This window comes from Zingiber officinale, chromosome 6B (genome assembly GCF_018446385.1).
Source record: "Zingiber officinale cultivar Zhangliang chromosome 6B, Zo_v1.1, whole genome shotgun sequence".
Lineage (NCBI taxonomy): Eukaryota > Viridiplantae > Streptophyta > Magnoliopsida > Zingiberales > Zingiberaceae > Zingiber > Zingiber officinale.
Genome location: NC_055996.1, coordinates 89,338,804 through 89,410,892, shown reverse-complemented (window position 1 = coordinate 89,410,892; position 72,089 = coordinate 89,338,804). Strand labels below are relative to the sequence as shown.

General features: G+C 40.6%; 3 protein-coding genes, 1 long non-coding RNA gene and 1 pseudogene across 4 annotated transcripts; 2 read left to right on the top strand and 3 right to left on the bottom strand.

Moving 5' to 3' along the window:
• Nucleotides 1-35,047: 35,047 nt before the first annotated feature.
• LOC121993041 (arogenate dehydratase/prephenate dehydratase 6, chloroplastic-like) lies at nt 35,048-36,695 on the top strand. Its single transcript, XM_042547707.1, has one exon. The coding sequence runs from the start codon at nt 35,139-35,141 to the stop codon at nt 36,510-36,512; it is 1,374 nt and encodes a 457-aa protein (XP_042403641.1). The 5' UTR covers nt 35,048-35,138; the 3' UTR covers nt 36,513-36,695.
• A 496-nt stretch (nt 36,696-37,191) lies between these two features.
• LOC121991221 lies at nt 37,192-58,131 on the bottom strand (annotated as a pseudogene).
• Nucleotides 53,982-55,900, bottom strand: LOC121993040. Its single transcript, XR_006115054.1, has 2 exons — nt 54,425-55,900; nt 53,982-54,290 (listed from the first exon to the last, which is right to left on the bottom strand). It is a non-coding gene; the product is annotated as an uncharacterized LOC121993040 (long non-coding RNA).
• A 6,719-nt stretch (nt 58,132-64,850) lies between the features above and the next one.
• LOC121993039 (growth-regulating factor 3-like) lies at nt 64,851-68,087 on the top strand. Its single transcript, XM_042547706.1, has 4 exons — nt 64,851-66,677; nt 66,749-66,928; nt 67,050-67,356; nt 67,444-68,087. Exons 1-4 carry the CDS (start codon nt 66,530-66,532, stop codon nt 67,865-67,867), a joined length of 1,059 nt encoding a protein of 352 aa, XP_042403640.1. The 5' UTR covers nt 64,851-66,529; the 3' UTR covers nt 67,868-68,087.
• Nucleotides 68,088-68,999: 912 nt separating this feature from the next.
• On the bottom strand, nt 69,000-70,628 carry LOC121990407 (probable glycosyltransferase 2). Its single transcript, XM_042544541.1, has one exon. The coding sequence runs from the start codon at nt 70,465-70,467 to the stop codon at nt 69,118-69,120; it is 1,350 nt and encodes a 449-aa protein (XP_042400475.1). The 5' UTR covers nt 70,468-70,628; the 3' UTR covers nt 69,000-69,117.
• Nucleotides 70,629-72,089: the final 1,461 nt, after the last annotated feature.

The following is a 72,089-nucleotide window of genomic DNA, read 5'->3' as shown; positions in this document are numbered from 1 at the left end:
ACATCAAGGATCAGCTCTAAGTCCCTATCTTTTTACACTAATTATGGATGAACTCACTATACACATTCAAGACATAGTACCGTGGTGCATGTTGTTTGCAGATGATATTTGTTTGGTAGATGAAACACGTGAAAGAGTAAATGCTAAACTAGAATCTTATCGAGAAATACTAGAAGGGAAAAGTTTTAGACTTAGTAGATTAAAGACATAATATATGAAATTTAAGTTTAGTAATATTAAAAGTAATGAGACAATTGTTAAAATATGAGAGGATGAGTTGTTCGGAACCGAGAGCTTTAAATATTTAGGATCATTTTTGCAAAATGATAGAGTGATTGATAAAAATGTCTTACATATAATACAAGTAAGATGGTTGAAATGGAGGAGAGTGTCGAGTGTTTTATGTGATTGTAAAGTATCTCTAAAACTTAAAGGAAAGGTTTATAAAACCACAATTGACTTGCTATATTATATGAAGCTGAATGCTGGGCTATGACTCGAGCACATAAACAGAAAATGAGAGTTACAGAGATGAGGATGTTAAGGTGGATGTGTGGACATACGAGGATGGATAAAATAATAAATGAGAGCATTAGAGAGAAAGTCAGAGTTGCATATATTGAGAGAAAACTCCGAGAGATATGCTTAAGATGGTACGGACATGTACTTAGACAACCAATACATGCTCTAGTTAGACAATGTGAAACTATGACAAACATGCATATCAAATAAGGAAGAGGAAGACTAAAAAAAACCTGATTAGCAATAATAAAATAAGATAAAATTTATTTAAGTATAGATGGTGATATAGTAGGAGATAGAGTTTAATGACGTAAAAGGATTTATATAGCCGAGCCACCTAGTGGGATAAGACTTAGTTGTTGTTGTTGTTGTTGTACTTTCTCTTTAATAATGCTTGCTCATGTATCGTCACTTCTGGTTCATTTAGGATTTAAGTTTCAAAATTCTATAAACAATCGTGTTGGTCTCGATAGGTCGACACGAGGGGGTGAATTGTCTTTTAAAATAAAATTCAAATCCTTCTCGATCTTTGGACTAAGTCACTTGTTAAGAAACGAAAAATTAAATTCATAAAAAAAAATAAGAAAAGAGGTAAGAATATTTACTTGGTTTGTAATAAAAAGATTGTTAATTCAAGACAAATGTAACTCACTAAAATCTCCTTCTCCTAAAGGTGGAGTAGCCTCTTACAACGTTGAAAGCTCAAAAATGTGAAGAACAGAACTAAGAACTGAAGTACATAACTCGTTTACAAGTGTTGTTCTAAACTATTGAAGACCAGAGCTCTATTTATAGTCTGCTGGTCGAATCTGACTATTTGTTGATGTGGCAGCTCCGGCCACTTAGAAGAGGTTTGGGCGCTTGGGCGTGGATAAAACTTTATGCACGTCGACAACGGCTCGTAACTGCTAAACTTATTTAAGTTCAGGCACCCGGACATGGCTGACGTGTCCCTACTCAACGTCTCATCGAGGAGGCACCCCTAGGGTGCCCAGGGGGTTCGAGCTCTCGGACAGTCAACATCAAGTTGACTATCAGGATGCTCTTTCGTTCCGACGCCGTTCGCTTGAGTGATTTCGGCCATCCTAAACTTGGCTCACCCGAACACATCTTCCGTCTTTCTCCTCGAATAATCTTCTGTTCTAGCTTCTTGTCTCTTGGAAACACCGCACACTTCCTTCTCGTACGCTAGCATACTTTTCCGTAGCACCTAGTCCCTTAGATGCACATAGTTTGTCGACTCTTTCCTATGTCATCCTTCTCGCTAACTGCGTCTTTCGTTCAACTTCTTATACTCCTAAGTTTCTCTACACTTAGACACAAGGATCAGACACAACAAGACCTAACTTAACTCAGTTGACCACATCAAAATTACCTCGGGGCACTTACAATCTCCTCCATTTTAATGTGCATTAACACGAGTTAGAGTTAGGGTAAAACATAAAATTTACCAATAAATTGACAATAAGAACTGGAATTTTGTAAATTATAAAATTACAAATATAACCTCCCCTAGATTTAAACTCTTATTTTTTCCCTTTGATCCCATCAAAACAAAGTTAGAAAAAACACAAGAAAGAGAAAAAACAATCTTAAACCTTTTCTTAGGGGTCCATGAAACAATTAACCATACGAAGAATTTTTTCATAAAAAATATCTAAATAATTTAACAGAAATAATTTATTTTACAGGGAGACATAAATTTTTCTTTTTCTTTTACAAAATTGATTTTGATAAAAAAAATCTCCTAAAATTTTAAAGTATGAAAGATTGAATGAATAACAATATAATTTTTTTTTTTTTTGAAAATCAATTTTCATGAATTTTTTATGCTTAAAATTAGTTTTGCTGTAAATAATCTATAGAAATTTTATTAAAAACTAGAAAATTTCAAAAAAAAAATTCTAGACAGAGAGTCATCTTTTCTGTTTCCAAAAAGAATTTGAATAAATAATTCTAAAGTAAAATTCATATGAAAAATATTTTAATCAAATAACATTATTTTTAAAAAATGAATATTTAAAAATAAATTTTCTATCCTAAAAATTTGGTTAATTTTTCTAAATGTTCAAAATATAACGATAGTTATACAAAAAATTAGGTTTTTAAAAATAAATCTCTGAAAAATTTAAATTATAATTTTTTAATAAAAAATTCATAAAAAATTATTTAATCGATGATAAATTAAAAAAAAATATACGAACAGATTATTTATTGTTGTAATATAGGAAAAAAATCAACAAAAAATTAGACAGTAAGTACACGAAATTAATTTTGTAAATGAAATTAAAATATATGCATAATTATTTATTTAAATTAAGTATGATCAGGGACCCAAAATAAATTTTTACCTAGAATTTCTTTGGAATATAGTTTCGTTATACTTTTTTAATTTGACTCTTATGAAATTTAAAGTACCTCATGCGATGATGATGAAGGGCCCCACCCCATTGCCACGGTGGAGTCAAAAGAGGTCAAAGTCAAGGCAGTCAATACGTATTTGGCATTGGTCGGTCGGGCGAAGCATGCCCCGGCCAGATAGAGGGCTCCGACCCGCCGTCACCTTCGCTACGAAGAGCAATCAAACCGACGCTCGAGAATGTGCAGAAGCCGAGCCGAGCGGCTACCCCGCTCGTCCAAACAGCAGAGCTTAATGTGTAGAGGCCGAGCTGAGCGGCTACTCCGCTCTGCCAGACAACAGAGCTTAATGTGCAGAATTCGACTTTAGCCGAGCGACTACCTCGCTCAGCTTGGCAGCAAGTCTTGACAGTGGTAGAGTGGACCTTCGGTCAGGCAAACACGCAAAGGAGCATCGAGGTTCTGACCAACTGGACGCAGCGCCAGAGCGGCAAATCATCGGCCGAGCGGCCAACCCGCTCGGCCTAGCGGTATAGTACATTAATATCCATCAACATCCTTTTGGGAGTTGGTGTCGCCGACACCGAGCATGGACTGCCAGAAGATCGTACGGCGGAAGCTTCCACTCTCACTTCAGAGATATGCTCGACCCGTTAAGGTACTGTGTCCGGGATACTTTATTGACAAGTCTTTTCAGAGAAAGCATTGAGAAGCGTGTTCACCTTGGAAAGCATGCACGCGCGCTACCAGAGCTCTATATAAAGGGGGTCCAAGCATCGGCGGAGGTACGCAATACATGCGATATTCACTGTTTGTGCTACAATCTTCTTGTTGCTTTGCTTTCCACTTTATTGCCGATGTCTGACTTGAGCGTCGGAGGGCCAACGTCGGGGACCCCTTCCCTGGCTCGGCACTGACGTAGTTTGTGTTGCAGGTCCGCACGGAGTCCACAGGAGGTCAGCATGAGCGTCACATCCCCAGCTCTCTGTCTCTTCAACTTTCGGACATGATCATATTTGGCGCCAACTATGAGAATGTAGCCTGCATCTGAGCCGAGAAGATGGAGGACGCTGGACGACTCACCACTGTGACGCTCACCCTGGAGGAGCTAGAAATGCTTGTTCAAGCTCAAGCAGCAAAGTTGATCGAGCAGCAGCAACAACAGGCGTTGGCCGATCGGCAAGCGCCATAGCCTGCAACATTGGTGGCCGGAAGGCGAGCGGGACAAGAAGATCGAGCGGAGCAACTCTCCGTTTAGGGGCAGAATAGAAGGCCGACCGACACACAGGGGGAAGCGCTACCCGAGCTGATCCCTTTCCATTGCGCCCTGTTCCAGACACCCTCGGAAATAGCTCAGGTGCATCAAGAACGGGGATCGTCTTCGGACAATGCTCTCGTTTGGGATGCACGAAAAGGCAAGGCGCCCCGAAGCAACGCACTGCCCGAGCGGATCAACCGGTAGTTCTCAGAGGAGATCTTACAAGACCCTCTGCCCAGACATTATACCCCGTTGGTGATCGGGACGTACAATGGATGGCGATCGGGACGTACAATAGATCGACCGATCCAGATGATCATCTGGATCGGTTCGGCAATGAGGCCACACTGCACTAGTATACAGACGGAGTGAAGTGCAGAGTCTTTCTCACTACGCTTTCTGGATCAACACAACGCTGGTTCCAAAGGTTGTCGGATGGCTCAATACGAAGCTTCAAAGTCTTCTAAGCTGCTTTCCTACACCACTTCGCCAGCAGCCGACGCTATCAAAAGACGAGCGTCAGTCTCTTCTCCCTGAAGCAGGGATCGAGAGAAACACTCCGAGAGTACATACAGTGTTTCAACCAAGTTGCGATGGGCATCCCCTCGGTCTCGTCAGAGACGATGATGAACTCCTTCACCCAAGGGCTCGTCGAGGGAGACTTCTTCCGATCGCTGGTCAGGAAGCCGCCCAGGGACTTTGACCACATGCTCAAGAAGGCCAACGAGTATATAAATGTGGAAGAAGCCCAAGCGGCTAGAAGAAAAGTGGCACCGATCGAACCCTTGGCGCCAACTGAGCGCCGACCATCAAGCAACCATCAGCCGCTCAAGAGGTCGAGAGCCGAAAGAGCATGACCACACTAGGATACCAGGGCACATGTCGTACAACATGTGGTGTCCGATCGGCTGAAGGCGTCAAAGGGCAAAGTTTGGACGCTGATGTTCTGCTCCTTTCACCAGTCGTAAACACACAACACACGCGATTGCTACGATCTGATCCCGATCGGTAGCCGAACGGCGCCGGGAGGATACCACCGTCGATCTCCAACTCTCGGTCGATGACGTTGACATCGATCCATCGGGCGATGAGAGGGCGAAAGAAGGTCACCCGAGTGGCACCATCAGTATCAACGAAGGGATAGCACTTATCCTTCCCGAGAATCGGCCGAGCGAAATAGACCCTCCGCTCGAGAGGAAGAAAACAGAGGTAATGCCTCTCGAGGAGAAATAGGCATGATCGCCGGTGGGCCGACCAGCGACGACTCCAACCGAGCCAGGAAGTCATACGCTCGGTGACTGGAGATCTACGCTGTGGGATGCAGCAGGGAGAAGGTAGAAGGGCCCGAGATCAGCTTCAGCCCTAGCAACTTGGAGGGAGGGGAGATCTCTCACGACGACGCACTGATTATCCGAGCGGTAATTACTAATTACACTATTCACCAAACTTTCGTTGATACAGGGAGTTTGGTGAACATCATCTTTAAGAAGACGTTCAATCAATTACAAATTGATCGAAATGAGATGCTTCCCATGACAACCCCGTTGTAGGTTTCACAGGCAATAAAGTGCTGCCGCTCGGACATGCCCGACTAGCCATCTCGCTCGGGGAAGAGCCACTAAGGAGAACCAGGACCACCAACTTCATCATGGTGGACGCGTCGTCGGCCTACAATGTCATCTTGGGCCGACTGACCCTCAATAAATTCCGAGCGGTGGCGTCTACATATTACCAAAAGATCAAGTTCCCGGTGGATGACCGGGTGGGCGTGGTCAAAGACGATCAGCTGGCCACTTGGCGATGCTATGTTGAGATAGTTAAATCTGAAGCACGAAGTGCTCGAAAGAATTCACGCTTAGACATGAACGTCGTCACCAAAGTCCAAATTAACCCTAGCCAAATGGAAGCCACCATATTAATCATGGTTGATCGGGAACCTGAAAAGATGGTAGAGGGGCCATGGAGCGCGAATCATCTCCAGCACTATAGGGGTGGATGAGAGGCGCGCAAGTGAATTTATGTATTATTATATATTTTCCGAATGCAGGGCCAAATATGAATAAAAAGCCAAGGCCTCTTAAGATGTGTCTCCGCCAGCGGTCGAGCGACGACCTTAAATGTGTGTCTCCATCGACGGTCAAACGGCGACCTTAAATGCGTGTCTCCATCGACAGTCGAGCGGAGACCTTAAACGCGTGTCTCCATCAACGGTCCAACGGCGACTTTAAACCCCACTGTTCGCATAATCTTCCTCAACGGTCGAGCGGCGACCTTAAACTCGAGTCGCCATCAATGGTGGAGCGGCGACCTTAAACCCTTGGCCCAATGAGAGGGCAAGCGTCGGCTACTCAAAAGCCTAAGTTTTCAAAATGTAGTGACCATTTGACACTATTCTTCAAGACATCCTGGGACCGGTCGGAGGTTTGTAGAATCATGACAGCACTATACACAAAAAGGATCGATCGGATGGATAGACTAATTACGGATGATCAGAGTTACGAGGCCACGAGTTCGTGTAATGCTCAAAGAAAAGGGGAGTCAAAAAACATTCAAGGAGATAAAACACGTCTGAACAGACGAGTATTCATTAAGACTTCAAAAATTTGACATTTTATAGGGACCCTCAGCCTCACTCAAGGTAGTCCAAGATGTCGTCCGGCAGTGCGACAGTGAGTTTATCTCGGCTAATGATGTTGTTGGTCATAGATGTCGGCAGGTGGTCTCCCTCGCAGAGCTGGTTGATCATCCCATCAATGGCTAGATCAAAAAGGTGCAGAGCCCGATCGGTGACCTGCTCGTTGAAAACATCCAACCGGAGGTAATTCTTCTTTAGGACCTCAAAACGGCTCTGCTCGGCCTCTTGATAGGTCTTCAAGGTCGTTCGGGAGGCCTCCAGCTCATCATTGGCAGTGGCTGGTGCGGTATCCTTGGTGGCGAGTTGGCCAAGAAGGGCAGCTTCTGTTGGTACCCCAAGGTAGTTTTGATGTGATCAAACAAGTTAAATTAGGTCCTGTTGTGTTTAACCTTGTGTCTAAGTGTGCAGAAGCATAGGAAGTCGAGCAACAGACACAACTAGTGAGAAGGATGGTACGGGAGAGAGCCAACGGACTCGGTGCGTCTGAGGGACGAGATACTGTAGAAGAGTGTAGGATTGAAAAGATTTTAGATATCTCCACAATGGAATGATATTGTCTACTTTTGGGCCTAAACCCTCGTGGTTTTGCTCTTAGGCGCTACCCAAAAGGCCTCATACCAATGGAGATATCTTTCTCTTATAAACCCATGATCTTTCCCATGTGTTTTCAATGTGGAACTATGTTTGCAACTTTGCAACCCCAACAATCTCCCCCCTTCTCAAACAAAGGACCACAAGCTCCCTAACGTCCGATCCTTGACCCACTAGGACTTCCTGCCCCTCGGTCCACTCGACCTACTAGGACTTCCTTACCTAGCCGCAACTAGGACTTCCTGCCCCTTGGTCCATCCGACCTACTAGGACTTCCTCGCCTAGCTGCAACTGGGACTTCCTGCCCCTCGGTCCATCGGACCTACTAGAACTTCCTTGCCTAGCCGCAATTAGGACTTCCTGCCTAGTGTTTGGTTCTCTTTATCCGGACACGGGAGCCCCCACTTCTGATCAAGGTCAATATTCCACCCACATGGTTCGATTGGACCATGACTCTTGTGCACAGTTGGTGGTTAGTCTTTCTGGCAGTCCGGGCTCTGATACCAATTGTAGGATCGAAAAGATTTTAGATATATCCATAATGGCATGATATTGTCCACATTTAGGCCTAAGCCCTCATGATTTTACTATTGGGCTATATCCAAAATGCCTCATACCAATGGAAATATCTTTCTCTTATAAACTCATAATCTTTCCCATGTGTTTTCAATGTGGGACTATTTTTGCAACCTTGCAACCCCAACAAAGAGTACGTGGGCGGACGAGAAGGAGGCGCGCAATGTTTCCGAGGGACGAGAAACTGGAGCGGAAGGTTGCTCGAGAAGGCAGGAAGTTGGGTTCGGGTAAGCCCTATTCCGGATGGCCGAAATCACCCAAGCGAGTAGAGCCGGAGCGGAAGACCCGGACTGAGGTGAGCAACATCGAAGCAGAGGGCTTGGATCGAAAAAAGTCAACCAAGTTGACTTTTAGGGTCCGAGTGCCCGGAACGGGTCCGAGTGCCCGGAACGGGTCCGAGCGCCCAGAACTTCATTTTTACCTACTTCGACGTGGATGTTGATCGTTGCGTCAGGGATAGAATTCTATCCCACTCCAAGCGCCTAGAATGCTTCTAGGCACCCCGACCAAGGCTATAAATATAGCCTTGGTCCAGAAGCCAGACAACAACAAGAATTACTGAGCAACACTTGTACGCGCTTTCCTCTTTGTTTAACTTCTTCATTTTTGTGCATAAATTTTTGTAAAGAGGCTTCTCCGCTTGAAGGAGAAAGTAGTACGATTCATTTTCTTGAATTAACAACCTCCTTGGTTGTAATAAGTAAAAATTTCGGAGCCTCTTTCTTTTTAGTTCATTATTTGTTCTATGTTTATGCAAGTGTTCTTTTAAGTCTGAGAAGGGTTTGTCTCTTTAATTGTGCAGGGTTATTCAACCCCCCTTCTAGTCGGCCAACAGTCTTAACAAGTGGTATCAGAGCCAGGATGCTTCAGGAGGACTAACCGTCGATCGAAGCATCAAATCAATGGCCGGAGTGAGAATATACCCACCGAAGTTCGAGGGGGAGTTCACTAGGTGGAAAAAGAGAATGCAGTTATTCTTTAAAATCGACTTTGAATTACTTTTAATAATGAAGTTCGGTTTTATAGCATCCGATGGTAAGGAAGAATACCAGTGGACGAAGAAGGAGCAGACCGACTACGTGGCAAATAACAAAGCAGAGTTTCATCTTTTGAGCATCCTTCCACCACAAGAAGTCAACCGGATCGGTACCTATAACTCAGCAAAGGAGCTTTGGGAGAAGTTCCCTGAGCTACACAAAGGGACGTCTGAAGCGAAGCTCGCGAGACGAGACTTACTTCGCAACCAGCTCACCAACCTATGATTTGAAGAAGACGAAATGATTGCACACCTTCACTCGAGGATTAAGGAACTCATCACTGGACTTTCGAATCTCTGAGAAAAGGTAAGCAACTGAGATTTGCTAAGGTACACTCTTAATACATTCCCTAGAAATACAAAATGAGCATCACTAGTAGATGTCTTCTATATATCTAAGGACTTAGAATCTATTACCTTAGAATAATTATTTTCAACTTTTGAAGTGCATGAATCGAGATGTGCAGGTACGAAGGAGCCAAAGCACAACATCGCCTTCAAGGCAACGAGAGACGAACATGAGTCAGAATCCTCTCTTGACGATGATGAAATGGTAATAATGGTAAGACATTTTAAAAAGTTATTTAAATTAAGAAAAATTAACCATCCGTAGGGTAGAATGAAAAGGACAATCAAATGCTATCATTGCAACGAAGAAGGGCACGTTAAGGATAACTGCCCTAAGTTAAGGAACAAGGATAAGGACAAAGGAAAGAAGCTTGTCCAAACGAACAAGTATAAGACTTTAAAGGCGACATGGGACGAAACGTCGTTCGAATCGGAAGTTGAGGTATTTTCCAGACTTGCATTAATGGCAAGTCAACAAGAAGATGAACACGAAGCAAGGTTGTCCGAAATGAGCATCGAGAGCATCGATGAAGGGGGAGCTACATTGGAAGAAAACAGCAATTTAGGGGAGCTACGGATAACGAGATCGACAAGGTAAGTCAGGTACGATCTCTACCTCCCGATAAATTATTTAAATTTATGAAATGATTAACCAAAGATTGTTGTAAACTTAAAAAGGAATTAAGAAATTAAAGTTAATTCTAGCAAAATCTTGTCCATTAGAAGATCTTGACAGAATAAAGCTAGAAAATGACAATTTACAACTAGAAATAAATAACTTGAGAAATAATACATGCACATATAGTAGAAGTGTTAGAAAATATAACCTTAACTGATATTTTAAATATCATAAAGGATAAATTAGAAACATTTCAAAGAAATATGTCCCTAAGAAATTCTTAATTAATCCAGTTGGAAAGAACCTTTATTGGGTTCCAAAATCTTATCTTAATTAAAAGTTTAATTAGACTTAGGGCTTTCAGAGAATACATTAGACGTTTAATTTTCTTATGAGGCTTTGTCTAGAAAGTGGTTGTTGCTTCAATAACCAAGAAGGCCTAGTGTCTCGTCATAGCCTGGAAGCCAAATATTGAAATAAAATATTTAATTGACTAAAATTGAAATTAGATAATGTTTTGAATAGTTAGTTAAATTTTTTTTACTTGAAAAAATCTCAAAATTTTCTCTATAAATTTGTTTATCTTAGAAAAAATTCTCATTTTTTTTAATTTGTTTAACTTAAAGTTTTTAAGTTATTTTATAAACTTTGCTTTATCAAAATTTATTTTATACATTGCACAAATTTTTTTATCTTTAAACTTAGAAAATTTTTCTACTTGAAATTTTCTTACTTAGAAATTTTTTTGCAACACTTAAAGTTTCTAAAATTATTGAAAAATTTCTTTTTGATATCAAAATAAATTTCAGAATTTGTAAAACTTGATAAATTTTTTTCCAAAATTATTTGAAAATCAGACTTACCCTTAGATTTTTTGGTATCCCATTTTTTATGTGATCAAATGGGGAGAAGAAAAAGATTAATTCTAGGGGGAGCTAGTTTTTTTCACTCTAATTGTTTTTATGTTTATATTAGTTTACCCTAACTTAACTTGGGTTGCTCACATCAAAAAGTGCGAGATTGTTGGTACCCCGAGGTGGTTTTGATGTAATCAAACAAGTTAAGTTAGGTCATATCGTATTTAACCTTGTGTCTAAGTGTGCAAGAGTTTAGGAGCACAGGAAGTCGAGCAAAAGACGCAGCTAACGAGAAGGACTGCACGGGAGAGAGCCGACGGGTTCAGTGCGTCTAAGGGATGAGGTGCTGCGGAAGAGTACGCGGGCAGACGAGAAAGTGACATGCGACATTTCTGAGGGACGAAAAGCCGGAGCGGAAGGTTGCTCAAGAAGGCCGGAAGTTGGGTTCGGGTGAACTCTATTCCGGATGGCTGAAATCACCCAAACGATCAAAGCTAGAGCGGAAGACCCAGACCGAGGCGAGCAACACCGGAGCAGAGGGCCCGGACTGAAAAAAGTCAACCCTATTGACTTTTAGGGTCCGGGCGCTCAGAACTTCATTTTTATCCACTTCGACATGGATGTTGACCATTGTATCAGGGATAGAATTCTATCCCACTTCAGGCGTCTGAAACACTTCCAGATGTCCCGACCAAGGCTATAAATACAGTCTTGGTCCAGAAGCTAGACAACAACAAGAATTACTGAGCAACACTTGTATACGCTTTCCTCTTTGTTTAGCTTCTTCATTTTTGTGCGTAAATTACTGTAAAGAGGCTTCTCCGCCTGAAGGAGAAAGTAGTATGATTCATTTCCTTGGATTAACAACCTCCTCGGTTGTAACAAAGTAAAAATTTCGGAGCCTCTTTCTTTTTAGTTCATTATTTGTTCTATGTTTATGCAAGTGTTCTTTTAAGTCCGAGAAGGGTTTGTCTCTTTTAATTGTGCAAGGCTATTCAACCCCCCTTCTAGTCGGTCAATAGTCCTAACAGCTTCTTCTGCCGACCGGTTATTCCGCTTAGCGACCAAGAAGTTTTCAGCTTCCTTGAGTTTTTGGGCAAGGGCCCGGGCCTCCTTATTCTTTAGCTCGAGGTCTTCGATGGCCCGATTCTTCCGCGCGTTGGTCGACTCGATTTTATTGTCAAAAGTGATGACCTGCTTATTAAGCCGAGCCAGCATGGTGGCCTGCCTGGAGCTCTTCTCCCGTTTGGCCTCGAGCAATTTATTGCTCTTCTCCAAGTGGGCCCGCAGTTTGGCCACCTTGGCGTTTGTTTGTTCTTGAATGGCGAAGGATTGGTCGATCGACGCCTTCATTTGCTTTACTTCCTCCTCCAAAAACGTGAGCTTTTGGCACATGGTCAGGCTCTCCACCCAGTACTGCAAATAACAAGCGAATATAAGCGTCGATTGAGAGTAAATCATGCAAATGTAAATGTAAAACTTACCCCAGTAGACATCTGGGTGTGGCTATCCGCGAGTGCCCCTGGAGGCATAACCATCACGTAGGCTCAGGCATCCTCCCATATCTTGGCAAGCAACCCTTGGATGATGATCTGGTGCTCCGAAGCTCGGGACTCGGCACTAGACTAGTGTCATTCCTTGGTCGACAGATGCAAAATCATCGTAATGTGGCATTGGTTGCTCGGGGCTAACTGTGTAGAAGTCGCCCGCCCGGACGACTGTGATGAAGAAGCTAATCGGATGCCCGACTTCTTAGTCTTCGCCCTTGGTGGCAAGAAGGCCACCGACAATGTGTAAATCGTCCCTTGAGGCAAGCCGGATAGGGAGGGCGTCTGATCCGAAGACTCAGGGGCAGTGGGATCTTGGACCAAAGCGAGGGTCGACGTCTCCACCCATTCGGCGGAGCATACCCCGGAAGTGGCGGAGCAAGATTAAGGCTCCGCTCGACGCCTCTTGTGCCTGATCAGTGGCTCAACTGAGGAGGTTGAGTCTGAAGCCCCCTCAACTTCAACAATCGGTTGCAATTCAGAAGGTTGGGAGCCACCGGTCGCTCCCACACTTGCTTGAGCGAGAGCCGCCTCGCTCTCGTCCTGCGGCTCCTCTTGCGAGCTGACAGGCCGGAGGCCTCGACTCCCCAGTTCTTCGACAGCATCCGCGTTGATTATGGAATTCTTGAGCTTCGGCTTGTTGGCCAGACGTGCGCGCAACATGACTTCGGATGCAAAAGAGAAAGAGAAATTAGTTAGAATCAAAATAAGGATTGAAAGGAGTGGCATACCTAGGCTGGTCGGCAGCCGGGTGCGAATCAGACTCAAGCGGAAGATATACAGGACACCCGCCAGCAGCAGCTTATGGATGTCGTATTTCTGACCGGCTAGCATGGAGGCTGCGTTGAGGTAGTCCGATCGGCTCTTGTACTTCTTTAAGGGAGGTTGAGGCGCCACTTCGAGTTGCAGTGAGTCGGTAAGTCTGGCCGCTCGGGAAAACACACAAAAAATAAATATTCTCTCCAATGCTCATTGGAGGATGACATTTTGTCGAATAAAACCAAGCCCACTCGGGCTTCGAAAAGAAAAGTCCCCGGCTCGGACAATTTTGGGTAGTAAAAATAGTGGAAGACCCAAGGAGTAAGGGCAATGTCGTGTAGACGAAAGAGAACCACAACCCCGCACAACAACCGAAAGGAGTTCGACACTAGTTGGTGGAGGGAGATGCAGAAATATTTACAAATAGCAGGAAAAAGAGATGAATAGGGAATCGCAGACCGGTAGTAAAGTAATCTTGAAAGAAAGTTATACAGCTGGGCGATGGAGAATTTGGCCGATCGAAGGAAGATGGGAGAAAGACTTGGTAATTAAGAGGAAACTCGAACGTGGCCGTCAGACTCTTAGCATCGCCGGTGTCAAACTGGAACTCGGTAGAAGCATACCAGAGCCTCGGGATGCCGGCGGGAGGCTACGATGAACTTGCCATTGCAAAACAAGAAAGAAATAAGGAATAAGGTGGCGGAGTGGTCACCGGAATACCGAGACGCCGGAAAACTCAAGAACGAGGAAGAACAGACACCGGAGGACGTGAAAACAAGGGGAGACGGAGAGAAAAGCTTACTGGAAAGGTCGTCGGAGGAGCGAAAATAAAGAATGTCGCCGGAGTGCAGGAGCGTAGCTGAAGAACGCAAAGATGAAGTGCGCAAATGCGGCGACGTGCATGGGCTTATAAGCCTGGGGTTGGCCGACTAGAGTCACCCGATCTAGGTCACGGAAACTCATGCTAAGATCTTACCATTGAATTTGAATCGCCAAATGTCACATCACAACGGATATCTACCTGTTACGTCAGGCGTGGGGCGGCAGTGGACAGGACACGTGGCGCATCACCACGGGTCGACATTTAATGATGGTATGGGAGTGCGCTCAGCCTTAATGCGTAGAGATTTGCACGATTATTTCCTAGAAATCTGGGTAACATAAGCCTGGCTCGCACTCGCCCAAGACAATTCAAGCAAAGATTTCACAAGTGAAAACCTTCGTTGGGCTGATCAGATTGATGGAGCATATCTACGGCCGAACGACAAGCTTCAACACGTCGATCGGCAGGGAATGGTCACATCCTGATCAGAAACCACATAGTGTCGAAGGTCGATTGGGAGGAAATCTTCTCAGACAATTGTCCAGTCAGTCGGACTTACAACCTCCTTCGACTAGACTTGAGGGGAGGCTTGTGATGTGGTGATGATGAAGGGCCCCATCCCGCTACCACGGTGGAGTCAAAGGAGGTCAAAGTCAAGGCAGTCAATGCGTAGCTGGCATTGGTCGGTCGAGTGGAGTATACCCCGACCGGGTAGAGGGCTCCGACCCACCGTCACCTTTGCTACGAAGAGAAATCAAACCGACACTCGAGAATGTGCAAAAGCTGAGCCGAGCGGCTACCCCGCTCGGCCAAATAGCAGAGCTTAATGTGCAGAAGCCGAGCTGAGCAGCTACCCTGCTCTACCAGACAACAAAGCTTAATGTGCAGAATTCGACTTCGGTCAAGCGGCTACCCCGCTCGGCCTGGCAGTAGGTCTCGTCAGTGGCAGAGTAGACCTTCGGTTAGGCAGACACGCAAAGGAGCATCGAGGTTTTGGCCAACCGGACGAGGCGCCAGAGCGACGAATCACCGGTCGAGCAGCCAACCCGCTTAGTCTAGCGGTACAGTATATTGATATCCATCAACATCCTTTTGGAAGTTGGTGCCGCCAACACCGGGCATGGACTGCCAGAAGATCGTAGGGCAGAAGCTTTCACTGTCACTTCAGAGATATGCTCGGCCCGTTAAGGTACTGTGTCAGGGACACTTTACTGACAAGTCTTTTTAGGAAAAGCTTTGAGAAACGTGCTCATCTTAGGAAGCATGCACGCGCACTACCGGAGCTCTATATAAAAGGGGGGGGAGGGTCCAAGCATCAATGGAGGTACGCAATACACGTGATATTCACTGTTTGTGCTACAGTCTTCTTGATACTCCATTTTCCACTTCATCGCGAGTGACTGACTTGAGCGTCAGAGGGTCAATGCCGAGGACCTCTTCCATGTCTCGGCACTAACGTAGTTTGTGTTGCAGGTCTGCACGGAGTCCACAAGAGGTCAGCGTGACCGTCACATCCCCAGCTTTTCGTCTCTTCGACTTTTGGTCAGGATCAGTACCAATTTAAGCCTCTATAATTTCTTGAAATATTTAGATTAAAACATGCAGAATTTTTTTTAAAATTTTTTAATTTAATCCTTTAAAGTTTAATTTTTAATTTTTCATGCATTTTCTAATGGACATGAATATGCTAAAATCGCTTTTACTTCTAAAATGTCCTTTTTCAAGTTATTTTTTTTTATTTTAATTTGCATAACAATTTAGACATATAATTTAATTCCTTCGTAAAGTTGATTGGGAGAAAGTAGACATACCTCACTTACCATATCAATTTTGAAGTTTGACTCTCCCCTTTCATTGTTACTTTCCTTAGAAGTAGCTCTCATTTCATCGATGCTCTCCTCTTGATGACTTGTCATAGTGCTAGTTCAGCATACTCTTCAACTTCAGACTCTGATGATGACTTGTCTCATATTGTCTTTAAGGTTTTGTGCTTTGATTTGGTTGGCTCTTTCTTCTTCTCATTCGTCTTCAACTTTGGACAATTATCCTTGATGTGCCCTTCTTCATTACAGTTGTATCATCGAACTCATCTTTTGTTCTGTGTAGACTTCTTAACCTGAGACTTATTGAATTTATTAGTTTCAAATTTTTTTGAGAATTTTCTTACCACATAAACATTTTCATCTTCGTCGTAAGAAGTGTCATGTCTGACTCGACCCTTCTCGTGTTCAGGGCGACGTTATTATTTGGCTCTTTGTCCTTTTTGATCCCTACACATCTAGATTTGTGTAGTTCAAAGGTAGAAAATAGATTTTCTAAACTACTTACCTTTAGGTTCTTGGATATATAATAGGCATCTACAATCGATGTCCATTCAGCAATTCTAAAAAAAACACTCAATGCGTACCTTATTGAGTCTCAATTCATTACCGTTTCTCCAAAGTTGTTGAGTCCGGTGAGTAGTTTTTTGATCTTTGCATGAAGTTGAGCCACGATTTCTCATTTTTCCATTCATAAGTTGGTTAGCTGATTTCGGAGCAGATCCCATTTTGCTAACTTCGCCTTTGAGGTTCCTTCGTGTAACTCTAGGAATTTTTTCCAGAGCTCTTTGGTTGACTTGTAGGCTCTGATGCAATTAACTTCTTGTGATGACAATACACTTAGCAAGTGGTATTCTGCTCCGCTGCTTTGAAGTTACTTTGTTCCTTCTTCATCCAAAGACTTCTTCTTTCTCTTCTCCTTGTTGATCATTCGGAACTACAAAATCATACTTTATTATAAAATAATTTTGAAATATATTCTTAGAAATACCTCGATTCGGCGATTCCAGTGTGCGAACTCCCCCTCGAACTTTGACAGATTGAGGCTTGGTCTGACCATCGATTTCTTTACTTCGATCGGTGGTTAGTCCTTCTGAAGTATCCTTGCTCTGATACCACTTGTTAATCCAAGTAGGCCGACAAGAGGGGAGAGTGAATTATCCTAAAAAATAAAATTTAAATCCTTCTCGATCTTTAGACTAAGTTTGTAGTGCCCAAAATCGATAATCACGTTTTATAATGTGAATATTAATTGAAATTATTATCTTATTTACTTGATTAATATTTTGAAATAGTAGTACACCATATTCAATTAATATAATTAATTAGTGACAATATTATTACCAATAATATTTCTAATATATTTAACAAATGAAAAAGATAATTGATATATAATATAGTTCCATAAATGTGTATAAACATTTATATGACCATGATATAAATTTTTATTAACTTAATAAATAATTATTAAATTCAGATTTATATATATAGTTAAGATAATTATATATAATCCAAATGTCATATTCATCTTGTACAAATTAATTAGGGAAAGAATAATGCGTATATGGAAAAAATATAAATATGCATAAAATTTAATTAATTATAATAAGATAATAGTAGGATAGAAATATGTATAAAATTATTAGAGACTTATAAAATTTTATACCTAATCAATATAGAAGTCAAATGTAAATTTATATGGTGTACAAAAAATTAAATAAAAGATTAATAACTAAGCACTATAAATGACTTAGCAATTATAAATTTATAACTTAAGAATTTTATATATGTGTATATATATGGAATTATATAACCATGATATAAGTTTCTATTTAGACTTAGTATTAAGTTTTAAAAAAAACGACTTAGCATTTATAAATCTATAACCTATGAATTTAATATATGTGGATATATATGGAATTATATAACCATAATATAGGTTTCTATTTAAACTTATTTTTAAGTTTTGTAAAAATAATATAAATGACTTAGCATTTATAAATCTATAACTTACAAATTTTATTTATGTATATATGAAATTTATATAATTATGGACATGAATAAGGGATAGAGATAAAAACTTAGGGTGAGATTTTATATAAAATTTATAGGAATTAGAAATTGAGACCAAGTCCTAAGTTCCCTCTCTTATTTAAACCTTACCTTCAAAATCCTCCCTTTGGATGTTGCCACCATCCCTAAGAAGATTTTCCTCTCCCTTTATTTCTCCACCAGTGCTAGAGCTTCAAGGGAAGACAAGGAGTTAGTAGCTAAGTACTTAAGACATGTTCCTTAACTTGTAATGCTTTAGATTAACTTCTATGTCTTGTGAATTTTGGGTACCATAGATTGAGTTGTGATGATTTAGTTTAAGTTCTTTCCTTAAAGCTCTTAAAGGTTTGTTGAAATGGAGGATTTCAGATTTTATAGTTTCCTATGTTCTTTTCAGTTTTAAGAAGTTGATGCCATGGTTTAGGTTCCTTCTTCATCTCTATTTGGAAATTAGAAAATTGTTTATGCTTTTAATGGATTTTAGGACTTGTAAGTTTCGGATGTTTATGGAACCCTATGTTCTTTTGTGTTTTTAAGAAGATGATACCATGATTTAGATTCCTTCCTCACCTCTACCTAGAAACTAGAGAACTATTTATGTTCCCATTACATTTGGAACTTGTAGGTTTCGGATCCATAAGGGTAGTTCTAAAATTCTATTTTAGAAGTTATGTAATTTGATGTTGCACTTCATGTTTGTCCCATGCTTCTAGTGGGTTTCTTTAGAAGATAGAAAACCATATGATACTCAACTTGAATTGTAAAACTTGAAAAATTCATATTTATAGGAGAAGATTAAAATTCTATTTTAAAAGTTATGTATTAGGAGGTTTCACTACAATTTGGGCTATACTTTTAGTTGTTTTCCCTTAGAAGATAGGAAACTTTTCCATGCTTAATTCAATTTACAAAACTAGTAAATTTCAGATTCATAAAGGTAGATTTAAATTCTATTTTTAGGAGTTATGTATATGGATGTTGCATTACAATTTGTTCCATGCTTTTAGTTGTTTTCCTTTAGAAGATAGAAGACCATTTGATGCTTAATTCGAATTATAAAACTTGGGTATTTCAGATTTATAGGGGGTGTTTAACCACTGTTTTTAGGAGCTATTTATTTGGATGATATACAAAAATTTGCCTTATGTTTTGCTATTGATTTACCCTTAGAAGTTAGAGATCTTTTCATGCTCACATGAATTTGTAGGCCTAGTAAGTTGCAAATTCTATAGGTCTGGTTTTAATCATTGTTTTTAGGAGTTTATTCATCATGATGTTGCCCTATAATTTCTTTATGTTTTTCTATTTGTTTTCCATTAGAAACTAGAGTTCTTTACATGCTCAAATTATGTTATAGACCTTACAAGTTTCGGATATAATAGGAATAGTTTTAAATCCTGTTTTAAGGGTTTGTCCATCATGGTTGCTCTACCATTGTTTCATGTTTTTCTCATATCATGTTTTATTTTAGTTTCTCACGTTCATGTATGTTTAGGTACCCTAAATGAGTTTTAGTTTTTGGTTTGTAAGTATTAAGAAAATGATATTATGTTAGCTCCTAGGACTTCTAAGTTTTGGAATTTGCTTAGTATGCTTGTGCTTACCCTTGCTTCACATCATGATAGTTTAGTAGGCTATAGGTATGATATGAATTTGCATGCTTATGTTTAGATTTACGATTATGCCATGTCTAAGTTGCTATGCCTACTCATGCTATGTTGATATACAAGTCTATGGTTAAGCTTATGTTATGAATTTGCACACAAGTTTATGTTCATGTTCTTCGCATGTATGATTATGATACCTTAAAGTAGGGGTGTAATCGAGCCGAGCCGAGCCAAGCCGAACTCTTGAATATTTGAGCTTGGCTCGTTTATAATCGAGCCAAGCTCGAGCTTTATTTAACGAATATATTTATGGCTCACGAGCTTATTCGAGCTTTTATCGAGCCGAAACGAGCTTAATAAGTATAAATTATAAATTTAAATATTCATTAAAAAATAAATTATATATTTAGAGAAAATTATAATATTCTTATTAAAATTTATAATTTTATTCTAATAAATAAATTTAATATATTTGACTATATTTTTCATAAGTAGAGTGTAAAATCTATAAATTTAATATCAAAACTATTATTTTTTTCATTTAAAAGTTGATTCATGAGCTTAACGAACGTGTTCACGAGCTAACGAGCCGAGTATTGCGAAGCTTGAGCTTAGTTTGTTTATCTTAATGAGCCTCATTAAACGAGCTCAAACGAGTTTTTATCAAATCGAGCTTCGAATAGCTCACGGGTGGTGATCCTGTCCGAATCGTTGAACCAACGGACGCTGGGCACGTGGCGCTTTCCTAGTCGATGATGTAGATCTCCGTCTGATCGCACGAACCTCCGGCGAACCTACACAGAAGTCGGGCGGGGAAGGGGTTCTCGGCGGCGACCCTCCGACGCTCAAGTCAGGCAAAGCTCAACGAGAAAGTGGCTCCAAGAATCGTAGAATGCGTACCTCCGACGAAGTATAAGGCTCCTTATATAGAGCGGTGAAAGAGCTCATGCACACCTACCGAGGCAAACACGTGTCCTTAGCTCATACCTCGGTATGTTTTTGTCAGAAATCTTACCTGACACCATACTGCTACAGTCCAGGCACGTCTTCGATGGGACAGCAGAACACCTCGTCGCCAGATTTGGAGTATGGCCTAGTCATAGGACTTGACAGATGTCATAAGATGTTCCTTGTCCTTCTCTCCCTACCCCATGCCGGGGCGTCCGTCCGGTCGGCTAGACGGGACGTCCATCCAGCTGGCACTCATCTTACGCCCGGCCGGACGGCACTCACATCACGTCCGGCCGTCCGTATGCATCGGTATGCTGGGGAGATCCTCGGTAAGGTGCTATGTAGGGACTGCTAGCAGTATGTTACCTTATGTCTTCGGCCGAGCATGACTTCTGCTCGGCCCTTCGTTACTGTTCAATCGAGCGCCGGAACCCCGACTCCTGTCGGGGCGCCTTTTGCCATCGGTTATTCATCGGTCGGCCGGCCAGGAGGTCGGCCCATCCTTCCCCGGTCGGTCGACCGGTCCGCCCTTCTCCGGTCGACCACCTGGCCCTTTGACTTCCACGTGGCGTTGACCCCTCAAAATGGGGGTCCCCTGTTCTAACCGCCGGATCAGGTGGCTTGGTTCATTTTCACCCCTACCTTAAAGTGATAATGACAATGATAAATATTTAATAAGGATACCATGAGGGAAAAGACCCCGTTTATGGGACAAGGCTCCAGAGGGAGTTTAATATTGAGTAGGTTGACTGTAACAAAGTGATAATGATAATGATAAAGATTGAATGAGGATATCATGAGGGAAAGGCCCCATAGGGGCCCCGTTTACGGGACAAAACCCTAGAGGGAGCCCAATATCGGATAAGTTGACTGTGACAAAACGATTATGATAATGATTTATGGGAATACTATGAGGAAGAAGGCCTTAGAGGGACCCCGTTTACGGGCCAAGGCCACAGAGGGAACCCAACACCAGATTTTCATAGGCCATGACCCAGTGACAAAAGGGTTGCTGGAGGCTCGGCCAACTATAGGCCAAGGCACAATAATGGAAAAGCGGTTGCTGATGTCTCGCCGCTTGGTACCATGGTTTTACAGCTGAAATTGATCAATCGACCATATGATGATAGCTAGTCACTTTCAACGATCCTTACCTTAAAAAGATTTTATGATAAATTATACTTATGTTTATGCTTATGTTATGCTTATATACATGCTCATGATTATGTATGTTCGTATGCTTATGTTATGCTTATGTACAGGCTCATGATTATGTTTGTTTGTATACTTATGTTTATGCTTATGTTATGCTTATATACATGCTCATGATTATGTCTATTAATATGCTTATGTTATGCTGATGTACATGCTCATGATTATGTCTGTTCGTATGCTTATATTTATGCCCTCATACTTATGTCGATGCCTATGCGTACGTTCGTGGTATGTTAGTAGGAAGGTCCCTACTTATCTAGAATGTGGTTTCCCTTAGTACACTAGATTATAGGCGTTAACTATTGCATGACATGGTTTTGAATATGCTGAGTCTCTCGACTCATAGATTTTAACCTTTCTTTTTCAGACAATGGAACAAATGAGACAGGAGACGTTGACCAGTGAGCGAACTTGGAATAATGGTACTACAACCTGAAGACCTTCCAGTTTAATTTCTGCATTTAGCTATGTTATTTTATTTGAACTAAGAAATCACCATGAAAGTATGAGCAAGTGACGTCCGCAGTTACATTTATGAATTGTAAAACAAACTAGGGGCATTACAAAGTTAGACAAACACTTGTTAAGAAACAGAAAATTAAATGTATAAAAAAATAAGAAAAGAGGCAAGAATATTTACTTGGTTTGTAATCAGAAGATTGCTAATACAAGGTAAAAGTAGCTCACTAAAATCTCTTTCTCCCAAAGGCGGAGTAGCCTCTTACAACATTAAAAGTTCATAAATGTGAAAAATAGAACTAAGAACTTGAAGTATAGAACTCGTTTACAAGCATTGTTCTAAACTACTGAGACCAGAGCTCTATTTATAGCTTGCTGGTCGAATCTGCCTATTTGTTAATATGGTAGCTCCGGGTGCCTAGAAGGGGTCCGCGCGCTTAGGCGTGGATAAAACTTTATCCACGTCGACAATGGCTCGTAATAATTAAACTTATCCTAGTCCAAGCACCTGGACGTGGCTAACATGCCCCTGCTCAACAGCTTGTCGAGGAGGCGCCCCTAGGGTGCCCAGGGGGTTCGGGCGCTCGGATTGTCCAGGCGCTTGGACTTGGTCCAGGCACCTCGACAATCAACACCGAGTTGACTGTCCGGATGCTTCTCCATTCCGGATCTATTCGCTTGGGTGATTTCAGTCATCCGGAATTGGGCTCATCCGAACCCATCTTCCGGCCTTCTCCTCGAATAATTTTCTGCTCGACTTCTCGTCCCTCGGAAACACCGTGTGCTTCTTTTTCGTCCGTCAGGTTACTCTTGCACAACACCTCGTCCCTCGAATGTATCGAGCTTGTCGACTCTTTTCCGTGTCATCCTACTCGTTAGCTACGTTTTTCGCTCGACTTCTTGTGTTCCTAAGTTTCAACTCTTATAAAGTCAATGAAGGGATGACCCTTAGTCCTGAGACAATGATGCAGTGGTGGAATGTATTTTCAATTTTTTAAATATTTAAAAATTAAATTTTAATTTTTGATGAATTAATGAATAATTTTTTTTAAATGAATAGTTGATTTAGGAATATTGAATTAATTGATTAGTTATTGTGAATAGTTTTTATTTATCAGCATTTGTGACTTATGAGAATGAATAAGATTATAAAAAAGATTGAAATTTTTTCAGCATTTGTGACTGATCTCTTACAAAGTTAGCTTAATCTTTCAGGGATTATATATATATATATATATATATATATATATATATATATATATATATATATATATGGCTCTGATATTGTACTTTTTGCGAGTATGAACTGCATTATCGAATGATCACTTTTGGAAAGGTATGAAAAATTCTAAATGCGTATAAGTGCTTTATTTAAATGTGTAATAGAATAATTCTTCCTTGAAGGTATTTTGCACAAAAAGTAAACCAAATTATAATGCATATCCAATGAGAGGAGAGTGCAGGCACTTCGCTAGTGCTTGGACTAGGTAATTTGCTAAAATAAAAATATTTTAAATTGTTCAAACTGTGAATCACCATATGTACCAGGTATAAATAGAAAATATTTCCATATGATTTTCTTTGGGATTTTAGTGATTCAGAGAGATACATTCGCCTTTTCTTTCAGCAAAAAATATAATAAAACAGACTTATGAGTCATCTACATAGCATTTGTTTATTGTGATGATATATTAAATAGCTGTCTATGTGGTGAGCAAATTAAACAAGTCAATCATTAGTAATTATGCAGAGTGATAAGTTTTTATATATTGCATATAGTTACTAGTTTCGTTTTTGCTTTTTTTGAAAAGAATTATTATTTGTCTCTGTCCCAGGTCAATCCTAAATCACTATCTAGAATCGACTTCTAAATATAAATTTACTCTTGTTTATTGATTGATTGTCTTTGCAATGCTCAACGATAAATATCTAACAATATTCCTTTCTTTAGTGCTAGATTGCTTCAAGGGCCAGAGGAAAGAGGAATAGTGAAATCAACAATGAGTAATGCGTTGGAAAACCAGTGTTTTGATAATCAACACAGAGACAATTGGCAAGCTAATATTAATTTTCTTATCTCAATTCTATGTGATATTCATAAGCAAATCCTTTGCAATATTATGAATTACTTTTAGTTGATCACTTTTAATTTGCTTGATACAGCTACGAGCTTCCAGATGGGCACCCTCTGCTTGAAGGGGTAACTGATGTTTAATTACTTGTTTCCTGTTAAGCTATTGACTGTATCAAAATTTCTCATGCTCTTGAACGTCATACAGCTAGAGCAAAGAGAGAATGATGATCCTTGTCCATTTCTCCTCAGCATTTGGGCCCAGGCAAGAAAATTTCCAGGCAAACTAATCATAAATCCAATAAGCTAAAATTATTGAACTCTTCAACTGACTGTAGGTGAAACTGCATTAGGGCTGTAAACGAGTCGAGTCCAGTCAAGCTTTAGGGTGTTCAAGTTTGTTTGATAAGATAACTGAGCCGAATCAAGCCGAGCTTAAAATTAACCAAGTTTTCGAAATGAGTGTTCAAGCTTGGCTTGGTTTATTTTTTATGAGCTTGAGCTTGTTTGAAGCTTGGCTTGAGCTTGGTTCATTTAGATGTTATCAAGCTCTCAATTCAAGCTTGGCTTGATCTTGATTTGAGCTTGGCTTGAGCTTGGTTTGGGCTTAATTCGTTTAGATGTTATCAAGCTCTCAATTCAAGCTTGCTTGATTGTTTGAAACTTTTAATTGTTTGATTGGTTATTAAGATTGATAATTTAAATTTATTTATTTATTTATTTATTTTATTTTATTTTTTATTTAGCATATTGAAAAGAGTATTATTAATAAATATGGTTCATGAACATTGTTCACGAACGTTGTTCATGAACATTGTTCACGAACGTTGACGAGCTGAACACATATGTGTTCAAGTTTGTTTGTTTATCTTAACGAGCTGTTCAAGCTTGTTTGTTTAATTAATTTTATGTATATTGAACGAGCATAAACAAGCTTTTACTAAGCCAAACACCAAATTTATTCACGAACGCTTGGTTCATTTACAACCCTAAACTGCACACTCGATTGAACCACCACAAACGTGCTGCAATCATGAAGAAACAGGGAGAATATGTGAAGATATGATGATCCTGTCCGAATCGCTGAATCAACGGACGCTGGGCACGTGGCGCTCTCCAAGCGGCTGACGTAGATCTGCTGACTATCCGTCCGGACCTTCGGTGAACCTGCACAGAAGTCAGGCCGGGAAGGGGTTCCCGGCGACGACCCTCCGACGCTCAAGTCAGGAAAAGTTCAACAAGAAAGTGGCTCCAAGAATCGTAGAATGCATACCTCCGGCGAGGGATGAGGGCCTTTATATAGGGCTGTGGAGAAGCGGGTGCACACACACCGAAGTATACACGTGTCCTCAGCCCATCCCCAGTAAGGGCATGTCAGTGAGCTTACCTGACCCCATACTGCTACAGTCCAAGCACGTCTTTGATGGGACAGCGGAATCCCCTGTCGTAAGATTCGGAGTATGGCCTAAACGTAGAACATCTCTGCTGTCAGAAAAAGATGTCCTTTGTCCTTTTCCTCTTGCTCCCGGCCGGGCATCCGGCCGGCCAGTCTCTGCCTTACGTCCGGCCGGACACCTATAGTGGTCTACTTGGGAGATTCTCAGTAATGTGCTTTGTGGAGACTGCTAGCAGTATGCTACCTCATGTCTTCGGCCGAGCGTGCCATCCGCTCGGCCTTACGATCCTGTACCATGAGCGCCGGGGCCCAGCTTCCTGCTGGGGCGCCTTCTACCATCAGTTAGACACCGGTCAGCCGGTTGGGCGTTCGACCCACCCATCTCCGGTCGGCCACCTGACCCTTTGACTTCCACGTGACGTTGACTCCCCAGAACGGGGGTTGTAGGACTGTTGGGCTGGCTAGAAGGGGGGTTGAATAGCCCTGTAAAAAAAAACAAAAGCAACCCTTCTCAAACTCTTAAACTAACACTTGTATAAAATTAGCTAAGCAGAAATACAAGAAAGAAACGAGGCACCGTGTTTGACTTGGTTACAACCGGGGAGGTTGTTAATCCAAGGAAAGTGATCGCACTAAAAACTCCTTCGGGCGGAGAAGCCTCTTACACCGATGAAAGCACAAAAATAGAAGCTAAACTAGAACAATGAGCGCACAAGTGTTTGGAATGCTAATTACTGAGTTGATGAAAAGCTTCTGGACCAAGGCTATATTTATAGCCTTGGTCGGGGCGCCTGGAAGGGTTCCGGGCGCCCTGGGGGGATAAAATTTTATCCCCCAACGTTCAGATCGCGTAAATCGCGATCCTGGTCAAAAATAAGGGTCCGGGCGCTCGGAAGGGTTCCGGGCGCCCCGGACTGTTCCGGGCGCCCCGGAGCCCAAAGTCAACAGCATTGACTTTTTTGTCCGGGACCTCTTCTCTGGTTCAGTCCCTCCTCGGTCCGGTTCTTCTCCTCCGGATCCGCTCGCTTGGGTGATCTCTGCCATCCGGAAAAGGGCTCACCCGAACCCAACTTCCGGTCTTCTCGAGCGAGCTTCCCTCCGGCTTCTCGTCCCTCGGAATCGCTGCGTGTTTCCTTCTCGTCCGCCGGCGTACTCAACCGCAGTCTTCGTCCCTCGGACGCACCGCGTGTCGTCCTTCTCGCTAGCTGCGTCTCTTGCTCCCCGAGCAATCTTCCGCTCCAGCTTTCGTCCCTCGGAACTACCGCACGCTTCCTTCTCGTCCGCCGGTGTACTCTTCCGCAGCACATCGTCCCTCGGATTGCCGTCCTTCTCGCTAGCTGCGTCTTCCGCTCGACTACCTGTGTTCCTAAGCTCCTGCACACTTAGACACAAGGTTAAAACAAACAGGACCTACCTTAACTTGTTGATCACACCAAAACAACCTTGGGGTTCCAACAATCTCCCCCTTTTTGGTGTGATCAACCCAAGTTAAGCTAGGGTTAAAATAGACATAAAATTGAATTAAGTAAATTAACTTAAATTGTAATTTAAGTGCAAAAAGATAGAAAAAATTAAATCTATCTACCTCCCCCTAGACTTATACTTTCCCTTCTCCCCCTTTGATTACAAAAAAATGGGGTTCCAAGAAAAATAATCTAAGGGTTAAAGACTTAGAAAAAGTATTTCTAAAAAAATCTAAGTTTTTAAGAAATTTAGAAAAATTTTCTAAGTAATTAAAGCTGAGATTTCTAGTTTCAAGAAAAAAATTCTTAACTTAGGAAAAAATAATTTTTGAGAATATTTCTGAGTATATAAATAAAATCCAAAAAAAATCCTAACTTACATTTTTAAGTATTTTTTTTTAATGACTTAGGCAAAAAAAAATTCTAAGTAGGTAAATTTCTAATTTGAAATAAAAATGTTTTGAATAACCTTTTTCAAGCACTAATTAATTCTTGTATTAATGCTTCATTAGTAAGTTAATTAAACATTTATTTCAATATTTTGGCTTCTAGGTCGTGGCGAGGCACTAGGCCTTCTTGGTTATTGGAGCAACAACCACTTCCTTAGACAAAGCCTCATAAAGAAATTCTTTGTTTAATTTTCTCACTTAAAGCGCTAATTTTACTTTTAAAATTAATTTAAGCATGATTTAGGAACCCAATATAGGTTCCAACCTACTGGATTAACTAAAAAGTTTTTAGGGACATATTTTCTTGAAATGTTCCTAATTTGTCCCGGGTGATATTTAAAGTACCAATTTAAATTATTAAATCTTCTAACATTGGTTTTAGATGAACATGCATAATTGTTTAAGTTATCTATTTGAATTTTCTAATTTTGATTTTCTAATTCCAATTGCTCGTTTTTTAATTTTAATTTATCTAATTCTTCTAAGGGACAAGACTTAGCTAGAATTACTTTTAAATTTTTATTTTCACTTTCTAATTTACAGCAGTCTTTTGTTAAAAGTTTAACAAACTTAAACATTTTATCGGGAGGAAGAGATCGTACCTGACTTACCTTGTCGATCTCGTTGTCCGTTTCCCCCCCTGAGCTGCTGCTTTCTTCTGACGTGTCTCCCCCTTCATCGATGCTCTCGATGCTCATTTCGGAAGAGCTTGAATCGCAGTCGTCGTCTTGATGACTCGCCATTAGTGCGAGTCCAGAGAATGCTTCGACTTCCGATTCGGACGAAGTATCGTCCCACGTCGCCTTCAGGGCCTTTCGTTTCTGGATAGGCTTCTTACCCTTATCCTTGTCTTTGTTCTTCAGCTTGGGGCAGTTGTCCTTGACATGCCCTTCTTCATCGCAGTGGTAGCAGCGGATTGTCCTTTTCTTTTTCCCCTGCAGATGGTTAGTAGATCTAGATTTACAAAGTTTCTTGAATCTTCTTACCATCATTACCATTTCCTCGTCGTCGAGAGAGGATTCCGACTCAGGTTCGTCTCTCGAAGCTTTGAGGGCGATGTTGTTCTTGGGCTCCTTCATTCCTGCACATCTTGACTCATGGACTTCAAATGTTGAAAAAAAATTCTTCTAATGAAATTTTTTCTAAGTTCTTAGAAATGTAAAAAGCATCTACTAGTGATGCCCATTTTGAATTTCTTGGAAATGAATTTAACGCGTACCTGAGCGAATCTCGGTTACTTACCTTTTCTCCGAGATTCGTGAGTCCGGTGATGATTTCTTTTATTCTGGAGTGCAGATGTGCGACTGTCTCGTCTTCCCCAAGTCGCAGGCTGGTGAGCTGATTGCGAAGCAGATCTCGTCTAGCGAGCTTGGCTTCGGACGTACCTTCATGCAACTTGAGGAACTTTTCCCAAAGTTCCTTTGCGGAGTTGTATTTACCGATCCTGTTGACTTCTTGAAGCGGAAGAACGCTTAGCAGATGGTACTCTGCTTTGCCGTTTGCCACGAAGTCGGCCTGCTCCTTTTTTGTCCATTTATCTATTTCCTTGTCCTCTGGAGCTTCAAAGCCAAATTTCATTGTTAAAAATAATTCAATATCTGTTGTAAGAAATACCTGCATCAGTTTTTTCCAGGTAGCGAAGTCCCCTTCATATTTTGGTGGGTGGATGCTTGGTCCGGCCATTGCGTTACTTCGTTCGGCGGTTAGTCCTCCTGAAGCGCCTTGGCTCTGATACCACTTGTAGACCGTTGGGCCGGCTAGAAGGGGGGGTTGAATAGCCCTGTAAAAAAAAACAGAAGCAACCCTTCTCGAACTCTTAAACTAACACTTGTATAAAATTAGCTAAGCAGAAATACAAGAAAGAAACGAGGCACCGTGTTTGACTTGGTTACAACCGGGGAGGTTGTTAATCCAAGGAAAGTGATCGCACTAAAAACTCCTTCGGGCGGAGAAGCCTCTTACACCGATGAAAGCACAAAAACAGAAGCTAAACTAGAACAATGAGCGCACAAGTGTTTGGAATGCTAATTACTGAGTTGATGAAAAGCTTCTGGACCAAGGCTATATTTATAGCCTTGGTCGGGGCGCCTGGAAGGGTTCCGGGCGCCCTGGGGGGATAAAATTTTATCCCCCAACGTTCAGATCGCGTAAATCGCGATCCTGGTCAAAAATAAGGGTCCGGGCGCCCGGAAGGGTTCCGGGCGCCCCGGACTGTTCCGGGCGCCCCGGAGCCCAAAGTCAACAGCATTGACTTTTTTGTCCGGGACCTCTTCTCTGGTTCAGTCCCTCCTCGGTCCGGTTCTTCTCCTCCGGATCCGCTCGCTTGGGTGATCTCTGCCATCCGGAAAAGGGCTCACCCGAACCCAACTTCCGGTCTTCTCGAGCGAGCTTCCCTCCGGCTTCTCGTCCCTCGGAATCGCTGCGTGTTTCCTTCTCGTCCGCCGGCGTACTCATCCGCAGTCTTCGTCCCTCGGACGCACCGCGTGCCGTCCTTCTCGCTAGCTGCGTCTCTTGCTCCCCGAGCAATCTTCCGCTCCAGCTTTCGTCCCTCGGAACCACCGCACGCTTCCTTCTCGTCCGCCGGTGTACTCTTCCGCAGCACCTCGTCCCTCGGACTGCCGTCCTTCTCGCTAGCTGCGTCTTCCGCTCGACTACCTGTGTTCCTAAGCTCCTGCACACTTAGACACAAGGTTAAAACAAACAGGATCTACCTTAACTTGTTGATCACACCAAAACAACCTTGGGGTTCCAACAGGGGTCCCCTGTTCTTACCGCCGGATCACTTGCCTCCCCTTCAAGTCTAGTCGAAGGAGGCGATTAGTCCGACTGACTGGACCATCAGTTCGGCCGAGCGGCGCCATGAAAATACCATCCGCTCGGACGAATATATTCTGCTTCGACAGAAGAGGTTATTCACTGGATGTTGGTGAAGTATCTTTGGGTACTGGGCCGAGCGGAACACGTAGGTGGTCGAACGATATTGACGGCAAGTACGAGTCCCCTTGATCGCCTTTTTCCGCTCGGAGGGTTTATAGACGCCGGCTCGTCTCTCGATTTTTAATGTCGGAGCTCGACGGTCTTCCGCTCGGAGGGTTTATAGACGCCGGCTCGTCTCTCGATTTTTAACGTCGGAGCTCGACGGTCTTCCGCTCGGAGGGTTTATAGACGCCGGCTCGTCTCTCGATTTTTAACGTCGGAGCTCGACGGTCTTCCGCTCGGAGGGTTTATAGACACCGGCTCGTCTCGATTTTTAACGTTGGAGCTCGACGGTCTTCTGCTCGGTGGGTTTATAGACGCCGTCTCGTTTCTCGATTTTTAACGTCGGAGCTCGACGGTCTTCCGCTCGGAAGGTTTATAGACGCCGGCTCGTCTCTCGATTTTTAACGTCGGAGCTCGGCGGTCTTCCGCTTCGGAGGGTTTATACACGGCTCGTCTCTCAATATTTAACGCCGGATCTCGGCGGTCTTCCGCTCGGAGGGTTTATAGACGCCGCTCGTCTCAATTTTTAACGTCGGAGCTCGGCGGTCTTCCCCTCGGAGGGTTTATAGACGCGGTTCGTTTCTCGATATTTAACGTCGAGCTCGACGGTCTTCCGCCCGGCGGGTTTATAGCCGTTCATCTCGATTTTTCACGTCGGAGCTCGACGGCCTTCCGCTCGGAGGGTTTATAGACGCCGGCTCGTCTCTCGATTTTTAACGTCGGAGCTCGACGGTCTTCCGCTCGGAGGGTTTATAAACGCCGGCTCGTCTCTCGATTTTTAACGTCGGAGCTCGACGGTCTTCCGCTCGGAGGGTTTATAGACGCCGACTCGTCTCTCGATTTTTAACGTCGGAGCTCGACGGTCTTCCACTCGGAGGGTTTATAGACGCCGGCTCGTCTCTCGATTTTTAACGTCGGAGCTCGACGATCTTCCGCTCGGAGGGTTTATAGACCCCGGCTCGTCTCTCGATTTTTAACGTCGGAGCTCGACGGCCATTAAGGCTAATTTTGACACTGCTGTTCAGCGAAGCTTTTTGCTATCCTTTAATTATTTCTACTTCCTGCATTACAAGGACATAGGCAACCAAAACATATATAAAATTACATCAGCGCACCTCTCACCCAGCTCGGTACGACTGGAGATGATTTGCGCTTTATGGTTGATCCAAGTCCCAATCCATCTTCATCCGCTCGGCGGTGCTCCCCCTTAAATGTCGGTTGGATCATTGTCTTGGGGGAGGCGTCCGCTCGGGGATCATTGCCTCCGGTCGGGGATAATTGCCTCCGCTCGGCCACCTGATGCTGACGTTGTTTGTTGCTTCAGCCGCTCGGCTTGCGCATTCTCTCTCTGTTGCTCCACGAGCATAGCTGCTCTTGCCTTGATTAGAGCGTCGAGTTCCTTCGTGGAGAGCATCACCGTGGGCGGTCGTCCAGCCTCGTCCATTGCTTCTGCTCGGATGCAGGTGTGTTCCCACAGACGGCGCCAAATTGATCATGTCCGAATCGCTGAATCAACGGACGCTGGGCACATGGCGCTCTCCAAGCGGCTGACGTAGATCTGCTGACTATCCGCCCGGACCTTCGGTGAACCTGCACAGAAGTCGGGCTGGGAAGGGGTTCCCGGCGACGACCTCCGACGTTCAAGTCAGGAAAAGCTCAACAAGAAAGTGGCTCCAAGAATCGTAGAATGCATACCTCCGGCGAGGGATGAGGGCCTTTATATAGGGCTGTGGAGAAGCGGGTGCACACACACCGAGGTATACACGTGTCCTCAGTCCATACCCCAGTAAGGGCCTGTCAGTGAGCTTACCTGACCCCATACTGCTACAGTCCAAGCATGTCTTCGATGGGATAGCGGAATCCCCTGTCGTAAGATTCGGAGTATGGCCTAAACGTAGAACATCCCTGCTGTCAGAAAAAGATGTCCTTTGTCCTTTTCCCCTTGCTCCCGGCCGGGCATCCGGCCGGCCAGTCTCTGCCTTACGTCCGGCCGGACACCTATAGTGGTCTACTTGGGAGATTCTCGGTAATATGCTTTGTGGAGACTGCTAGCAGTATGCTACCTCATGTCTTCGGCCAAGCGTGTCATCCGCTCGGCCTTACGATCCTGTACCATGAGCGCCGGGGCCCAGCTTCCTGCTGGGGCGCCTTCTGCCATCAGTTAGACATCGGTCAGCCGGCCGAGCGTTCGACCCACCCATCTCCGGTCGGCCACCTGATCCTTTAACTTCCACGTGGCGTTGACTCCCCAGAACGGGGGTCCCCTGTTTTTACCGCCGGATCATATGACATGCTTTTCTTGCAATTGTAGACGGGAGGAACAAGCTCAAATAATCAGAGCAACACTTCTGGTACCCAGCAGATTTATCGTTGCTTTCTAATTGTTTGTGGGAGAGTAACATCCATTTTCTTAGAGCTTAACAAGATATGCAAGCTGTGGTTAGATGTTAGATCCTACAAGGTTCATTATCAGTAGAATTATTGTGGTTGTGACTTTGTTTCCTGAACAAAACATCCCAAAACATCCCATCTTTAGATATATTCAAATAAACAGCATTGGACATTTGGCTATAAGTTTTGAAATAGTTATGATTCCTCCTACCTCAATAATTCTGTCCTTTATTCTTAAATAATGTATTTGTCTACAAGGAGAAGATAGGAAAATTTGTGTATACAAGGCTATGGATTTGTTGATAATCAATCTTATGTGCTTGCTACTATTTGAAATATTGTGATGGACAGATACCATGTCGAACAGCGAATTGAGGAAGCTTTCCACTAAATGGTACTTATTTCCAAGTTAATGAGGTAAGTATAAAATTAGTGTTGATACGGTGTATAACGGTAGCATCCGATAAGAATTGGGTCGAAGTCAAGAGGACGTAACAGTCATAAGTCAAGAGGACGTAACAGTCATAAGTCAAGAGGACGTAACAGTCATAAGTCAAGGAGACATGACAGTCAACAGATATGGAAAGAAGAAGTAAGACTGGATGACGACGTCAGCAACCTGATTCTCGGTCGAGTTCTCACAGACCGAAACTCCAAACCTGAAACACATGGGTAAACAGTCGGGCTGATACCTGACTTGACTTTGACAGGTTGGACTCTCACGGTCTGGTTGTACTTAGACCTAGTGCTCTCAGTAAGCTAAACTCTCGATCAATTCTTGGGCGATCTCTCCACGGCTCCCGACCCTCCACGGTTTAGGCCAAGTGTTATACCCGACTGATCATCCCGAGCTACCTTACTCAAACCCGGTCGAGACAGAAGGCACTACATAACAACAAGGTCAGAGAATCGTAACCACCTGTCAGTGAATAACTGCTTACTGATCCTATTGCAGCAGTGTCTATTTGCTTTCCCCAACGTGGTGATAGAAACGTCTTTTGAGGATAGCAATATAAATATTTTAGTTAGATTTCTCCTGGATTTGGATTCACATTCACCAAATAAGAGGTAGATTTACTCTATTGATGAGGGAAAAAATGATACAGTAATAAGAAGATTATACAGAAAATTGTTGTTGCAGATATATTGAGATGACAAGTTGTTAGCTAGCACGAGAATATCTCTTTGATCAGTACCTAGACCGCAGAGTTCTTCATATGTTAACGTTTGATTAATGATCATATCATTGTTTATCGAGTGAAAGTGTTAACATTTATAGCATGAATTGAGAAAGTAAAAAGGTGATTTCGTTTATCCTAGTATTATTAGTCTTATAACAATATATGGACAGATAAATCAAGTAGATAGTAGGCCCCAAGAGAGAGGGTATTCTAAATTGTCAGTCCCATGATTTAAACTCATGCCCAAGAAAGCAAATTTACTTATTGGGAACTAATTACACTATGCCCTGTGGGCATTTATATTTATAGCATGAATCAAGTGCTCATTCGACTTGAATATGTTAGTTGCTAGCCTCCTCTAGGCGTCACATAGCAAGGAAGTGTTTGGTGAGATGAAGGTCACAATCTAAAGTTACTTAACAAAAATCATAGAATAAATAAACAATACACATATGTAATATGCCCATAAGATATCATATTATCATCTTCAAATTATGATATAACAGTTAGATCCTCTAACAAATAATTAATAGATTTAAGATTTGAATCTCAATTACAACGTATTATAGGAGAGATTTTTCTCTCCAATAAAAAACAGACCTAAAAATATTAACCGTCTATATAGATCTCTATTAATATTTATCCATTTATCCTCAGTTAAAAAATCTTTTATAGCACCGAATGAATGACTCTCAAAATAGGTTCAAAAAACTAAATACACATTGTCAACATAATAAAAAATAAAAAACTAAGATGTCACATTGTCTATAAAATTTAGTACTTGTGCAATTCTTTTTTAATTCAAATTTTGATGATTCACTACATTGGGAGATATTTTAATTTTTATATTATATTAGTACATTCTAAAATTACTAAAGTAGTCATAGATTAAAGTAATTTATTTTAGCCACGATCTCTATATTATATTAATTTTGGTCCCTTTAATAATATTAAAAAAGATTTTTTTATTTTATTAAGTTTGGTTCTAGAAATGAACCCAAACCTTACTAAATACCTACTACACTTAATCCTCTTTTAGTATTTTTGTTTATTATTTTTAATTATATTATTTAACATCGATTAGCCGTCCAAACCCCTTTCTTCATTTTCATTGTCGTCTTCTTCTTCTGCTTCTTCGTTTTTCTTCTTCCTCTTCTTCTTTCCAATCGTGCGCCATGTCCAGCATGGTAGCCGCCTTGCTGCCTTCCAATCCCACTGCCACACCTAATCACCGATGCGCACTCCTCTCTCTTCGCCGCCGCCTTACCGCCGCCGTTCGGTTCAGCCACTGTCCCGTCGCGTCCGCCTCCTTCACCAGAGCTAGCCGCTCCGATTGGCAAGCCTTGTGCGCCATCCTCTCAAGCAAATCCGCCGCCGCCGCTGCTGCTTTGGGATCCTCCTCCGACAAGCCGTCTAACAGTCCTGTGGACCCCTCCGCCGCCGAGCCCGACCATGGCGAAGCCACCAATCACCGCCTCCCCTCATCCATCAACTCTACGAGCGCCATCGTGAAGTCCGTCGTGTTTTCCGCTGCCGCGGGCGGGGTAGATCTGGCCCCGACCCCCAACCTCCCGCGGCCGCTGAGCATCGCGGATCTGTCCCCGGCCCCGATGCACGGGTCGCGGCTCCGCGTGGCGTACCAGGGTGTCCCGGGCGCGTACAGCGAGGCCGCGGCCGGGAAGGCGTACCCTAATTGTGAGCCGATCCCCTGCGACCAATTCGAGGTGGCGTTCCAGGCGGTGGAGCTGTGGATCGCGGACCGGGCAGTGCTTCCGGTTGAGAACTCGCTGGGCGGCAGCATCCACCGAAACTACGACCTCCTTCTCCGTCACCGCCTCCACATCGTCGGCGAGGTGCAGCTGCCCGTGCACCACTGCCTCCTGGCGCTGCCGGGGGTGCGGAAGGAGTACTTGACCCGGGTGATGAGCCACCCGCAGGCGCTGGCCCAGTGCGAGCTCACCCTCACCCGCCTCGGCCTCAATGTCACCCGCGAGTCCTTCGACGACACGGCCGGCGCAGCCGAGTACGTAGCCAACAACGGCCTCCGCGACACGGCGGCCATCGCGTCGGCGCGCGCGGCAGAGCTGTACGGGCTGCAGGTGGTGGCGGACGGGATCCAAGACGACAGCAGCAACGTAACGCGGTTCGTGATGCTGGCGCGGGAGCCCATCATCCCCCGCACCGACCGCCCCTTCAAGACCAGCATCGTCTTCGCCCAAGACCGCGAGGGCACCTCCGTCCTCTTCAAGGTTCTCTCCGCCTTCGCCTTCCGCGACATCAGCCTCACCAAGATCGAGAGCCGCCCGCACCGCCACCGCCCCATCCGCCTCGTCGACGACGCCAATGTCGGCACCGCTCAGCACTTCGAGTACATGTTCCACGTCGACTTCCAGGCGTCGATGGCGGAGCCCCGCGCCCAGAACGCGCTGGCCGAGATCCAGGAGTTCACCTCCTTCCTACGCGTCCTCGGCAGCTACCCTATGGACATGACCCCCTGGTCAACCTCATCTTCTCCAACTCCGCCGCCATCCTCTTCTCCCTCCTTGTGATCGATCTATCTGTATAGATCCTGTCCGTTGCTTGTGTGTTTCGCAATTTTATATTCGAAATTTCATGTATTTATTAATCGATGATAAGCATCGATTGGCATTAAAAACTTTGAAAAACAACTCCTCTCCTCCTCCTCCTCCGAAGTCCTAACTTCCTTTTAATTAAAACTTTTCTTTTATTTCTTTCTTTCGTTTTCATATTCATAGTCATAGTCGTGTTTTTGGGGAAAGTCACTCATACTCATACATGCCTAAATTCACTTTTAAAAATCATTAAAGTTGTTCAAAAGCCATAACTTACCTAAAAAATTTAATTTCATAGGATTGCGCGTTCATTGAACTTGATCTATTAACGCTTTGCAATCCAACTTTGCCGGTCAACCTTTTTGACTTTTGTCTGACTAGAACCCAAGCTTTTTTACTTTTCTTCGTTGACGGTCCAATGTTTTGAAGTGCACCAATACAGCTCACGTTGACCATCGGCTCTTTAGAGACTTCTCATAAAATCAGAACGATATCAAGTGTTGAATCTTAAAACAAGATTGTGGAATCCTGTGCACATTCAAAAGCAAGTTTCTCTCTAAAGAAAATTGATTTTCGCCATCGCTATGAACAAGATTGTTATTTTTGCTCTATTCTATTTAATGTGCATGACTTTTTTTTTTATTTAACCTTACGGTTAAAGGCGTCTCATACCCATTGTATTCATATTGTTTCCACCAAATGCAAAGAACAGATTTTGCATATTTGACAATGTCTGTTATTTTGCAACGAACTGTTCCATCTACATCGAACCTTGTGGTTAGCATACCTCATGATCATCGGCTTCATACTCAGTTTGTTCCAAATGCAAGAACCGTAGTATAATTGACAGAACATAGAAGTACAGATGAGACAGAACAGAGAAAACACTACTACTGCAGTGAACATATAAATCACAATTTTAGATCTATATCTTCCCACATGATAGAAGTATTGTCGATCACAAGTCTACATCTATATCTTTCAACATGATGGACGTATTGTCATGTTGGCCACATAAGGAAGATAAATGTCTTCCTTATGTGTTAGTCACTATTCCAAAGGCTAGTAGCCGTCCGTGATTTACCTCCTCCGTGTTGACTCTGGGATGAGTTAACAGGGACGTTGGAGGCGAGCGTATTCGCCTTTTACCACCATGACGGATGTATTGTCTATCACGAGCACATATATTCAGGTAACACCTCCTTTAGGAATATGCACTCATCTGGCTATTGGACGGTAGACGTATCAGCATGTAATGGCTGAGGTGACAGAGGAGTGATTAGAGGCTTCAAGAATTCCATGATAGTAGAAAAAGAAGGCCGTTTCCGTGGCTCGTTGAAGCTCAAAATATGATTTAAGTTAGTGGGGGTGGACGAAAGAATGAAGAACATCAAGAAACATGTCTGCCAGAGGCAATAGATTGAACATATGTATACCTGGCCCAACAGGACTCAATTATAGCAGCCAGATGTTTATTTACACTACTTGGGATCTCGAGCCTTCTTCCTTTAAAGGCGACTGCAGCAACCAGCTGCAAGGGAACAGCTTGTAATTCTTATACTGGTAAAGAAATGGTACCAAGCAATGGGATCCAGCACGTGCCAGAAGACAGATTATGCATTTGAATATCCTTTTTCTAATTGGAAGTAAAATTTGTTTGTAACTAATGTAATCAAGATGTGTTTTGCAACAAATTTAACCAAATGTGATTCGTTGATGGAATATAGGAATTAAAAAATAGGAAAATGAGCAGGGAAAGCTTAGCCTACTGATAGTCCATGTTTGATGGGTCTCATCCTAGCAGAATTGCCACATCAGGAAGTTAACAAACAACCCAGTGACCCACTAACAGAGGGTTAACAAATTGACGAATAAAACACAAAGCAACATGTATAAGCTATAACCCAACTAAAGATCTACAATAGACCTCTCAAACTTGAATTTGTTTAGGTGTCGTTCATAATCATTGAATCCTTAAATAAAATTGAAGGGTGACTAAAAAAACATTGAACAAGGATGATATGATTTCAATTATACACCAAGTATTAATGTCTGATTTCTCATTTGATGGTTTGCCCCGAAGTACTTCAGGTGCCATCCGCTCAGGCTAATGTGAAATAATAAAACCAAAAGCCATCAATAATATGTGATAGAGGAAACAGATTCAGTGAAGCTAGTTGAACAATGCAAGCAAGTAACTGTTCCTGCAAGAGATCTGGATGAGAGAAATGTGTTTGCTTTAAGTCTTGAAAGACCAAAATCACAGATCTGGATTTCAAAAGAGCAATTTACTGAGGTTATAGTTGATATTAATCACAATCTTTTGACAAGCAAACTTAGTAAGTAACAAAAATCATTGACAACTTTGCATAGAAGCAGCATACAAAAAATAAAATCCCCACGGGGATGTCCAGTTGGTCAGAGAGTCAAAGACTTGCTATAATAGGTAAGGGATCAATTCCCGGCGGACGCATACCCTCGGAGAAAAAAACTCTTCTACCCCTAGCTATTTGGGCGATCGGTTATAAGTTGACCCTATGATTTATCTCTCTTCACGTAACCTAGGGACGAACTCTGAGGGGTGTCTGGGGTGAGCGTAATAATCTTTTTGCTATAAAAGGATACAAAAAAAGGAAGTCCCCATGGGGGTGCCTAGTTGACTAGAGGATGACAACTTTACTACAATGGGATAAGAGGTTAATTCTCAATAGATGCATGCCCTTGGAGGAAAAAAACTCCTCTCACCCTTGCCACTTGGCATTACCTTGTGATTTATATCCCTTTACATAACCTGAGGATAAGCTGTAAGGGACGTAGGTGAGCATAATCACCTTTTACTACAAACGGATAAAAAAAATGAAGGTCGACTTACATCAAAGGATACAAAAAAATAAATCAAAATTTAACAAGATGAATGTACGGCTGTAATAAATACAAATTGAAGTTACAAATATAAGTACTTCACAAGGATCAAAACACATGGTCAAGAGCATTGTATTTGTTAAACTTATATTTGCCTGATATATTTTTGTAAATAATACACTATCAGGTTATACTTATTCAAGTATTTCATCAACCATGAATACAACATTAAACATTATGCATCCATCTGTGCAGAAAGATACCTTTTTTTTAATGCCAAAAAAAGAACATTGGTAGATGGTTGGAGTATGCCAGCAAGTATTAATCTTGTAAAAATTTCTATTGAAATAAATATTCCTTTGCATGTTCAGTTTCGTTCTCTGCCAGTTGTTCAAGAAAGATCATTTGCTTGATTCATTAATATTTTGACAGCAGATTAACTCATCAAAGTGAATCAAACTGCAATGCTCTTTGTAGCTCCGTGGAAGGGTTGCAAACTTTTCTTCCGCATTTGTCTCCAACTTTATCCAAAAATTTGAGCTGCAAGAACTTGATTAATTAAAGATACCATACCATGTCGGTGAGTTTGATTTATTAACATAAATTGTCTAGCATATGTTGCATAAAATAACATTGATGTTAAAATTGATCTTTCCAGAAATCTCATTTAGCAATAAATATGAAGCAAGACTTGCAGAAGTAACACAACATACTCAAATCATACATGGTGCTCTATGGACTAGTAAACAACAACAAATTCATTAGCAGTTAGTAGGAAATTCAGGCTACTTAAGAGTAATAACAATCACATTTGAAATTTGAATGAGGCTATCTGTGCAAACAGTAAATGGGCAGAAAAATATCAGGTGAAACTTTGACTTGATGGTGATAAGAAAACATTGTGCAGACAGTACAAGGTACATAAGGCATATTACTAGGAATCTTACTTTCACAGTATATTTCTCATCAACGAGAAGATTTGGAGACTTCAAATCACGATGCACAATCGGAGGATTACATTTGTGAAGATAATTCATTCCCTCTGCCTGCAGAAGAAATTAGCTTTTAGTATAACCATGCAGCCTTAAAGAATTGTGAAAAGTCACTATGTAAGTTACTGAAGTAGTAGTGATCTTGGTCTCCGTAAGTTTTTATCTTGTGCAGAAAGGCATTTTACATTTAGAAATGCATTTCTTAAAAAGGCAACTATCTCAGCTAATAGAAATCATGTCAGGTGGACTAATAAAACATTAAATGCTTACCGCATCAAATGCCATGCTTAATCTGCGTCTCTCATCTAAAGTTTCCTTTGTGACATTTTTATGTAAAAGTATATACAAACTTCCTCTGCAATAACACAAAATCTTCCATATATCAATCGTATTATGGACTACATTGGGTAATGCTTTTATTAATAGACATGTACTAAGAAAGGGAAATAGACATGTACAAAAAAGGGGGAAAACTTAAGAAAAACTGCATACCTTGGCAAATACTCAGTGACAATGGACAAATTAGGTGGTTCCGTAACAGCACCCATAAACAGAAGGATATTAGGATGTCGTAGACTTCTCATTATAGCAACTGAATGACAGAGGCAACAAAATGACAGAACCTTCATGACAGAGCTTGTGCACACCAGCAGAGAGAGGAAATTATCTCTCTAAATCAAACATCTTTCAGAAAATACAGACATTCACTGGATGCAGTCAATTTACTCATTTTTAGTAAATTGGCAAGCTGTCAATTTTTACAATCTAAGGTTTTTAGTGAGTGCATTGAATATTTTGAAAAATGAATTGGTTTGGCCAATTTGACTGGAAATTATTCCATAATTGATCCACACTAAGCTATACACTTTAATGAGTCCAGATCATTCAAATACAATGTAGAAGGATGCTTTGTTTAATTTTTTGTGTTTATGTTCTTTAGCTCATGTAGTCATATCGTTGTTGCAGCCCCATGGGACCATCTAGAAGTTTTGTCTTCCTCCATATTCTTGGTTGTATGACACCTTTGCCTAAGATTGTAAAATGAAGGTAAATGACTCAATAGGTTCCAAAGAGAGCAGCATAGAGTTCGTTTATGGATTTAGTAAGCTTGGTCTATGTTGTTGTTTTATCAAAAAAAAAAGCTATATTTACCAAGTCGTCCCAAATTTACAAAAATAAAATAAAAAAATGAAAGCATAGAATGATTAGTAAAATCAAGAAAAATGTTAAAATAAGAAGCTTGTTCCTTTTGCAACTGTAAAGTTGATTACATCACCATATATCCTTATAAAAAAATAGCCCTTTTCAACTTGGTTCATAAGTAAAGCACACGAATTGTGTATGTAATACTACTAAAGAGGCTAGTGACAAGTACAAAAAACAATATTTTTCAGTTAGACATGGAACTAGAGTAGTGCAATTTGAATTCAAGAGGCAGTGAAAGATCATAAAATTGCAAAACATGCGCAAAATACTTTGAGATTTACAGCTATCTTTAACACCAACCAAGGTTTTTTAATATCTCGTTCTGAGTTGGAGTTTCAATCCCCAGCCAGATCTGGGAACGAGATGTTTAGGTGCATGCGGATAGTGCCGATACACAATGCCAAAAGGTACGAACACACAAGGGGAAGGAATTATAGAGGAGTAGAAATAAAAGAAAAAAGATTGGAGCAGAAGAAGAAGAAGAAGAATAAAAAATCTTAATAGGCTAACCTCAACACGTGGTCACTTTGCAGAAGCTCACAGAGTAAAACAGCACGCAGAAGGCTTGAGCGAGCAGCTTTGTTTTCTCAGATAGTTTTGTGGAAGCTTTGTTGTCATCTTAGACAGCTCATAGAAGCTTGTCATTGTCATCTTAGACAGCTCATACAAGTCGGTCAAGCTTCATTGTCATCTCAAAAATTGCAAAAGCTTTGTCATCGTCTCAGAAAGGCAACAGAAGCTTCATCTGTTAGAACTAGAGTTTTCTCCTAACTGTATGAATTCTAGATAACCAAAATAAAAATTTGAATAGAAAAAATAAGAATAAGAAAATCTAGTTTTATCGTAAACATGACATAATATAGTAATACAAAAGCATAACAAAGAACCTAATTGAAGAGCTATGTTTTTATCTTTTAGCATCGTCTAGAAGATCCTGAGGAAGAAAAAGTGAAAGTAAATGAGGAGGATCTTCTAAGGGGCTTAGGGGATAACAACTCCGAAAAACTTCTTGTTAATGGAAACAAGAAACTAAGTCAAGATAATGCACTAAACCTTTGGGGACCTCCCTTTTATATAGGAATCCAATCCGTTATCAGCCCATAAATAATAATGGATTGGACTAAAGAGTTCTACACATTCAACCCACATCCAATAACCCGAAATCCAATAAATTTAAGTTAAATCACTTAAAGAGTTTTGGTATCGCAAGTCTCTTAAATCACATGTGAGCCCACCTTAAGGAATATTAAATCCAACAATCCCCCACTTAGGCTATATGTGATTATAGACAACACGCGAATGTAACTTTAGTTGATATCATATGTTATGGGTACAAAATACACCTGTAAACAATCTGATCCATTAACTTCATTGGTATAAGACTAAAGACGTCATAACTACTATATATGATTGTAACAAGCCCTAACAGTAATCACAATACCAATGTCATTAATGGCATAGATCAAGATGTGTATGTGTAGAGTGAAAATTATATGAAATGTGATCAATACATGTCAATTTCCAACTGGTCCTAACTGACCCAAAAGGGTTTGATCATATTTGTAAATATCGTATGCTAAACTGCAATAGCAAATCATGATCTAAACCTTCTAATTTCTAAATAGAATCTATATCATATTTACAAATACTAAATGCTAAACAGTAGTAAATCATGATATTATATTTCAGAGTGTCCAACAAATAAATAAAATCCCATAAATATTTTGAACTTTAAGTGCGTACAATAATCAAAACAAAATGTTTGTCTTTATTATCAAATATAGAATAATAAATGCAGACTCCCACTAGATGAGTTCTTTTTCCATAAGGACTCTCATATCCACAACATACGCATGAAACACCTTAGGCACCAATTCTTTGGTGAGTGAATCGGCCAACATAGAATTTGTGTTGGGTGTTCTACCATGATTTGACAACTCTGAACTCTTTCTTTAACTGCTAAAAACTTGATATCGATGTGCTTAGACTTCGATGAATTGCGATTGTTCTTGGCATAAAGTTTTGTGGCTTTATTATAGATCTTCAGTTGTCAATGTCATCAACAATATACAACACTGTGATAAATTTCAACAGCCAAATTCCATGATTGGATGCTTCATAGCATGCTATCAACTCTGCCTCCATAGTAGAAGTAGCTATTAGCGTCTGTTTAACGCTCTTCCAAGATATACCTCCTCTAGCATAGCCCGAAGCGTACCTCCTGCTATCCAAGCATCCAGCAAAATCAGAGTCAGAATATCCAATCACCTCTAGATGATTTGATCTTCGATACCTTTAGTTCTTTGCAAATACCGCATCATTCTCTTTACCGCTTTCTAGTGTGATGATCCTGGGTTACTAACATATCTGTCTAATATCCCCACTATAAATGTTATATTTGGCCGAGTACAAACTTATGCATACATGAGACTTCCTACTGTTGGCGCATATGAGAATTGTTCCATCTCATTTATTTCAAATTCAAGCTGTAAACACTGCTGCAAGCTGAACTTGTCACCTCTTGAAACAAGTATGTCACCAGGTGTACAATTCTACGTATCATACCTTATAAGCAACTTTTCAATATAGGCCTATTGTGAAAGTCTAAGAATGCCTCTTGAACGATCACGATAGATCTATATGCCGAAAACAAAGAGTGCTTCACCAAGATCTTTCATTTCAAAATTACTAGATAGAAATGACTTGATTTGATGCAACAAACTCTTATTATTGCTCGCAAGCAATATATCGTCCACGTACAAAACAAGTATAACAAACTTGCTCCCACTGAATTTGAAATATATGCACTGATAAACGGGATTCTCTTTAAAACCATATGAGGAATCACTTGATCAAATTTCTGGTACCATTGACAAGATGTCTGTTTCAAACCATAAATGGACTCCTTTAATCTACATACTAGGTGCTTTGAGTCCTTAGACTCAAAGTTCTCTAGTTGCACCATATACATAGATTCCTCCATATCTCCATTAAGGAATGCAGTCTTTATGTTCATTTGATGTAGCTCCAAATCATAATGAGTTACAAGCGTCATGATTACCCTACAGGAGTCTTTCGTCGATATTGATGAGAAAGTCTCCTTGTAATCAATGTCTTCTTTCTGAGTAAATCCCTTAACAACAAAACGAGTCTTATACTTTTCGATATTGCCCCTTGAATCTCGTTTGATTTTAAATATCCATTTACAAGCAACGGGCTTCTTACTTTCAGGCAATTCGATAAGTTCTCAAACGCCATTGTCTGTCAACTCTTCTTGTATGATGTTAATCCACCTTTCAGGATTAGAGCATTGTTTGACTTCTTGGAAAGATATAGGATCACTTTCTAACCCTATGTCAAAATCATACTCTTGGAGATAAACATAATCACGAGAATTCGTAGTTCTCCATTCCCTTGTGGATCGCCTTAAAGGCACTTGTATTTGAGATGTTTGAGGTACTTGTTCATCAATATGAGGCAATACTTCAATTTCAATAGCAGACTCTTCCAATTGCATTGAAGATGTCATGGGAATATTTTGGTTCACTACGCTCATTGGATGTGTGATATCCACAATGTGCGGTATGGTAACCACACCGCTACTGATCGCACTAGTAGTAACCACAGAAGGATTGCCAACGCATTCCTCAAAAGATACTTCCCTAACCTTATCACTCCCACTATTCGCAATGAACTTGACATTTCCCGTTTTGAAGAAGGATCTATAAGAAGATCATAAAATTTATACCCTCTTGACTTCTCAGAGTAACCTACAAAATTACAGCTAACTGTTCTTGAATCCAGTTTTCTTTCATTAGGCTTGTAAGACCTAGCTTCAGCTGGACAAACCCAGACGTGTAAATGTCTAATGTTAGGCTTTCTACCCGTCCACATCTCGAATGAAGTTGTAGTCACTGCCTTACTAGATACTCTATTAAGTAGGTAAACTGTAGTCATGAGTATTTCGTAAAAAGTAATTCGCAAAAGGTCCTAGATGTTGTTTATCTGATCTATCATATCGACCATAATATTTACCTCCACGGTCGGATCGGATGGCTTAAATTTTCTTACCTAGTTGAAATCAACTTCGGCTTTGAAAATTTTAAATATGTTCAAAGATTACGACTTCTCATGAATAAGGTATAGATAGTCAAATCTGGATTAGTCGTCTACGAAGCTAATAAAATGTGTCAATTCCAAGATGCCTTAGGGAATGGTCCACAAATGTCCACATGTGCTTCAAAATGCGTCGGAGGCGTCCCGCGATGCCTTTGGGACGCCAGAAGCGTCAAAAAAAAAAAAAATCTACGCTCCACGCAAAGACAAACGCTTGTGCTTTTGCACAACGCACAATGAAGTGCGAGCTTCAGAGATCTCATGCGCTTCCGAGGTGTCTGAAGCGACAGACTTGCACCTCGCTGTGCTTCACGCTTAAGCAAGCGAAGCACTCACGTTTAACAACTATGAAACCATTGAATATACTTACACAAGGGATCAAAATGCTTTTTATAAAAATGAAATGAGGAATGATTCACCTAAGACTGGACTGAATTTTATCTCAGTAAAAACACAATGACATTTTAACAACTTTTAATACTTAAAACCTTGGAATAATTAAAACCCTAAATTATGTACTGCACTAAAGAGCTTAGGATCAAGAGCATGAAGGAAATCTCATACAACTACTTAATCAATACCAACGCAGAGCATGGAACAAACTAAAGCATGAGAAAGCTAATAAAATAAATAGTGCTCATTAATATAACACACTTCTAAACTTGTATGGAAAATTTAGTTTGCAGTAGCAACAAGTATTAGAATCTTCAGTCGACATAGTTCATTAAGCAATATTAGAATAACTTGCATACTAAATTACCTTAAAAAGCAATGCTCGATGCCTGTAAAGGCCAAACGATAGCTTTCCCATCGGAGGCACAACAGTGCATGAACTAGCCTTGATCGCCTCACTCCAGTCCTTCTAGCAACGCAGAAGAGCATCTTCTCCATTAAAAGTTATACCCCTTGTGATGCAAATTGATAATTAGTTACTGAAGAAATAAAACCACAACCTGAACTGTAAAGATTTAGTCTCCAAAGATTTACCCCATTTGTGTGCAGACAAGCTTTGCTAGCTGATCCACCATATCTTTAGCTGTAGCACAGCTACATGAAAGGCCATTTACAATTGTTTCCAAATGCCTTAGGTCTGGATCATGCTGCCTATCTATAAGAACTACTTCAACGGATGACTCACTCGGATGAATAGTCTTCAATGACTCAATTGATGGAATTGGGTTCTCTTCTTCTACGCCAGTACATAAGGTCCACACAAATGGATCCATTCCCTGAATTAGGTAAAACCCATCTGGAATCTTATCATGATACGATAAACATCCATTTACCTGTTGGAGTAAAAGAGTATTGTTTATTTTTTTGAGGGCATATACCTGTTTGGTTATCATAGTTCTTAGAATCATGATTTGAGGGCATATATACATTCTATACCCTCACCCCTTCCATCTCATACCAAAATATCAGAAATCTAAGGCCCCTAGGTCAATCAATGGATTTGGGTCAAAACTCATTGATGGACCTAAAGGACCCCGATCAGACACATTCCTATGGGTTCACATGGCTCACAATAGTTTAAATATGCCCTCATTTACTTTGTTTAGGCCTTCGTTAGTCCAAACAATTTGATTTTTTTTTTTTTGTATATTGTGGTGATAGTCTGAGAAGATCAACACCACGTTGGTGCTGATTTCGAAAACCAACACCAAGCCTGGTGATGAGAAGCCAAGGCCATGTTGGTACTGGTTTACATAGATTAGCACCAACATGGAGCTGATTTTCTCAGACCAGCACTACAACGTATAAAAATATTCAAATCGTTTGGACCAACGCTGGAAGGCCTAAAAAAAGTAAATGAGGTCATATTTGAACTTTTGTGAGCCATATGAACCCATAGGACTTGGAATGGGTCCGATAGGGGTCCTCTAGGTCCATTAATAGATTTTGACCGAAACTCATTAATTGATCTAGGGGCCTTGAATTTCTAAAATTTTGATATGAAATGGACGGGGTGAGTGTATAACATGTATATATGCCCTCCCACCTTCGTTTTGAGACTCACACAAGAATCCATGGATGCATGCCAAGTGGCACAGATGTTGGTCCTGATCTTGCAAAATCAGTACCAATGTGGTTCTGGTCTTGCAAAACCAGCACCACGTTGGTTCTGATCTTGTAAAACCAAAACCAACGTTGCCTTGGCTTCTCATCACCAGGCTTGGTGCTGGTTTTCGAAGATCAGCACCAACGTGGTGCTGATCTTCTTAGATCAACATCACAATGTACAAAAAGATTCAAATCGTTTAGACCAACGTTGGAAAGGCCTAAAAAGTGTAATGAGAGCATATTTAAACTCCTGTGACTCATGTGACTCCATAGGACTTAGAATGGGTCTGATCAGGATCCTTTAGGTTATCAATGGATTTTGACTGAACCTCATTGATTGACCTAGGGGCCTTGGATTTCTAAAATTTTAGTATAGGATGGAAGGGGTGAGTTTATAAAATATATATATATTCTCCAACCATGGTTCTGAGACTCGTAAGAATCGATAGCCCGTGCCCAGTAGCACGAACGCTGATGTTGATCTTGTTGGGATGTATACTATAAGCCTAGCTTTTGTATGAATATCTGTTTTGAAATATTTTGAAATGAGAATCACTTTGGTCAAATGTTTGCATTTTATATTTATATATGTCAATGCAGTTGTCCATTTAATTTATATTATAGATAACATGGTGTGTGGTGTCACACAGAAGATCATGTTATCGGTTCCTTATAAATTATAAATAGTAGCTCACAACCAAGATGAATTGAAACAAACCACTGGAACGGTTGTAGTATAATTTGGTATTAGTCTGTCTTGACTATAAAATTACACTAGTACACTATGTGTGTATTGAGCAGGACCGTTTGAGATTGTTCGATTTATACTGACTACATAAAAGAACAGAACCTCTGTTATTATGGATGTGCGTCCTCTTAATTCCTATATAATAACAAACACGTATACTTAGTATTTATTTCTTTAACTTATCAATGGGTGAGATTTATTTGTTAAATCAATAGGCCCGATGAGCTGGGAGATAGTATTATTTATATAGTGTGTTGTTAATTATAAAAGAAAACTATGTCCTAATTATTTAGGTTGATGATGTCCCCTTGAGGAGCTCATAAGGATTATCATATAAACCCTGTAGGTGGACTTAGTCCGGCATGATAATAAAGTTGAGTAGTACTACTCTTGAAATCAGATGTTAATTAATTGGGTTGTCAGTAACTCAATTAATTAACGGGCATACGATATCTTAAAGACAGGGAGATTAACGCACTCATGTTAAGAAGGAGCCCATATTGTAATATGGGCTAGTGCGGTAGTTTAATAATAACCCTTTAGTGGTATGGGTTATATTGATGGACTTGGGTTGGGTGTTCGGGCCGAACACAGGAAGCCCAAGCCCATCAGGGGGCCTAAACCAATTCCTCCTCTAGGTCCCTGTTGTAGCCTCTATATAAAGCCTTGCATCCACCCATCCATAACTTTGTTTGGTTTAACTTGGTTATAGAAAGGGAGATTTTTTCTTAACAGAATTCTGTTATTTTTCTTTCTTTGTAACCGACGGCAAACCTATAAAAAGGAGTAGGTGGTGGTCCCTAAAACATAATTTTCTAATTCTCCACAATTCTCTTCTCCTCCTTGTGGTCGGCGCCCCTTCTTCCCTTGCTAGGGCCGGCCACATCTCCACCTAGGGTCGGCCACATCTCTTCCTTGTGGTCGGCGCCCCTCCTCCACAACTAGGGTCGGTGCCCCCCTTCTCCTCCTCTTCCTTGGTGGGCGGCGGCTCGAAGAAGTTGAAGAAGAGGAAGAAGAGAAGAGAAGAAAGAAGATTAGAAGGTACCCCATCCTAGAGCCTCCTTTTGTAGCCGGCGGTTTGGAAACCGAGAAGAGAAGGAGGGTGGTGATGTCTTGGTAGATCGTTGCCCACACGACGTTTAAGAAGAGGAGAGGAATACGGCAAAAGATCAAGAGGTCTTTAACTACAAAGAAAAGGTACAACTAGTTTTTTAATTCCGTTGCGGAATTAGTCAAGTTTTCTTTGTATCGATTTTGAATACCAACACAAGAGGCCAACGATCTTGTACTTCGACCAATGTGTGCTTTGATCCGTCAAGAACTCGCTTGATTGATCAAACACATGTCTGATCGAACATGCGGGTTGCTAGGAATAGTTTAGTACTTGTACAATTTTTGTACGGGGAAATTTAAACAAAACGGAATTCCAACGCCCTTCAGATCTTGCAAACCAGTACCAATGTGGTCCTAGTCTTGTAAAAGCAGCACCACGTTGATGCTGGTCTTGCAAAAGTAGCACCACCATGGCCTTGGTTTCTCATCACCAGGAATGGTGTTATTTTCCAAATATCAGCACCAACATGGTGTTGATCCTCTCAAACCATCACCATAATGTACAAAAAAGATTCAAATCGTTTGGACCAATGCTGGAAGGTCCGATCTAGATCCTCTAAGTCTATCAATGAGTTTTGACCGAAACTCATTGATTGACCTAGGGGTCTTGGATTTTTGAAATTTTAGCATGGGATGGAAGAGATGAGTGTACAGAATGTATATATGCCTTCCAACCATGGTTCTGAGACTCACACAAGAATCTATGGTTGTGTGCCAAGTAGCACGAACATTGATATTGATCTTACAAAACCATCACCAACGTGGTTCTAGTCTTACAAAAGCAACACCATGTTGATTCTAGTTTTGCAAAACCAACATCAACATAGCCTTGGCTTCTCATCATCGGGCTTGGTGTTGGTTTCTGAAGATAAGCACCAACGTGGTACTGATCTTCTAAGACCAGCACCACAATGTATAAAAAGATTCAAATCATTTGGCCCAACGCTAGGAAGACCTTAAAAGAGTAAATGAGGGCATATTTGAACTCCTGTGACCCATATGAACCCATAGGACTTGGAATGGGTCTAATCGGGGTCATCTAGGTCCATCAATGGATTTTGATCGAAACTCATTGAATGACCTAGGAGCCTTGGATTTCTAAAATTTTGGTATGGGATGAAAGAGGTGAGTTTATAAAATATATATATGCTCTCCAACCATGGTTCCAAGACTCACACAAGAATCTATGGTCGTGTGCCAAGTGGCACGGATGTTGGTGCTCATCTTGCAAAACCATCACCAATGTGGTGTTGGTTTGCACGTTGATTCTAGTCTTGTAAAACTAGTACCAACGTGGCCTTGGCATCTCATCACTAGGTTTGGTGCTGGTTTTCGAAGATCAACACCAACGTGGTGCTGATCTTCTCAAACCAACACCACAATGTACAAAAAGATTCAAATCATTTAGACCAACGCTGGAAGACCTAAAAAGAGTAAATGAGAGCATATTTGAACTTCCGTGACCCATGTGAATCTATAGGACTTGGAATGGATCCGATCGGGGTCCTCTAAGTCCATCAATAGATTTTGACTAAAACTCATTGATTGACCTAGGAGTCTTGGATTTCTGAAATTTTGGTATTGGATGGAAGAGGTGAGTTTATAGAATATATATATGTCCTCCAACTATGATTCTGAGACTCACACAAGAATTTATGGCCGCGTGCCATGTGACACAGACGTTGATGCTAATCTTGCAAAACTAGGACCAACATGGTGCTGGTCTTGCAAAACCAGCACCACGTTGCCTCTTGGATTTTTTAAACTCAATATCCTGTTTCAATTGCTAGTGAATGGCAATATCAATAGTTTCTATCTAATGGTTTCATTTCACTATTAATATTGGTAAAATTCACATGCAGAACTGAGTTTCATAAAAAAATTGAAAACTTTTGTTAAAAATATGACAGATATAAAATATCATCCAAGAATTAAAAATTCCAATTTTACAAATTCGAGTTCACATGAGGAAAATTGTCTACACATAGGTCAAACAAGCCAAATGTGAGTTGCAGATTAAGGAAGCACTCCTAATCCCAATACCTAAGGGAACTTCAACTTGGAGTCCTTGTATATAAACCTGTGTGATGCAAATTAATGTAAGCAAATAGTAATAACCATAAAATAATGCATGATTTATACAGAATGATTTTTCGAATTCATTCTTCATATCAGAATGAATTTCCAATGTCTGTATCCTTTATGAGCTTCGAAATATTTGCATTCGGATATACTAAAATAGATTTATAGAAGGCTTAAACCAATCTACTGTTTAACTAGTAAAAGACTTAGTTTTTCATGTGTAATCATAAAACATGAGAATGCTCTGTTTTTACATGAATAGAATAAGTTAGCAATTCTATCTAACTGAAACAAATCTAGATTCATGATAGATAACATATACAAAAATCATGATATATTTCAATTTGTGAAATTTAACTAGCAATAACTTGTAACTATTAAATAGAATGTAAAATAGTTTACGTATAGGGTTGAAATCTAACACTTTGACTGACGGGCAAGATATAACAAGCAACTGTCTAAGGGAAAACTTGAGCTATAACTTTCATCATAGCAAGATCCTGATAAGTGATGATCACGTTTGGTGCAAATTTCATCCCAGTTCTTGGTTTTCGATCATCATCAACCTAGGGAGCGTATAGCTAATTGTCATAGAGATTCTTCCATTAATGTAGATTGTTTGATTTAGAAAATCAAGCAACAGTATAGGTGGGAGCACAAACAATATATTACTTACTGGATAGCTATAAATCGAGCAACAATTTTTTTGCTTGATTCTTGAAGTTCACTACAATCAGAATCTCATCTAAAAATTGAATATGCTTGTAAATTTCTTTGTCAGGCAAGAAAGGAAACATTCTACATAGGTCAATGTAAATTACAAAATGATTACGATGATAATAATAATAACGATACAAAATCCAGAATAAAATATTACTTTGTAATACTAGGTACGTTGGTGTTATTTTTTAAAAACCAGCACCAACGTGGTGTTAGTCTTTTAAAACCACCACCATGTTGTTGTTGATTTTCTTTCAAAACCAGCACCACGTTGGTGTTGGTCTTTCAAAACCAGCACAACATTGGTGTTCGTCTTTGAAAACCAACACCCCGTTACCAGTACTAAGTTGGTGCTAGTTTTGAAAGATCAACACTATTAAGATCAGCACCAATGCTGTTAATCTTTCAAAACCAACACAAACTTGGTGACCACGTTGCCAACACCAAGTCGGTGCAGACAACGTGGTGCTGGTTTTAAAAGAAAATCAGTATCAAGTTGGTGCTGGTTTTGAAAGAAAATCAGCACCAATATGGTGGTGGTTTTGAAAGACCAACACCATGTTGGTGCTGGTTTTGAAAGAAAACCACCAATGTGGTGCTGGTTTTGAAAGAACAGCACCACGTTGGTGCTGGTTTTGAAAGAAAATCATATCAACGTTTGTGCTAGAACCCTAAAAACCAACAATTGGAGTTCATAAGATCGATATAGAATATGGATTCTAAAACACGAGTAGAAAAAAAAGAGGGAGATGACCAGTATAGTTGTGAGCAAAAATCCTAACTCACTTGGTGCGAGCTGAGAGTTGAACAAGATGACATGTATCTAAAGTTTGAAGCGGAGGAAGAGAGGAGGGGATGAACAACGAAGAGGATTTAGGGCTTTCATTTTAGGGAAGAGAGGGAAGCGAAGGAAGAGAAAGAGCAAAATTAAGCTCGCGCGAAGGAAGTGAGAGATTAAAAAAATTCAAGTTTACGTCGCGTTACCAGCCCACGTATATTGTCGCCCATATAAGGGTGTGCAGGATATCAAAATTATATATATATACGGCGAATAAGTTAGGTCCTTGAAGTTGGGGTCGAAGTCAAGAAAGTTGGTTGATATGGAGGTTAGAATCAAGGAGGAGTCAACACTCGGAGCTACAACGGTCACATGGCTCAGCCAAATAGTCCAACCAGTCGAACCTTTTGTCTGATCAGATCCCGAGTCCCCCGGCTCGATGGAATCCCGAGCCGTCTTAGTTCAATTTAGAAACGAGTCCTCTCGATTTGACTGAATATACTAGACGTACGGCTCGACCAGACTCCTTGTTCGAGTGGATGTCGAGTCCTTAAAGAGACCGAGTCCTCAAGATGGTCAACATTCGTTAGTCGACTAGACCCCGCCCGAGAACAAGGTCTGACTGGACATTAGAGGGGACTCAGCCGACCTACCATCAAAGCGTATTAATGGTTCCAACAACCTAATATTCCTTTTTGGTGTTTTATGTAACTGATGTCAGAGAATCAAGGGAATATACCTTGTGCAATCTGTACGGCAGAAGGTTCTACCTTGCAAAGCACAGAAATGGTAGGTTTATTTTAGGAAAGTTGTTACAATATCAGAATAATCGATCTTCAATCATGCACAGAGGAAAACTAGCACTATATAAAGGGCTCCTAAAGGCGCAAGTATGCAAGCTAGGCTCTAAGAATTCACTATTCATCTTCATGTTCATCATCTTTTTCTCTACCCTCTTGAGCGCCGGTCACTAGCATTTTCATCCTCCTTCGTTCTTCTTTGACACGTGGGCTCAATCACAGCATCAAGTTCCTCTTGCTCAAAGTCTTCTCATGGTCAACCTCAACGCCACCTAGCTGACACGCCACATTCCCCGATTTAAGACGAGATCATATATACAAACCAAGCAAACAAAAGAGTACAAACCAAGCAAGCAGAAGAACCAATATTTACATCAGAAGTTTACATATGAAAAGACATGGGGAATTACAAGAAAATTTACAACAGAACTAGTATTTAGTGAACTGGGACTTGCGGGGAACTTGCGCTGCTTATACTTGCTGCAACTTGCTTGAAGAAGAGGAGGTGAGGTCTTTTAATAGGAGAAAGCAGGGTTGCTTGGGGAGCAAGGAAAGAGAGGTTGCTTGGAGAGGAAGTAAAGGTGTGACGTTGTCAGCTGGCCGAGAGAAAAGAAAAGGTGCTGAAAAGAAAGGCTTGGGGAGAGACAGGTGGTAGTATAAAACGTCATGGATGACATATTAGGTTGTTTGGATGTATTGTAGAGAATTGGTGGAGGTACTGTACAGGCTTAGTGGAGGTAAGAGGTTGAGTTAAGCCAAGATTCCACCATGTTATCCAAATTATTTTCACCTGTGAAATCTAGAGAAGGAGCTTGAGAACTACTAGCTTGAACTAGATTCAGGTTTCAATATAGAGTCGCTTTGTATGCTTTGGCTGAGAGGGCTGAACTAGATAGTCGATTGTTGCAGAATCTTTCAGTTTTCCAATGATAATGTTGGATAAAGGGCTTGACCAGCTAAGTTCTAATTTTCTAGATATTAATGAAAAGCAAGTTCACATGTTTGAGCTGCTAGTTTACAGCTATTCTTGAGAGGACATTGACAATCTATGAACAATAGATGGATAATCAGATACTATTGGGGATACAATAAGTGTGGTGAAGAAAAGGGCATAGTCTTTAGTTAACAGAAATGCTCTATCTAGTGTGAGCAAAAAATTTAGGCCTAGAATTAAATGAATGTTTGTGTGTAGTAAAGGTTTAACCCATAGTTTGGAAAGTGGTAAAGGTGTACTATATTTCCCACAATTATCATAAAATCTGAGATGAGTATTGGTAACAAATTTTGTATATGATAAGTGTTGTTCGTCAAATTAATGACTCACTAATGGTTGGGCTACAGTTTTGATAAGGGAGGTAGGTATGATAGAAAGAAGAGTACTCAATTATCATATCTATATCCCTTATCAAAACTGCAGCCCAACCATGAGTGAGTACTCAATTTAACGGACAACACTTATCATATACTTAATTTGTTCCAACATTATCAGTGGAAAAATGAAAGATTTTGCAACAAACAACTAGCCAATTCAGCCCTCTCAACCAGAGTATACAGAGCAACTCTACATCGAAACCTAAATCCAGTTCAAGCTAGCAGTTCTTAGGCTCCTTCTCTAGATTTCAATGGCGAAAATAATTTGGATAACATGATAGAATCTTGACTCAATAACTCAACCTCCACAGTACCTCCACCAAACCTCTACAGTACCTCCGACAAGCCTCTATAGTATCTCCACCAACCCTCTATAGTACATCCACTCAACCTAATATGTCATCCGTGACGTTTTATACTATCACCTGTCTCTCCCAAAGCCTTTCTTTCCAGCCCCTTTTCTTTTCTCTCGGCTAGCTAGCAACGCCGCACCTTTACTTCCTCTCCAAGCAACCTCTATTTCCTTGCTCCCCAAGCAACCCTGCTTTCTCCTATAAAAAGACCTCACCTCCTCTTCAAGTAAGTCGCAACAAGTGTAAGCAGCACAAGCCCTCCGCAAGTCCTCACTAAATACTAGTTCTATTTGTAAGTTTTCTTGTAATTCCCTGCCTTTTCTTATGTAAACTTCTATGTAAATATTAGCTCCTTTATTTGCTTGGTTTGTACTCTTTTGTTTGCTTGGTTTGTATCTCGCTTTATGGAATGTAAGAAACTTCTATAATAAACATAGTTTGATGATAAGATAAATTTCTTACCTTAGGTCAAGAGGGCTTTGTCCTGTTTTTCTTCTCTAATCTTACTATAAGTCTTCCTCAGTCCTTATCTCAGTAACCATAGGTGAACAATAACTATATCAAGAATAGCCTAAGGATTAACCGAATAAGATCTGTGCAGGCTAAGGAGGGCAGTCCGTCTAAACTCCATATAGCCGGGGCAACGGTTAACGGTGAACTCCTTCCTATACAGATGAGGCTCATTGGAAGATACAGTAAGTATTAGGATAGATAAACAGTGTACTCTTTTGACCTAGTCTAAAACCAACTCAACTAATCTAAAATCAACTCAATTGCCACTAGTCTAAAACCAACTCAACTAGTCTAAAATTTGGTTGCTTTGCAATATATATATATATATATATATATATATATATATATATATATATATAACTTTCTTTTGCTTTGCAACACCTTGTCTTAGCACAGAAGAGATGTTGTAGCCTCGCAAAATAAAACTAATAGCGGCAAAATAAAAAATTAAACAGATAGCAGAGAGGATGAAAGTATCTCCGAACCCAGAACCGATGGGACAAGGACGCAGGGGCAGCACGTTCCGGCAGCACCACCTGATCCGCGGCGTCCAAGAAATTAGGGTCCTCCCCGCACGCCGCCTCGGAGCAGAGTCGGAGCGCCAGAGCTAGCTGGAGCTGGTACGTCTCCTCGGCCTGCTGCGCCCAGCTCTTGGCCGACGACAAGGACAGACCAGCGGCAGCGCCGTCCTGCCCCCGCCCCTCTCCGCCTGTCAATGGACTGAAGCCTTCGGAGTCGACGTTCGACGAAGAGATCGTAGCGAGGAGGCAGTAGTCCCCCGAGAGGGAGCTCTCCCCGTAGCTGCTCCCGCTGGACTGCCGCTGCAGCTGTGGCAGCGCCGTCACAGCCGACGAATTGCTCGGCAAGTCAAAGCGTAGGCGACCCTTGTCGGAGGGAGGAGTATCGAACACGGGCGGCGGAGCGTCGTCAGTGTCCTGGCTGAGGAGGGAGTAGCTGGAACGCCTCCCGGCCATTTTCATTGCCTAAAGGAGAAAATCAACGTAGAACAAATTAAAGGAGACAAAGCATCGAAAAATCAGGTTGGTGGCCAGCGTCGAAGGGAGGAGTTTCATTCAGATTATCTGGGTAATTCATTCCAGAGATTTTATAATCTCCCAAATTCAACTAACAACAAAATCCAATTAACTATAAATTAAATCAAATTACTTAAAATTAATTTAGATTATTTAGTTCAGTAGCAATTAATCTAATTTTTTTTCATTTTAAATTTTCAATCTTCTTTGCAAATTTATAAATAAATAAGTTTTTAAAAAAAATTACACATTCCAATTATTATAATAAAACAATTATAAAATATATATTAATTTCATATTCGAGTTTCAGATGGATTACTCGGACGGAGAGTTAAATATCAAATTAAACCATTAATTTAATTAATATTTTGAGTTATTTCATTCCACCCATCCAAATTTTATTTAACTAAATTAAATAATCTTAATATTATTTGGATCAGACAAATTAATAAATTAATCCAAATAATAAAAGATGAGGGAATAGACATGAGATAGACACATAAGATAGACGACCGAAGCTGAGTTTAGTAAAATATATCGTTACTATTTTTTTCTTGTTTTTTATTTCCAAAAATTGCAATAGCATTGATGCCGAAAGGAGCCTAAAGTAATTTTAATTTTTTTTAATATATTTAAATTCAATATTTTAGATTTTAAATATATTTAAAAAAAATTATCTCTGTTGCTTTCCCTAAATTTTGGTTATATAATGGTATATTTAAGTTGATGTTAAAAAATAATTTTAATTAATAATAATTTGATGATGTCTTTGTTTTTTTCTCAAAGTTTTATGTAATTTTTAGATGTCTATTTTTACTATTCTTTCAAATTAATAAATTAAGATCATTTTTAAAATTCTTACCTGAATTAACCGATTCATTAGTTATCTCCCATGTAAGTTGATATCAAAGCGGGATTGATTTTATGGAATCGGTTGTTATCTCCTTCACAAACGATAGTCTTTATTTTTTTTTATTTTTTTTTTTATATTTGTACGTGAATCAATGAGATTTAAAAGATTACGTGAGTAAATCAACAGAATAGATAGTTTTCCTTTGTATCACATTAGGAAGATTCGTAATGCATTGATAACACTTCTGATGATAATATGATCGAGGATGAATTTTTATATTGGAACAAAAGAATAATTTTAATATTTTTATTCAGTTTGATATTTAAAATATTTTTAAGAATTTTTATTTTTAAAATTTTAAGTCCTTTTAAAATATTTTAAAATTTTAATATGTTTAGATGTTAATATTTATTTTCTTTCTTTATGTCTTAAAATTTAAAATTCATATAAATAATTGTTTGATTGATGTATGAATAATTTTAATTAATAATAATTTGGTCCTTATATTTTTTCTTTTTCCTAAAGTTTGATGTAGTTTTTGAAAATCTATTTTTTATATTCTTTTAAATAAAAATAAATAAAATTGTTTATAATATTCATGTGAATCAACGGATTCAATTATTCCTCCCTTAATTAATATATATACACATTAAACTGACCTTTTTTAAAATAAAAATAAAATATATTGAAAACAAACTTTTTAAAATATCAAAATTAAATCCGCTAATTGCTCTGTCATCCAGAAGAAGCGAGCTGGTGCCAGTTGCCTCCCAGTCCCACAGGACACTGCTGCTCCACAGAGCAGCAGCAGAAGCAAGGTGTAAAAGCACAGTGGAGGTGATCGAGAAAAAGGAAGGGGCAAGTGAAGCGTCGAATCACTGATCAGCACTGAACAGACAACACAACGGTTGCGATGAGCACCACCTCAACAGATTTGGTGGATCTTCCCAGAACCCCCGGTGGGGGATGCAGTAGAGAGAGGTCTCCTCCCGCACGACAGTCTCAACCAATGATCTCCCCACAGCTTTCCTCCCTCGAGCATCAGTATTGATGAGTGGGCCGAGGAGGGAGCGTAGCTAGGTCCCATGGAGGAGTGTTCCCTGCTCCCTTGGTCCGCTCTGCCATGGGATGCATAGATTAAGGGCAACAATAAAAACAGAACGTCCTTGTTTCAACGACAGGATTTTTTAAAAATAGGGGAGACATCTTACTTACTGGTCATAGTAAGTAGACCCTACCCCGGGCTGGGTCTAGTCCGGACCCGGGTTGGGTCTGGCCCGGACTCGGTCCGGTCTTGTAACTGGATTAACAAGTTGATTGTCTGTTGATCCGGTTCGTCGGGTCGAATCTGAACCGGAACCAGTCCGGCAAGTTGTCAGGCCGGTTCCGGTTCAGTTATTGTAAAACCAGTGAACCGCCGGTTATAACCGGCGGTTCAGCCCGTCGGTTCCGCCGCAAGAAAAAAAAAATTGTAACGGCTTGAACCGTCGGTTAACCGGCGGTTCATAGCCGTTGGGGGAGTTTTTGGATATTTTTTTCAACGGTTATGATCATTTGATCGTTTTTTTGATCAATGGTTATGATTTAGTGTCCGTTACTATCAAAACTCTATAAATAGAGAGCTCATTTTATCATTTTCACACACATCTTCTCTCCTCTTACTTTTAATCTCAATTTCGTATTCTCTACACGCTTTCGTTTCCAATTTTCAATTACAATAGAAGGAGGCCGCGGAGGTGTATCATCTCGAGCTCGGAAGGGAAAGCAAATAATTAATCCGCGGGAGGAGGACCCCAACATTCAATCCACCGATGATGAGATCGAGCATCTTCGGAATCCGATACTCGAAACACAAGGAAGTACTAATGCAATCACTTCTAAGGTTCGAGAACTTCCTCCTCTAAAATCTTCTATTTTCACTAAACATTTTGAGAATGTCACTCTTCCGTCGGGAGAAATATATGCAAAATGTAAGCACTATAATGATTCCTACAAATTCCAAGCCGGTGGTGGCTATGGGTCGTTGAAACGACATGTAAAAACGAAGCACTCGACGAAATATAGACTCGACTGTTCTCAAACACAATATCAAGATTTTCTTCAACTAGCGGTAGTACCGATTTTGGTTTATTTTTATATTCGGATAATAAATTAAGAGAATCATTAGCTAAAATTGTTTCCGTAGAACATCTTTCTTTTAGTTTTGGATCTAAATGCACATTTGAAGATTTTTGTAAATAATCTCTTAATCTATGTGCTAAACGTGTTCCTAGGACTACACTTACTCGTACAATTAAAAAATTAGTAAAACAAGGAAAAAAGAATTTAATTGATAAATTTAGTAAATTAGATAATAAAGTTTCTTTATGTTCCGATATTTGGAGTGATCATTGACAAACACATTCGTATATGAGTGTGACTTGCCATTGGATCGATAACTCTTGGAACCTCTAAAAAAAATTGTTAACTTATAGAGATTTTGATGAATCACATAATGTTCATAACATCGCACAATTATTATGTTTAATTTTAGAAGAATATGACTTAACTCATAAAATATTTTCAATATCATTAGATAATGCTAGTTCTACCGCTTGTATAGATGATCTAAAATTTGTTTGTCAACCTATTATTGACGGTTTATTTTTTTCATATTCGTTGTATATGTCATGTTTTAAATTTATGTGTTCAAGATGATTTAAAAATTTTAGAAAGTTATATTAAACCAATTAGAATTGTAATTTTTTATTTATGGTTTCATCCATCTATAATAAAACAATGGGGTAGATTTTGTAAAATTAATGGAATGAGACCTAAAAAATTTCCACAAGATGTACAACACGTTTGAATTCAACATACCAATTATTACAAGATTCATTTCAATATAAAGAATTATTATGTTAATTTTTTACACAAAATACTAATATTAATATATATTTATTTTCACAACAATGGAATATTTGTAGTAGTATTTGTGAAATTTTAAAAGTATTTAATAATGCAACCGAACAACTTTTCGGTATTTCTTACCCCACTGCTCAATTAGTTTTAAAAATTTTTCTAATATAGTATTAGTTTTAAATGAATATATTAATAATGAATCTTTATCTCCTTGCATCTTAGCTATGAAAATTAAATGAGACAAATATTTTTATTTAATTCATGAAATTTATTTAATTACATTCGCTTTAAATCTTAGATTTAAATTAGAAGTTTTATAAGAAATGTTAACTTTATATTATGACGCTTTAATTCCAATTAAAGATTCTTCTTCCCTTGATCTAGTTAATATTATATATAATGTTAGAATTTATTTATATTATGCAAAATATGGAACACAAATTAATATTTTTGAAATACAACAAATTACTAGTAGTAATTTAAAACTTACAAAAGCACAACTCTTATTAAAAGAACGAACAAAACGTCTACGAGGATTCTCAAGTTCCATACAAGAACTTGAGAATTATTTTACGACTTCTTTTGATTTTAATGAAGCAGATAGCGAAAATTTCGATATCTTAAAGTGGTGGTCACAGAAGGCTCAAAGCTTTCCCGTTCTTTCCGTGATCACCAAAGAAATATTAGCTTGTCTAGTGTCAATTGTTGCTATGGAGCAAACGTTCAGTGTCGGCGGTAACATATTAGATGAACGACGATCAACTTTATCTCCCGACTCTTTGGAAGGTCAAGCATTACTCGGCGATTGGACCAGAGCGGAGAAAAGAATCCAAGGAATGTATCTTTCAGATGACGAAGTTGAAGATTTTGATACTGAAGGAATAAATACAACAGGAACAGGAAATGGAAGTGAGTGAAAATGTAAAAGGATAAAAATGTAAAAGAACTATGTGAGCTTTGATTCCCCTAAAGGGATACACAGACAACTTAAATAAGTTCCTCTTTTTTCCAATAAATTGTATTTTCTAATTTGTAATGTTTAATTTTTTAACATAATAATCTTGAACCGTGGCGAAGCGTGACAAACCATGACCGAACCGTGAACCGTAACTGTCTTGAGCGGTTAAGGTTAAGGGTCGACCTGTCTGGAACCGTCGAACTGGCGGTTCTAAACTATCGAACCGTCCGTTCTGAACCGTCGAACCGTCGATTCTGAACCGTCGATTCTGAACCGTCGATTCTGAACCGTCGAACCGTCGAACCGTCGATTTCGAACCGTGGTCAGGTCTAGTAGTAAGTACCACGAGCTGGCCGTAGCTGGTGCTAGACTTTCTTCATTAAGGCCACGAGATAAAACATGGTTGTTCATCACTGGAAGTCCCGTTTGGTATTCTGATCCTTGTTTAGATAATGCCCGATGTTGATTTATTATTAAAGAGTGTCTCCTCTTTCCTTATAAAATGACACAAGTATCCTACATTATAAAATAACAACTTATTATTATTATTATTATTTTTCCTATTTTTCCATTTAAATCAGCGCAGTGCAACTGTTATAAACTCATAACTACTACAAAGTTGTAGCATTTATGGTATAATAGTTATGACAACTAAACAGTCTCATTCTACTGTATGTAAAAATTAAGACTAAATTTATTTGGAGATTAATTAAAAGAATTTAGACAATAATTTTTGAGCTTAAAACATAATTGTTAAGGGTTCCATCCCATTACAAGTTGTAAATATCTTAAATAACTTCGATTTAATATCTTGTGTCTCCCGTAGTTCAATTCAAGTTAAAAGTTTTATGATACATTGCGTAAAGGAGGGGCCCGATAAGGTCAGAAGGTCAATAGTCAAGGGGACGTGATAGTCAACAGTTAAAAGAAGGAGGGAGTTAGGTCGTCTCATGTCATCAACCGCATAATTCCTGGTCGGTTAGATTCAGGGCAGGGCCCCAGTTTTAAAACATAAGATGGAGCTTGGACTAGTTCATGACCTGCCCCTGATTGATCGGACTTCCCCAGCTCAGGCTGTGTAGATGGGTCTAGTACTTTTACTAAGACAACTCTCGACCGACTCTTCAGCGATCAAGGAGTGAAAGATGAGTCTCTCGCCATAGTCTCAGATAAAACTCAGTCGGTTCGCCACAACTCATCCTCCTCATCAAGGCTTGAGTCTGGTGGCACATTTGATCGGTCATCCCGAATTGTTTGTAGCTGAATCACGGCGGGACGGAAAATACTAAATGATAATAATATTAGGAAATCGTAATCTCCTGTCAGAGAATAATTGTCATATGCCAGAGAATTTTCTAGTGGTCTACTATTACCTGCGAATGGAACCTTCCTTCCATTAATAAGAGGCCACCGTACATCCTCTTTCACCCGACAGACTCTGACACCTGACATTCTCTGACAACAGGCATGCTCTGAAGGTATGCAACATCATATAAAAAGAGAGGTTCTCTTCCTTAGCCAGGTACGAACACATATGCACTTGTCTTCAACAATTTTTTTTCCATCGTACACTGTTCTTCCGGGGAAAAAGGACTTGACTTGAGTGTCGGAGGGCCTGTGCCGGGGACTTTTTCCCTGGTTTCTGGTCTCTAACACTCCGGATGCTTATCTGAGTGTGTGCAGAGTTCATGTATCACAATCCTCATACTATAAACCTTGGAGTTCCACGTGAGGGTTAGCTTTTGGGACATGCGTACTTAGGGTGCGTCAAAGTTGCCTCTCCGTCAACACCAATGTCATCTCCGCCGGCCTTCGTCTGACTCAGATTCCGGACAGGATCATTATAGTTTCTCAAATGTTTAGATTTAGCATTCATGTTGTAGTAGCTACAAACTTTAATAAATCATCACTTTTGATTCAGAGTGAACCACGAGACGCACAATATATCAAATGAAAACTTGTTCAGGAGCCTTCAATTGATATATTGTGTGTTTCATAGTTCAATTCGAGTTAAAATTTATAGTCTCTCAAAATTTATCCAGTATATATGTAGTAGTTACAAAATAGTAGTTGTTACAACTCAAAGTTATAACTTTAAAAGATCATAACTTTTTATTCGAGTTAAATCATAGAACGCATAATATATTAAACTGAATATCTCTGAACGAGGTTCGACTTGATATATTATATGTCTCGTGGTTGATCTCGAATAAAAAATGATGACATCTTAAAGTTTAAGATTTAAATTTCACGCAACTACATTAGTTACCAATCAAAACTTGTGCAAATGTCTTTAATTTATTATGGGGCATAACCCATAGCAATTAGATTTCAAACTCTAAAAATATATTTTTAATTAATTTTGGAGGCTCCTAATAATTTTAATTTTACTTTTTCCTTTTTTTTTTTTTTATATTGACAACATAGTTTTAATAGTTACGATACCATAAATACGGAAAAAATAAAATAAATAATAATAAAAATAAACTGTTAATTTTTTATAGAGAACAATTATATTATTTTAAAAAAATGAGATACTTTGTTAATAATAAATCTAGAGGACTGATCCTATGTGATTATTCATCCGTGTCATGCATCGTGCATGACACGTGCATGAAGCATCTGGAATTAATTCGAACGCCTAAGCTTTAATTTATCATAATTTTTTTACTTTTTAAAAATCTTAAATTCATTAAAATTTTCCGTCCTAAATATTATATCCCAAATTCAAAAAAAAAAAAAAACATCCTAAACTACTGTATCTTAAACACTAAATCATCCTAAATACAAAATTTTAAAAAAATTAAAAATAAATTACGCCTAAATACTATATACTATACATCTATTTTTTTTTTAAATTTTAATTTTCATTAACTAAAATATTTTAATCCAACTCCTAAATTAAATCTAATTGATTTATCTTGCGAGTAAAAAATGAAATCTATATACTGAGGAGCTGGAATTGATCGTGCTAAAAGGGGAAAAAAAAAAAACTGAGACGCCGGAAATATCCTCACGCCCACACATTCTACTAAAACTACCGTATTACTGCGGTTAAAAGCTAGTTGCCTGGACCACATTCACTGCTTCAGACCCAAATGGGTACATTAGTCCTTTAGTGTGGCTTTTCACCGTGCGAATGCCTGGCAGTTACAGTAGGTTCGAGCAGGCAATTTACCCTATCTCCATGTCGTGTGTCTGTAAAGACATTGTCTTATTTTGACTTTGGACAAAGCAACTGCACGAGGGGTCACGTGGTCTTCAGCCCGCCCTCGTCCGTCTCTCTCTAATAATTGCAGGCAGAGACCGATCACCCATTCAAATACTAATATTCCTATTATTCTAAAGCTATTTACACATTTCGTTGTCAAAAACAGTGGCAATTTCAGAGATTGAATTGCTAGGAAGGTTGGATCCAGATAGATGTCTGAAAAAAATGATTGATGCTTGCTTATTCAGACTCGCTTTTGACTGTTACTTGTTGGATGATTTGCATAGCCATTAGTACATAAATATAATCAGCAAACTCACGTCTTCGTTAGCAATCTTTGATGATTGGTTCTTCATACACACGAAGAATGTTTCTTTGCCATGATTTCGTAGCAGGACTCAGTTTGAAGTTTGAAGGCTGTCATACGCATGCACATCCGCTGCAGCACCTGTTTGGCTAAGTTTCTAACCTGAGCTGGTAAAAAGGTGAAAGTGAAGTGGGAATAATGCCCACAGTGGAAAAAAGTCGAAAGACAGAATTGGACTTGTGAGCTGTGTGACCAGATTAATAATAGCATTTCCGTTGATGCTTTCGAGAGAAGCCGGCCGTTTTCGGCTAAACCTCGGTCTCCGTCGCCGGCTCTGCCTCTGTCTCCAACCCCAAGATTCCTTCCATCCTCGGAGAATACGCAGGCATGCTTTACAGGCACTGTTCTCGGTGTACAGTTTAGGAAAAAGAAAATGCTTAGATTTTCTCTGAGATTTGGTGGGCTTGAATTCATTATGGAACATATATAGTCTGTTCTAACATTTGTTTAAAGCGAGGTTCAGTTAATGGTGGAAGGCCGCTTCCGCGACTCCCTAGGCGCTTGCCTTTGTAATAAAGGCGGGCATCTATCTTCTTCTGCCTTCTTGTCCTCTCCTCTACTCTCCTCTCCTCTCCTCTCATTATTATAATTTACAGCCAAAGCAGCTACGAGTGTCAGGTAGAAGTATCTACCTTCGCATCCTTCTATCCTTTCCATCTTCCCCCGTCCCATTCCATGTATATCTGTCTGCCTGCTCCTCCCCATCTTAACTCCATGTGAGACAGTTCTTTGCAGAGTGAGATAGGTTTGCTTTCCGAGAAAGAGGAAACAGATCTATCCCAGGCCTCTTCTGAAGAGACAGATCGGCCTCTTCTTCATGCTTCCAGCGGACAAGCTCAAGAGAAATCCTTCCTAAACCCACTTCATCGTAGCGTTCCAAAAAGCAGGAGCCATATAAAAGGCCGACCTTCAAAGAGCGAGCTTCCTCCTCACTCTTTGTGTGTCTCCATCTCCATGGATGCCTATCTATGGGGAAACCGGCAGCAGTCAGAGCATCAGCCTTGTGCAGGGCACACAAAGCTCCAGCACTTGGATCAGCAGCAGTCACATGCCTCTGCTCTCGCTCTGCTTGCGCCTGAGCCCAACAGCAGCCTCAATAAGGGTACTACTCCCCTCTTCTTATTGCTCTTCAGATGCTTGGCAGCTGCTTCATCTGACTCAACTGCTCTTCAGACGTAGGTTATTTCACTCTGGCGCAGTGGCAGGAGCTCGAGTTGCAAGCTTTGATCTACAAGTACATGTTAGCTGGGGCTTCTGTTCCTATGGAGCTTATTCTGCCCATCAAAAGGAGCCTTCTCGGTGCATCTCCCTACTTCCACTACCCTGAGTTCTATCACCATCTCCAGCCATCCTGTAACTGCTCTGTCTTTCTCATATTCTACCTCTGTAACCCTGACATTGTTTAACATCCATCTAGTCGATTGCATTTGGATTTCGTCGTGATGTTTCCTTTTGCAAATGCATTCCCTTTCAGTGTCGGCCTTGCAAACGGGCTACTGGGGGAAATGCACCATGGATCCTGAGCCAGGAAGATGCAGGCGGACAGATGGGAAGAAGTGGAGATGCTCAAGAGAAGTTGTGGTAGGTCAAAAGTATTGCGAGCGTCATGTTCACCGTGGCCGAAACCGTTCAAGAAAGCATGTGGAAGCCCCCACACCATATTATTCCAAGAGTAGTTCCAAAAGTGGCCTTTGCTCGCCTTCACCATTGTTGGCTCAGGAGAACCATTTCGACCTTCCTAGATCGTTGGCCACACTAAATACACAATCTCTGGACCAGAGGTAACATCCGAAAACTTTTGCTAGAAATTTGAATGATCATTTGGAGGTTTTGGTACTTTGAATGCAACTTCCAAGACACTACTTCAGGACGACTGTTGAAAAGAATCTTCAAAGCAATTGCCTGAACTTCTACCTCAAGAATCTTCAAGACGACAAAGCCGAAGGCTATGTGCTCCAGAGTTTCTTGGACGAGTGGCCAAAATCCCAACGAGAGAACACCGACAGCATCGACTACACCGTCCATCCTGCTTCGACCACCCACCTCTCTATTTCAGCTCCTGGGAATCAATTATCAGATTTCTCTCTGAAACTTTCCACTGGAAATCCTGAGAGGTCTGGTCAAGATAACAAAAATGGCTGCGAAACACAGCTGTTGGTCAGCTATGGACAGGCATCTATGGGTGGCCCGCTAGCGGAGGCACTCCGTTCGTCAGCCTCGACTCACTCGCCGACTAGTGTTTTGCACAATTCGAACGGATCTATATCCGAAATCAGCAGCATTAGCCCATGAGAACTGTCTCTCAGTCGCATTCATTTGCTAGATCTATGGCTATACATTTCATGATTTGGTAACTCGTCTTAGCTTGTTTCCATATCTGTCAAGTTTTTCTGGTTTGCATGCATCTTTAGATTTGGTTTTCCGCGTTGTTTCAGTCTGGAGGATGATTATCTGGAATTTCTTATGTGATTTTTCTGTGTCTGGACTAAAGGGTAGTGATTTTTCTGTGTTATCATGGTTTGTTTTGAGACAGTAGATTGTGTTATTGTTTCACTTTAAGTTTCGGTATTATTTAAATCATGTACCAAATATTTCAATCAAAATTATTTCTAGAATAACTCGATAAAATGGTATAAACTCATTATAAGGTTTAGTATAATAATATGCACTAATCAATACACTCTTATTGTTCGGACAATATTAAATTTTTATATAGTATAAGTCCAGTCAATTTTATCCGAAATTAACTGAATTTAGAGAATTTTAAATACTTTTAAATTCGTAGTTTAAATTAAGAATAATGAATTTTTAAATTGGTATAATAAAATTTAAAAATGTAGTTTTAATTTAATTCATTATTTGTAATTTACACTATCAAATTAGATCTGGTAACATAAATTAATTGAGGATGTTTTCATGAATTTAATTTTTCAATCAATCTTGTTGCTAGTTAGAAATTTCTATCTTTCAATTATAATGCATATATAATTAATATATACATATGATTTTATCAAAATATCTATGCATATATATTATGGTAAAAAGATGAATACACCCCTGTCAATCCGTCTCAGGGTCAACACGGAGGAGCATGCATGGATATATTCTAACTGTTCCGATTCTAATCATTTAATATTACCTTTAATTTTAATTTGGAATGATTTTAAATTTTTGCGTTAAAATTATTGTCACATATTTTAATCTTAAAAATAACTTCTTATAAAAAAAAATTAGAATAAGGGATCATTTTCCGAAATTTAGGATGAAACTGACTAATATACCTGTAGATAAAGAGGAGAGTATTTGAAAAGTGATTTGGGTATTATAAAAATGGTATACTTCGAGTAAAATGTCTTAAAATTTGCGAAAGTTACCATTTGGATAAGGAATTAATTTCAGAAGTAAGAGGATACAAGTTTTTAGAAAACAGAAAAAAAATACAAAAGTGAAAGAGTAGCACAAATTTGCGCTAGAACAGATTAAACACGATCAAATGGAAAGGAACAAAAAACAAAAAAAAAAAAAAGCTTTCTGTTGCTCCCTCAGCCTCTGCTTCCTGTCCCGGCTACAAGATTAAGCCGCTCGAGAAATTCTAATGGCGTCGAGGTTTGCTCCTCCGTCCTGCTAATCATGGCGCTGGTCAGGTTCTCGTGCGAAAACCCATACATCCGCAGCACCTGGTTATCTGCAAAATTGAAAGCTCTCTCCATGCTGTTGAAGCACCTCTCCACCGGGTAGTCTCCCTGGCTTCCGCAAGGCTTGCAGCCCACAAAATGCGTCACGAACGGCCATCTTCCATTCCCCGAGCCGGTGTGATGCTTCTCCATCATCTCTTCGTACCTGTCCACCAAACCGACCCAGTATCCGTGCAATCGGTAGGAGTTCTCGATGTACACCTTCCCGCCCCATCTTTCCTGTTGCCGGAGCAACAGGTATATGAGAGCTGACTGGTCGTCGGCCTCGAACGCTGGGCGGTCCTTTAGATTCGCCGTCAGCATCTTTCCGGCCTCGTCGCGAATGCGGCCTTTTGGCCCCATGGGGGCCCACGCATCCAGCAGTTCCAGACTCCACTGGCAATTGCGCAGCAAGAAGCTGCCGGTGCTAAGTCCGATCCAGGAACGCTCCTTGAAAATTAGGTCGGGTTGGCCGGGGACGACGAGATTGTGGGCGGCGTAGCGGCGGAGAGGGATTTCGAAGGCCATGTCGGTGAAGAGGGCGTCGCTGTCCATCCACCAGAACCATTCCACCTCCGGGTGGGACAGCATCAACCGCCGAATCAATGGGAGCTTGGCCCAATCCCCGGCGAACTCGCGGTCGAGGTGCGCCGTGTTGTAGACGATCTCGATCCCGTGGAGGCGGCAATAGTCGATCTTGTTCTTGGTCCCTTTCAGAAGGTAGTGGTCGCACATGGGGTTTTCGCAGGGATTGGGCGTCGATCCAGTGACGAGGAGGATCCGCGGCTTTCCGTCGGGGCGCCAGCTCGGGAACCCCGGGTTCTGGTCCAGCCACCTCCGCCGCTGGTCGTCCCAGTCCGAGATCTTGGGTCCTAGGGTGAACTTGGACGCGAAGGCGGAGAGGGCCGCGACGGCATCGGCGGCGGAGGTGTAGTTCAGGGGGGCGAAGGAGAAGTCAACTCCGACATTGGAGTCGTCCTCATCATCGGGTTCGTGGTTGGAGCGTATCTCACGGAGGACTCGATCAATGTCCTCGACGACCTTATGGTCCTCATCGACGTCTCCAGAGACACCTCCGACGGCGCCGAGGAGGTTGCCAAAGTCAACAGTACCGCGGAGGACGAGGACGGTGATCACTCCGCATAAGACGGTGATCTTGAGGTTGTTCAAGGTCTTGCGGATATGGCGACGACGCGGGAGGCGGGAGCGGTCCTTCATCGCCGACGGAGGGGCAACCGATGAAAGATCTACGGCCTTGTTTCGATCTCGCCGGAAAGCCGCCTAACGGGTTGATAGAGACTTATTTCCCGCGTTCCATCAAAGACACCAAACAGGAAAGTATCGCGCAAACCGCATCGTCCCGAAGGCCCAGCGGCTTCATTTCTTATACGCCGCTGTCGCTTACCGAACAGTTCATCCTGCTTGTTTTTTTAATACGATGGACTCTCGAAAGTGTCAAGTAGTGCTTGGCATCAAATAGAGGACTACTCCCATAAGACGTGGAGAGGAGGCCGTTTGTTTGTTCTACCGAGCTTCGTCCTTTCACAATTCATGTTTATAATTTTGTACGTTGACATGGGAAACAATAAAGCCTCCACGTGTACTATTAAGTCTAAATGTTTTTATCTATATGACTGGTAAAGTCATCTAAAATAGATGGAATTAAAAAAAAATATTCGACTGATCAGAAAGACCGGCTGGCTGCCCATGTGAAAGACCGAGTATTCGATCGGTTGAGCTTGCTGCCAAGTTAGTTGTCTAAATACCCGGTCAATCGAGATGAGAGTCACTTAGATAACAGTGGATAAAATATAAATGTCCACGAACTTTACTGACCAGGAAAGGACTCCGGCGGATATACAATAGCATTACTAGGTTAAAACTGAAAGAAAAAAGAACATTAATAATCGATGTTGAAGATAATCATTGTATGTATTGGTGATAAAATAATAACGAACGATAAGACAATACAATAAAAGAGGAAAATATATCTATACTTAATAAGAGAAAGGAGAAATAAAAAAGAATATTTCATCCATATTACGGTTCCATTAAATGTAAAAGAAGTCAAGATAAAAATATCTTCTATCGATAATTAATATTGATTCTATTAATATAAGGAAATAAAAAAAAACACCTTAAGTCGGCAATTAATACTGATACGATGCATAAAGGGGGGGTGGGGTTTGAGGAGGCTAGATAGTCAGTAATTAGGGGATGTGACAATCAGAAGTCAAGGGGGCATGACAGTCAGAAGTCAAGGGAACGTGACAATCAATGATAGTCCAACGTAAGGGGACGTAACAACCAGAAGTTAAAGGGACGTGACAGATAGCAGTTAGGAGGGGAAAGAAGGAGTTGGATCGCATGATGTCATCGGCTGCATAATTCTCGATCGTGCACAGACAAGTCTGGGTCACAGATCTGAGGCATGAGACGCAACCCGAAATAGTGCCTGACCTGTCTCGACTGGTCAGGTTTCCTCAGCTCGAACCGCATAGCCAGGCCTGGTACTTTCAGTAATACCAGCAATACACCTCCCGGTCGGCCCTTTAGCTATCCAAGCATAAAAGATGGAACCCTCGTCGCAGCTCATCTCCCTCATCAAGACTTGAGCTAGGTGCCACACCCAACGGTCATCCCGAGCTGTCTATAGTTGAACCTGGACGAGATAGAAAGCACTAGGCGAGAACAATGTCAGAGAATCGTAATTTTCTGTCAAGGAATACCTGCCATCCGTCAGGGAATATTCCAATGATCTACTATCATCTGAGAATGGAATCGTCATTCAACCAATGAGAGGGCCCCACGTGTCCTCCATCATCCGACAGACTCTGACA

What these genes read in the sequence shown, in the direction of transcription:
- LOC121993041 (XM_042547707.1), top strand. Translation starts at nt 35,139, where the DNA reads ATGTCCAGCATGGTAGCCGCCTTGCTGCCTTCCAATCCCACTGCCACA.
- LOC121993039 (XM_042547706.1), top strand. Translation starts at nt 66,530, where the DNA reads ATGGATGCCTATCTATGGGGAAACCGGCAGCAGTCAGAGCATCAGCCT. An exon ending in CAACAGCAGCCTCAATAAGG is followed by an intron (nt 66,678 to 66,748) that starts GTACTACTCCCC and finishes ACTGCTCTTCAG; the next exon opens with ACGTAGGTTATTTCACTCTG. An exon ending in TCACCATCTCCAGCCATCCT is followed by an intron (nt 66,929 to 67,049) that starts GTAACTGCTCTG and finishes ATTCCCTTTCAG; the next exon opens with TGTCGGCCTTGCAAACGGGC.
- LOC121990407 (XM_042544541.1), bottom strand. Translation starts at nt 70,467, where the DNA reads ATGAAGGACCGCTCCCGCCTCCCGCGTCGTCGCCATATCCGCAAGACC.